Source organism: Polypterus senegalus, chromosome 5 (genome assembly GCF_016835505.1).
Source record: "Polypterus senegalus isolate Bchr_013 chromosome 5, ASM1683550v1, whole genome shotgun sequence".
In the NCBI taxonomy this organism is placed as follows: domain Eukaryota; kingdom Metazoa; phylum Chordata; class Cladistia; order Polypteriformes; family Polypteridae; genus Polypterus; species Polypterus senegalus.
The window spans coordinates 187,827,282-187,899,370 of NC_053158.1; the positions used below are offsets into that span (position 1 = coordinate 187,827,282).

General features: G+C 40.7%; 1 protein-coding gene across 1 annotated transcript; it reads right to left on the bottom strand.

Moving 5' to 3' along the window:
• Window positions 1-8,752: 8,752 nt before the first annotated feature.
• LOC120529721 (vitelline membrane outer layer protein 1 homolog) lies at window positions 8,753-37,282 on the bottom strand. Its single transcript, XM_039753784.1, has 5 exons — window positions 37,197-37,282; window positions 24,545-24,606; window positions 19,530-19,650; window positions 12,687-12,799; window positions 8,753-9,371 (listed from the first exon to the last, which is right to left on the bottom strand). Exons 2-5 carry the CDS (start codon window positions 24,598-24,600, stop codon window positions 9,062-9,064), a joined length of 600 nt encoding a protein of 199 aa, XP_039609718.1. The 5' UTR covers window positions 24,601-24,606; window positions 37,197-37,282; the 3' UTR covers window positions 8,753-9,061.
• Window positions 37,283-72,089: the final 34,807 nt, after the last annotated feature.

Here is a 72,089-nt window from a genome sequence, read left to right on the forward strand (position 1 = left end):
GGTCACAATGCTTATATGAATCAGAGATTCTAGTTTTTGAATTTTAATATACTTGCAAGCCTTTTTGGAAAAATTGTCTTTCTTTTGTTTGTCATTATTTAGATTGATAAGCAAAAATGACAAAAATATCCATTTAAAATTAAATTTACTACACAGTAGAGTGTGCAGGAAGCAAAGAGATGTGAATACTTTTTGAATCTACTGTGACTCCATTAAATGGGCTTGTTAATGCATGCAAATCTAAATAGAAATGCAAAAACATAACAGCTTCTGTAGTTTAAAGAGCAAGATTTGTGTAAGTTGCTATTCAATCACTGAATTTCAACTGAACATATCAGTCTTGATTTTATAAAATAATGAAGTTTGAATAATTTACTTATTCTTGGTAAATATGAAGTAGTCTGCTTTCTCACAGATTAAGTCCATTTCTCAGTAGACAGTTTTTATTGTTTTGTTAAAATTCCAGGAGGACTGCCAAAGGATGCATCGGTCTTCTTAAGATTCCAAGGATTAATAAAATAACAGTGGGAGGTCAAGCTCTTAGTTACAGGGGACCCCTAAACTGTGGAATGGTCTGCCTGCTACTATAAGAGGTGCCCCTTCGGTCTCAGCTTTCAAATCCTGGCCGAAGACTCACTACTTCAGTTTAGCACACCCTGACTAGAGCTGTTGATTAACTGTACAGACTGCACCTCTGTTGTTAGTCATTAGCACTAAAACATAAGTAGCATGATAATTATAATTTTCTTTTTTTTACAGATTTGTTCTGTTCTGTGTATTGTATTGTATTGTATTGACCCCCTTGTCTTTGACTCCCACTGCACACCCAACCTACCTGGAAAGGGGTCTCTCATTGAACTGCCTTTCCCAAGGTTTCTTCCATTTTTTTCCCTACAAGGGTTTTTTGGGAGTTTTTCCTTGTCTTCTTAGACAGTCAAGGCTGGCGGGCTGTCAAGAGGCAGGGCCTGTTAAAGCCCATTGCAGCACTTCTTGTGTGATTTTGGGCTATACAAAAATAAATTGTATTGTATTGTATCACTTATGAAAATATCCCAATGTCAGTAAACATTACAAAAACAGCCAAGCAGTTCTTGCAACTATGCTTGGCAAGTAATTTATTTGGAAAGACAGCTTTTCTTTTTGAAAATTTTCTAAAAATGAATTATTAGAAAAAAGTAACAGAATATTATGTCCTTGGAATATTGTGGTCGATGCAGTGGCATAGCTAGGGAGGGGCAAGGGGGGACATCTGCCCCTGGGCACAGCATCCAGGGGGTGCCAAATTGATGTTATAAAATTTTAGAATGAAATGTTTTCCATTCTTAAATGCACTAAAAAGTAAATAAAAAACATTTGCATACTCAATCATCACTCCATCAGTATGAGGATATCTTTTTCCTATGTTTTTTGTCTCTTTCTGATTTCGAAGCACGTACTAGTTCTGTATACCCAGCAGACAATAATTTATCCCCTCCACTACTCTAACATGCTTGAATCATTTTTGATGTTATTAAACAGGTCGCGCGACTGACATGAGGCATTAGTGTATCATTGTCTAAGTTGTTGCAAACTCCATTTCTGTGTGCCAAGAGATTTGTGTTTATGTGTTTGATAGAAAATTGATTGGGCTGTGGTGAAGTATTGTAGCAGATGGCTGCAAAAGTCTAGACGTTTCCCCATCATATTTTCATATGAATAAATTGTAAGTAATGCAGTTTTAATAAAAATATAATTATTTTGCTTTCTAGTTTGCTATATACTTTCTTTTAAATTGTTTTTAAGTGCAGAAGGCAAACTTTTTCTTACAAAAACTAATGACGGATTTAGATTTTAAAGAACACGAGGCGGCGTTATCATTTTCGGAGACTTACATGAAATTTTTTTCTTAAAATACTATTGTTTTAAATACATTTTTTAAAATTTCTTTCCCTTCTTCATTTCATTTTGGCAAACAGGAGGGGGCACGAAATCTTCAGTTGTCCCCGGGCGCTGAAATCCCAAGCTACGCCTCTGGGTTTATGATGTTAGGCATTTTTATTACACCAGAGTAGAAAGCGTTAACGTTAATATTATACAAAAGTATTGTCTGTCTGTTATGCTTTCATTGTTATCACTCTTTAATTTAATATTGTTCTTTATCAGTATGCTGCTGCTGGAGTATGTGAATTTCCCCTTGGGATTAATAAAGTATCTTATCTATCTATCTATCTATCTATCTATCTATCTATCTATCTATCTATCTATCTATCTAAGCTGATATTAATGTGCTACTTTATTAATTAAAGTATATGTGATCATTAATTACAGTTGCTGCAGTATGAAATACAGTGCCCTCCATAATATTTGGGACAAAGACAAAGTTTCCTTCATTTTCCCCTCCACTTCACAGTTTAACATTGCAAATCAAACAATTCAAATGTGATTTAAATGTACATTGCAGTCTTTAAGGCTATTTGCCTACATTTTGGTCACACCATGTAGACATAACAACACTTTTTCTACAACGTCCCTACATTTTGGGCAACCTAACGTTTAGGGCATTTGGCATCACAGATGTTTGTGATTCCTCAGGTGGGTTTCATTACTTCATAAAAGATTGTGTTGAATTCTTAAAGCAGCACTTGAAGGATGAAGCTCAGCTGACAATTAAATTAATGGTGAAGGAGAAAGAAACAAATGCTGATCAAATTTTTCAAATTTTATTAGAGACATATGGCGATAAAGTGCCAATTGCCACAACACTGAAAAAGGTTTATGAAAGAAAGCAGGGGGTTGAGTGAAACAATAAGAGCTTGTTGCATGTGACCTTCAAGAAAAATTAAATAGGATATTGCAAAGAGAACCGCAATGGGTCACAGATGCCAATGGCAAAATGGTACCTAGTAATAGGACTCAGGGATGACTTTTTAAGGCAATAAATGAAATAAAAATTAAAAGAACAGGAAAGCTTAAGCTTTTTTGAATTTATGCAGGCTGCTATTACATGGTCAGAAGGGGAAGAAGGATACACATCAGGTGCTGGCTGTTCTAGAGGTATGGTAAATGCTTCCGAAGCAGTAAAATATGCTGGCTCCCTTACCATGGAAATGCTGCATACTGAAATAAGGAAACTGGCAGACCACTAAAACAAGTCATTTGTGATTATTTGTAATGAAAATTAAGAGAGAACTCACAGGGAAAAGTCCCGGATGCCACCATTGAAGGATGAAGAAGGAAGGTATATTTGTTAAACATGTGGTCAAGCAGGCAGTGCCCATGCAAGATCAAGTCAGAGGATAAAACAACAGGTCTCAAAACACCCAAAAGAGGAGCTTAACTGAAGATTTGAATCGAGGTTCTGGCCCCTCAATGGTAAATAGACAGCAAAGTGTTAGATAAATGAGGGGGTGCACCACCTATGGAGCGGTGCTTTTGGCAATCACCTAACCATTTAATATTCTAATGTGAATTTAATAAAGTATCTATCTATCTATCTATCTATCTATCTATCTATCTATCTATCTATCTATCTATCTATCTATGAGTCTGTCTGTCTGTCTGTCTGTCAATCTATCTGTCTGTCTATCTATGCACTATGCATGTTTGAAATATTAATGTGAAATATATTTTGCAAGTGGACTGCATGCTATTGCTTCTGGACTTCCATTTACTCATTTACTGTGGAGCAATGTGATTTAACAAAGGAGGAAACTGTTATGCTTCATGTACTGGGTGTGGAGGAAAGTATTTCTCTTCTGAAAACTGAAAGGTAAGAATGTGCAATGCATTCACTAGCTTCTGATCATATTTTGTTGAGTGAGAGGCACATGTCATCATAGTATGCTTTCAGAGTCTTTCTTCCCAAGTGTACTGGAATCTGGAAAGCTGCCAGATCATATCCAATCGCTACAAGAAGTGATTATCTCATTTGGACCCAAGACCTGAAAATTGCTCTGGGAATGCTATAAAATGGCTTACCCTGTACTGCTGATCTCCAATGGTCATGTAAAAAGATATTTTCCCCTTGGGGATTAACAAGGTGTTCTGATGTGAGATTTTGCATATAACTTGATAAATGTTTTGTATGTCATTATTTCTAATTTAGGCAAACCAATGTAATTTAGAGGTATTCGTGGTTGGCCCCCTACCCATCCCTTACGACTGTCTATTTGTAATTTTATGACAGGATTTGGGGGGATGTGTCTTAAACCAGTTTGATGAGTATTTCTCTGCTAAAGTCTTTGAACCCCCTGCAAGTAAGCAAGGATGTTCAACATATGGTTTTGGGGCAGGAGATAAGATGATCTATTCCACCCATTGGTCTGAGATATGGCTGTCTGGATTGGCTGGAGAGTTTGGACAGAAAACCTATAAATTTGCTTGCTCAACCACATTCTCTCTCTCTAACCAACATTTGATGAAGAAGCATCTCTCTTGCTAACCTGTGATCATGAAGACAACACAATGACAGCTTCAGCCATACTGAACAGACATGTGGCTGAAAGCTGAGCACCAACGATGCTTTAACTAGAGACATTTTAAGTAACTACAAGTCTGTGTGCCACCTGAATTACACATCACCATTTTATCAGGTTGTATGGTTGCCAATATTCAAATGTACTTTGCATTGTGTTATTATTTATGAATATTATCAGTAATACATTATTTTATGTGTAACTTAACTCCTGCTTGTCTTTTTACTACATCTAATTACCTGAGGTTATAGATATAGAAGGGAAGGTGGGGATCAGTTATATACAGTGGTAAGTCTGTGAGATTAGGCATTCTAAGGCTACATATTAATAATACAATAGGGGAAAGTAGAGCAATATATATATTACTCTACCAAGATAAAACACAAGGCATATCAAATATAAACTCAAAGTCTTCCTTCCTTCCAAGCCACTGGGGATGAAATAAGTACACAACCAATACATATTAATTGTGTATTGCTTTTGCTTGTATTTGTGTGTGCATATATGACACTGCTCGAAAAAATTAAGGGAATAATTAATCATCCTAGTCTAACACCAAGTCAGTTAATCTTCAGGGATATCAACCTGTCCAGTTAGGAAAACTAAGAAATTGTGAATTAACTTCACCTGAATTGGTGCAAATGAAAGTGACAACTGGTGCACTAGAGAGGCAACAGCAAGAAAACCCTCAAAAAGGGAATGGTGGTCACAGACAATTGTTATTCTTCTTGACTACTTCTTTTCCTGCTATTTGAAGCGACTGAGTTGAGCCTTTTCTCACTGTGACAAGTTAGAACATGTTCTATAACTATCTTTCAGTTTCTCCCGGACCTCATATATACATATAAACTGCTCAAAAAAATTAAAGGAACACTTTGAAAACACATCAGATCTCAATGGGAAAAAGAAATCCTCCTGGATATCTATACTGATATAGACTGGGTAATGTGTTAGGCACGAAAGGATGCCACATCATTTGATGGAAATGAAAATGATCAACCTACAGAGCCCTGAATTCAAAGACGCCCCAAAAATCAGAGTGAAAAAATTATGTGGCAGGCTAGTCCATTTTGCCAAAATTTAATTGCAGCAACTCAAAATTGTACGCAGCACTTTGTATGGCCCCTGTGTTCTTGTATACATGCCTGACAACATCGGTGCATGCTTCTAATGAGATGACAGATGGTGTTGTGGGGGATCTCCTCCCAGATCTGGACCAGGGCATCACTGAGCTCCTGGACAGTCTGAGGTGCAACCTGGTGGCATTGGATGGACCAAAACATAATGTCCCAGAGGTGTTCTATTGGATTTAGGTCAGGAAAGTGTGGTGGCCAGTCAATGGTATCAATTCTTTCATTCTCCAGGAACTGCCTGCATACTCTCACCACATGAGGCCAGGGATTGTCGTGCACCAGGAGCCACTGTACCAGCATAGGGTCTGACAATGGGTCCAAGGATTTCATCCTGATACCTAATGGCAGCCAAGATGCCTTTGTCAAGCCTGTAGCGGTCTGTGTGACCCTCCATGGATATGCCTCCCCAGACAATCATTAACCCACCACCAAACTGCTCATGCTGAATGATGTTACAGGCAGCATAATGTTCTCCATGGCTTCTCCAGACCCTTTCACTTCTGTCACGTGCTCAGGGTGAACCTGCTCTCATCTGTAAAAAGCACAGGGCACCAGTGGTGCATCTGCCAATTCTGGTATTCTATAGCGAATGCCAATCGAGCTGCATGCTGCTGGGCAGTGAGCTCAGGGCCCATTAGAGGACATGGGGCCCTTGGGTCACCCTCATGAAGTCTTTCTGGTTGTTTGGTCAGAGACATTCACACCAGTGGCCTGCTGGAGGTCATTTTGTAGGACTCTGGCAGTGCTCATCCTGTTCCTCCTTGCCCAAAGGAGCAGATACTGGTCCTGCTGATGGGTTATGGACCTTCTATGGCCCTCTCCAGCTCTCCTAGAGTAACTGCTTGTCTCCTATAATCTCCTCCATGCCCTTGAGACTGTGCAGGGAGACACAGCAAACCTTCTGGCAATGACACGTATTGATGTGCCATCCTGGAGAAGTTGGACTACCTGTGCAACCTCTGTAGGGTCCAGGTATCGGCTCTTGCTACCAGTAGTGACACTGACTGTAGCCAAATGCAAAACTAGTGAAGAAACAGTCAGAAAAGATGAGGAGGGAAAAATGTCAGTGGCCTCCACCTGTTAAACCATTCCTGTTTTGGGGGTCATCTCATTGTTGCCCCTCTAGTGCATCTGTTGTTAATTTCATTAACACCACAGCAGCTGAAACTGATTAACAACCCCCTCTGCTACTTAACTGACCAGATTAATATCCCATAAGTTTCATTGACTTTATGCTATACTCTGATTAAAAAGTGTTCCTTTAATTCTTTTGAGCAGTATATATAGTACTAGCAAAATACCCGTGCTTCGCAGCGGCGAAGTACTGCCTTAAAATTTTTATTAAGAAGAAAAGTAAACCTTTTTAAACTGAGGGAAAATATACCAATAATTATTTGTGAAGGATCTCTTTGTATACCACATTGTCAGTTCAGCCCTCCAGTTGTAATATGACCAAACTGTGAGCTGAGCTTACTCTTGAGCATGCAACGTACAGTTGGCCATGTGAACAGTAATCTTGTCTCAAATCTCACAGCTTGGATTGCTGCTGTCATAATCGGTTTGAGTTTCATGGTTTGTTTCAATTACGACAGTATTTGCAGGACTTGCTGTGTTGAAGTGACATTCGGCATCTGTCAAGCGTTGTAAGCATACAACCGGTTTCATCGATAACTTCACATCCAGCTTTTGAGAGTTTAAACATTCATAAATATCAAAGTATCCACTACTGAAATCGTCACCTGTCAATCTAAGATGTTTAAGAGGCATTGGCGGTTGTCGAAATCTGTAAAATATTTGGCCATTTCGGTACACTTGAAAGCGATAACCGAACAAATCAGCGGCAGCCATCAACTCACATGCAGAACAATAGGTGAAGGGCTTAAGCATTTCACTCTTATAGTGCTCCTGTGTAGTATAATTATCTCCTGTACCGTCATCAGTCCACACCTTGAACCTGTCCCAGTCATTCAATACATAAGACACAAAGTTCCTCCGGATATCAAGAGTGAGCCTGATATGGCCGTGCAATATGTAACAAAGAGAATGGAAAAGGCAGGTGCCATCTCCGGGCATGGAAACCACTCGGTAAGTGACAGTTCTTTGATCGATGGTGATCACCTCGATAGACATGTTAATGGGGGTACGGTTGGAATGATAAAGGAAATGGGTACGCGAGCAATGTAAAGTAAGTCTAAAATACCTACATAATAACTATAATCATAATAAATGAACAATAAAACAGCAGAAATTAAATAAAAAGGCTGCAGTTATCATTGACGTGAATTCCGTGGCGAAGCAAGGAAGGGAATGTAGAGACCGGAGCGACGGACGGCCTTATATAGACAGGCAGCCAACAACATGGGAGGCATTGGGATGGAGGACCCAACGCCACCTCACATGATGACCGAGCTGCAGGCTATGGACGTATATATTTACGCAAGTAGGATTCAGTTAGCGTTGGGAACCCACGTACCAAATTTCTTGAAGATGGGCCCATAAGTAACAAAGACCGTTGTAAAGTTCAATATGGCGGCCGACAGTGGCATCATACCACTGAAATAAGTATGTACATCGGTTTTGGTTAGCGCAGGGAAGCCGCCTACAAAATTTCGTGAAGATGGGGCCATAAATAAGAAAGTTCAACATGGCAGACGTTGTCGACCATTATGACTGTTACATTTCAGCTTTCTACCTACACGGGAAGTTGGAGAATTAGTGATGAGTGAGTCAGTCAGTCAGTGAGGGCTTTGCCTTTTATTAGTATAGATGAAGTCCACAAAGGGAGAAAATGAATCATGTATCTTAAAATAGTCTTTTATTCCTGAGCTTTCAACACCTACATAGTGTCATCATCAGAGGAAAATAATACAGGAATTAAAGGCAATATATAGCAAATGAAAAAGCGGGGGGGTGCAGATTAGTAAATAACTTTTTAATCTCCATTCTGCATGAAAACATGAGATTACAAATTTTTCACAGCCATCACTACAAACTACATGGGGTATTTAACATATACATACAATAAAATCTCATTTTTGGGTGGAGTATTCATTTCCTTTAGGATTAAAGTGGCGTGAGATAGCAAGGTTCTATTTTAATACTCTTGTTATGTTTCTCGTGGCAAATTAATGTTGACACAATATCATTGAACACTGACAAATTAGGCAATTTTTTTTCTTTTTATTATGCAAATATCAGGATTCACAATAGTGCAAAATAGAGACATATTGACATTATGTGATGTACTGTTGCATGCAGGTAAAGAGCGTTTCCTAAAAATATTTGTCTTAATAATAGCTGTTTAAATCTTGTCCCCATTGTTGTGTATTTAAAATGAAAAAATGCATAAATTGAGGGATTATTTTTGAGTCTTACTAGCCATAAATTTTTCACACGCTTTTATCATTTTCTAACATTTAAAAGCTGCATTCATTTAAAGAAGTGCTGTATCACCTTTAACACACACTTGCTATTTTAGTAAACATCATCATTCTGACAGCAGTAAAAGCGGACATCATTTAGAGCACTGTCATCATGCAGGATGCCTTGTGGAGACTCCTGCCTTGTCTGTATGCCGCAGATGCCTGTGCCACAGAAATTGCTTTGAATCCCCCAGTTTCCCCGATTTCCTCCTAGGCCTAGAAGGATTTCATAATTCGAACATATGAACATGATATTGTTAGCTGCTGTGTCATCACCATATCCTTGAGGTGGCTGCACTTGCAAAGCAAAACCTCTAAGGAAACCGTTGTGGCACCATCGTGACTTTGTCCAAGATCCCCATCTGAAAAGAATAAACAAATGTCAAGTGTATGCACCTTCTTGGTTGGTTTAAATTTAAAAAAATGATCAAGAGCAGGACAAAATTCACAGCAATTTAAATTTATTTGTTATGACACATTATAGTTAAGAGAGTAAAGGAAACTAAAGCAGAACCAAGCATGAATGGTCCACCATACAACACACTCATGAGCATCCATAGGTTCTTTCTGAGTAAATTTGGAGTAACCAATCGATCTAACTAGTACATTTTTGTATTATGTGGTTAAAATCACAGTACCACAGAAAATCTGGTGGTGGCTTAAGCCACCCTAGAAATGCCAAAGCTACTGCACAGCCTCACATAGCCAAAAAAGGGTCACTTGATGTAACATTACAATCAATACCAAGACAGAATGAACTAGTTTAGGTCAACAATTAGTGTGTATTAGGCCAGGCAGCGGATCTCTGGTGCTCAGTAACCCAAGAGCCAATCAGACTGCGTGCTTATGTCACATGACTTACTGAGCACAATGTGCAACCCAACACACCAATATTATGATACACCTACTATAAGACATGCCTTCTTGATAGTCACCATTACCACTGAGTAAGTTAATGCTCCCAAAACCACCACAGATTGAGGATGTCTAATGAGAACACTACACAAGGTACACCTTGAAATGAACACATTGAGAAAGATGCAAATAAATGGCTGTGTCGCTCAACACCAGTGATGTGTAATGCAAAGTAGTGCAAATGTCATTGAAAGTATAAGACTTGACTGGCTCATCAATGGAACTTCTGCAGCAAAACTCTGTTGATTTTTTTCTGTGGGTGTGGGCTATAGGAAATGCCTCATAAAATTACAAATAAACACCACAAGCTAGCCATAGCTGTTCCCTCGTCATGTTGCATGACCAATGCCTCAGTTCATTCTCCCATTGTCTTACTGTAACTCTCTGTCTGTGATCTTACTAGTCACTATCTTCTGCAAGGGGCTCCTACTGTATTTATTTCCTACTCTGAAGGTCTCTTTCTGCATTCTTTCCATGTTTAAAAAATGTAGCACAAATATTCCTGAAACCTGCAGAATTTCATTTATACACCCAGGTCTGTCATTTATACACCCAGCATGTTCAGTCTTCAGGACTGTCCTATAGTTGCCACACTATTGTTACCTAGCAGTGACACATTACAAATGTTTCTCGCACATTTCAAAGTGAAAATAGTTTTCTTTTGTTTAAATATACATAAAGTTGTATCAGACTGGGGATGATTCACCAAGACTATGAACTGGTGTTCTAACGTGCTAACAGCTCCGTCTTGTGATGCTTCACCTTCTCACTTTAGTGCATTTGTGTGAACTTCTGGTTGGGCTATTTGGAGAAACTCAATGTTGTTTTTGATTTATTATTTGTTAAGATCCTTTGTTTTTGTTTTAAATAAAGAGTAAGCTAAACATATCAAATATTTATAACTTTGATGCAAATGCAATTTGACCACAAAAATTACATTTCTGGTTGACCAGATTGTATTTTGTAATTTATTTAATTTACTAAGATGAAAGGTTAGTGTTATATCACAACTCAGAGAAATCGGGTAGCTTTGCTTTTTCTGAATTGTCTAACTTGTAGCGATGAGTTTATGGGGCATTCTTGTGCAATCTCCAACCCTGAAACCCGTATTTACCTTCTGTCTGACAGCATTTGAATGTGGCATCAGAGCCAGCTGCCGAGGTGCCTATAAAAAATGCATGCCTGACATATTGATATATTTCAGACAGGGCTCCCCCTGCCTGGCGTTTAATTGTCCCATTTATGTCTGTTGTGTTTATTTTTTACATACAAATTGTTGTTCATTTAGTTTCTTTATATCAAAGTATCTTCTGTTATGTTCCTTGTGTTTTGTGGGTGGTCATCTGCCCTTCACTGCACGAAACTGCCCTCAGCCCTATAAAGACTGAGGAAAACCCAACAGTTCCTCGCAGTTAATTGATTGTGCAGGCTTTGATGAGTGTTTTTTGTGATTTCTGTGCTTTCTTGTGAATATTTTTAAATTTTTTTAACCTTTTGCTCTGTTTTTGACTCGCTGAATTGTATATTGAGGAGCCTGGATTGCCTTTGCCTTTTCAGGCAACTCCTTTTGTTTCAATGCTTTTTTGAACAATACACCTTTTTACTTTTACAGATTTAATGTTTTTCCTTGTTGAGACTAGCCAGGGTTTGGCTGTTTTTCCCCCTGTAGTAAGCATTTTTAAAATATTTTGAGACTTTGTAATTAGGAACACTCAGCTTCCAAACACATCAGTTGTGAAGCAACAGCAAGCCATCCTTCTCAGCATGAGGAATGGCCAGCATCCTTACCCGGCTGGGATGCCCTTGAGATGAAAGGATGGGAGGAGACAGCATGCACAGGGCATTGTCTTCCTCAGAATGCTAAATGGCAGGCCCCGTCGGTTGCAGCAGTGCCGTTGTTTCCCACAGGGCATCATAGGACTTGGGGTTTGTCGGCTCAACTCTGTTGAGTTTTGTGGGTGCTGCAGAGACTGTGGAGCCCTACTTTAATGGGATCTCACCTCACCCAGAAGTGCTTCTGAACTACAGCTCTGGAACACCGGAAGTGCTCTCTGGCTCCCCTGCCTGACACTTTTCTCAGAGCCAGTTGGGTGGAAGGAGAGTGAAGCTTACATGGAGGAGTGGAGGCAGTGACCAGGACAGAGAGAAATGAAGACAGATTAGCAAAGTACTGTATTGTGGAGTATTACTGTGCATATCTGTACTTGTAGATGTGGCGTGGGAAACGCTTAAGGGAAGAGTTTCACACAAGTAAAACTCTCTTTGTGTTTTTATACCGGTGTCCAAGCCTTTGTGTCAGGTGTCTGGGGGGCTGGAGTGCCCCCTGGGAGCCACAACAGTAAGAGAAATGGAAGGACAGGGGAGACAGCTTGCACAGGGCATTGTCTCCCTCAGTCTGTTAGATGGCAGCACCCCTGGGTTGCAGCACTGCCACAGAGCAAGAATCCATTGGTTCAGTACCAGCAAGTACTGGTAAGCACCTGTGCCAAAATGTTACTTTACAATGAAAATCTTGACTGCTCTGTGTTCTTAGTCCTCAGCATTTTTATTTTCAAGCCCAGACTTCCATCCTCCCTGAACTATTTCAACCCATAGCTGTCCCTATACCCTTTAAGGGGAAATGGTTTTAAATACTGACTAATCTGCATAAAGGTTTGAAACATTTTTTTTTTCAGGACAAAAACAAAGATCTATATACTGTACATACACAATGTCTGCATTTGTTTAAATGTAGTTCTTCCAAAGAAAGGTAAAAAACTTACTTTCCAGACAACGATTCAATAGTTTTTGACGTATTAGAGGTTGGTGAAGGTGTACAATAAAGTTGTATTCCATTCAGTGCTGTATCATCCAATAATCCTTCACCAGTGTCAACCTAGGGAGTTGTAATGAATGAAGAATAAAATGACAATCCTACATCACAAATTATGTTCATTTTGCTTTTTTATATAGTTGAGAGGAATGTAAAAATCAATCAATCCATCGATTTCCTGATGCCACCTCTTTTATTAGATGGTAAGATGGATTCTGTTCCAGCAGCAATAGCAACAAAGCAAAGATGAGTCTTCAGTCCAATGCAGGAAATAACCCTCCTATTTATTTAACAGTTTTTACAGTAAAAGCTATGCACCCCATCTAAGACACGTTGAAATCTAAATAATGCGCTCAGACCTCAGCTTTAATGTTTCCAGTGTATCATGCAATGCACATGTCTTTATGCTATGCCTTTTGGCATGGGATTCATAAAAGCAGTGTTGTGAATTTCCCCTTGGGATTAATAAAGTATCTATCTATCTATCTATCTAATGTCTGTGATGCATCATCTAATGGAATGACCAATGCAATGCATTTTATTACTACAAATGTTTGTGATGTGCCATTTGTTGGAATGACAAATTAAATACATTTAATTACTAAAATTGTTTGCGATGCACCATCTGTTAGAATGAAAAAGACATTGCAACTGGATGGACACAGACACATCCTTTTATAACTGAGTAAATTTAGAGTAGCCAATCCACCTAACTAGTACAACTTTGTAGTTTATGAATCTAACAGGAAATCCTGTATGGGCCTAAGCCATCCTAGAAATGCCAAAGCCACCACACAGCCTCACATAGCCAAGAACAAAGGCCACTAGGCATATCATTGTAACGAATACCAAGATGGATGACTGAGGCACAAATAAATAAAAGTTTAATTCAACAATGATCATGTGTTGGGTCAGGATGCAGACCTCCGCAACTCCACTAAACAGCCAGTTGGATTGCATATTTGTGTTGCATGATTTACAAACAAAAAGTTCTACACAAAAAAATCAACATCATGACACACCTACTATAAGACATGCCTTTCTGATAGCTGCCATTACCCTGAGTAAGTTAATTCTCCAAAAACCACTATAGTTTAAGGATGTTTTATGAGAACGATGCACACCTTTAAATGGGCGTGTCAAGAAAGATGTAAATAATTGGCCGTGTCACACAACAAGAGTGATATGTAATGCAAAGTCCACTAAAGGTCATTGGATTTGTGATGATGGGCTTGGCAATGGAATAGAGCTCTGGAGTTTCAGCCGTGAGATTCTATTGATTTTTCTGCTGTTGTGGGCCACAGGAAACATTTTTTTGTAGACAAAGATCTATACATCACACAATGCCTGCATTTGTTTACTTGTAATTCTTCCAAAGAAAGGTAAAAAACAGACAACAATTGAATAGTTTTTGACGTATTAGAGGTTGGTGAAAGGCAATTCTACTAAATAAAGGTAAAACCCTTACTTGCCAGACAATGATTTAATAGTCTTTAATGAAGTAGTGGTTGCTGAAGGTGTAAAATGCAGGTGTATTCCATTCAGTGCTCTATCATCCAATATGGCAACTGAACGGACACACAGATACTTGCTTATCCTCTTATTAATTTGGAAAAGTTGCTCCTATTCATTGCCTGGATGGTTGTGTCAATATAAGTTTCAAAATGCTTTTTATAGTTTCCTCTCTACAGGTCAGCATATCCATGTTGCATTATTTTACCGTGCCATGCAGTTGTCTGCAGGTAGCACTAAATTTTCCAGGTGTTAAAGATGACCCTATTGTTTATAAATATTTTTTGCTGCCTTCTTAGTATCTGCTATCCCTTCAAGTTTAGTTTCATAAGCTTACTTCATATGGTGGATTCAGAAAGTATTCAGACTCTTTCACACTGTGCACACTTTATTGTATTGTAGACTAGCAAAATACCCGCGCTTCGCAGCGGAGAAGTAGTGTGTCTGAGACATCACACACTGCTTGCACAGATTTACCTTTCCCAGTCCTGCAAAGTCAGTTCACGTGAGCCGCTCGGAGTACATGCATCGAAGCTTCTCAGCTGTGCTTGTGCTATCTCGTGCGATCTCGCGATGTCCACAGCTTTACTTAATGGTAGCTCAGATACCTGTGCTTCGCAGCGGAGAAGTAGTGTGTCTGAGACATCACACACTACATGCACAGGTTTACCTTTCCCAGTCCTGCAAAGTCAGTTCACATGGGCCACTTGGAGTACATGCATCAAAGTTTCTCAGCTGTGCTTGTGCTATTTTGTGCGATCTCGCGATGTCCACGGCTTTATGTAATGTTAGCTCAGACCTACCACTTAAAAGTTTCTGTCGCACTTTTGCTGAGTTTGTGCCAAACATTATTCTATCCCTGACCATCTCATCTTAGTTTGCATAAGCACAGTCCTTCACCAGCAATTTTAACTCTGTTACAAAATGATGTAAAGTCTCGGTTATACCCTGCATTCTGTCATTAAACTTGTATCTCGTGAATATCGTATTCGTCTTATGCATGACAAACACCAGCGGCAGCCTGTCTATGAACTTAATTTAAACTTAAGGTTTACATCATGCTTCGTTTCCGCAGTAGCTGCACTTATGAATATGCTTGTATGTGTCACTTGCTTCATATTCTTTTGCTGACTTCTCAATTGTAAGCAGACTCCTTCACCCGCAAATATTTTGCGGCAGCGTGTCTATTGGATAGCTGCTGACGGAAGGCCTTATATGGGCAGGCACAACTCCGCCTCACACGCCGACTGAGCTGCAGACTATGGCCGTATACAGTATATGGACGAAAGTAGGTTCCAGTTATGACAGTTATACGTAGAATTTCGAAATGAAACCTGCCTAACTTTTGTAAGTAAGCTGTAAGGAATGAGCCTGCCAAATTTCAGCCTTCCACCTACACGAGAAGTTGAAGAATTAGTGATGAGTGAGTGAGTGAGTCAGTGAGTCAGTCAGTCAGCGAGGGCTTTGCCTTTTATTAGTATAGATTTAAATTTTTAAATGGATACATTTGCCATATTCACCCATCAATCTGTACTCAATAACCCTTAATGACAAAGTGAAAACATGTCAGAAAGGCTTACAAATTTATTAGATTGAATGTAACTCATGGTGGTGCAGTGGTAGCGCTACTGCCTTGTAGTAAAGAGGCCAGGGTTTGTGTCCTCTCTGCGTAGAGATTGCATGTTCTCCTCTTGTCTGCATGGATTTCCTCCAGGTTCAGGGATGTCCAAGGACATGCAGGTTAGGTGAATTGGCAATCCTAAATTGGATCTAGTGTGTGGATGTGTGTGTGTGTTCACCCTGTTATAAACTGGCACACTGTCCAGGGTTTGTTCCTGCCTTGTGCCCTATGCTAGCTCAGATAGGCTCCAGCACCCCCCATGACCCTTGTAAAGACTAAGTGGGTTAGAAAATGACTGACTGAATGCCACACATGTGAAAGAAATTTCCTCTCAGATATAGAGAACAGTGAAATTCTTACTGTCATGTCTGACCAACACACAACACATCACTGCTCTTCCACGCCATGGTCAGCAAGTATTTTTAATCAAGAGGGACCTCTACTTTCTACCTTTCTCAAATGATTTCCTCCAGTAATAGTCCATGGAGGGATCCTTTGTTGACCTCTCCACATTTTCTCCTTATCTGTACTGTCTTCCTGATCAATTTTCTTGTATTTCAGCCAGTTTTGTTGCCCTGGCTCAAGTATATTATTTTTCATTTAGTCTTTTTGATGTTAACTAAATATAAGTTTTCCTATTCTGTTTTAAATTCTGTGTTTGGTTTTGTTTTGCCCTTTTTATGTAATATTATGACTTTTATTAAAATAGCAATGTTTGTTTATTATTTTGTTTCAAATTTGTATAATATTAAGAATATAAAGGATGGCCCATATTTATGTATATGACTGAAAAGGTGTTATTGTCAGGAAACTACCAATGTTATTATCAAGTAACATATTAAGAACCTTAAATGTTATTTCATCCCCTGATCTCCATGGCGTGGTCCACCAATGCGCCATCCAAATCGATACATGCCTGAAGAAGAACCCAACGTTGAAAGGCATCCGCCTCAAGAGTTGTGTTGGCATCGGTACACACACTCCTGGGCCTACCTTCTTCCTTTGCTTGCAAAACAGTACTGCTGATGTCGAATTTTGTGTTTATTCTTGCAATGGTTAGCATACTAGAGCCACTGCCTCCAAACCCAACTGTCATCGTCCGTTTCACCACCGCATAGTTGTTTATTGTGGATTATAAACACACACAATGTGCGTGCTGCTCTAGCAATAATCGTTTCGCCACCATTCTGTATTCGAACACAGCAGGGGTTGCCTGGTCCAGCACATTGTTACTCACATTCTCAGCCTACACAGAGATGCCATTTTCGATACTTTTCATGTAGTAATTTAAATGCTAGAGCCTGTGAAACATCATATACATAAATATGGGCCACCCTATATGTAATAGCAAATAGCTATTATACTGTAGTTATTACATGTATTAGCATGTATAGTTATTCATCTTCTGCCCTGTCCTCTTAAGACTGACATTATTCACAGTTTTTCTATTTTTAATACACTTCCAAACATTTCTGAAAACCTGATATCACTTTGTCAATCTGGTATATTCCCATAGGAATAAAAAAATCAAACAATAATATCTTTTTGGTTTCTCCTAGACAACAATTAGATCTGACAGAAATAAATTGGAGACATTTTCTTTGGTCTCACACTCTTCAGGTTCTAATCCTAAGAAAACATTCTCCTGGGTTATCCTCTAGAGTACAGAGATCTCAGCTAAGTCACACAAGAGGCTCAGATTTTCCAAGGAGTTCGCAATCTGAAAGTATTTGTATTGTGTGGACAGTAATAACCACATTCAATTTTCGCAAAGCGATCAAGCTGCCCGGTGGGACATCCTGAGGGCTTGCGGGATCCCCTCGAGGTTGCTGGATATCATGGCTGGCCTGTACACTGGTACTGTGAGTGCTGTGCAGAGTGGAAGCAGGACCTCTGCGTTTTTCCCAGTTGATTCTGAGGTTCGTCAGGGGTGTGTTCTGCTCCTACTCTGTTCAATGCTTGTATGGACTGGGTGTTGGGCATTATTGTGGGGTCCAGCAGCTGTGGGGCATCTGTTGGTGAAGAAACATTCACAGATCTTGACTTTTCTGACGATGCTGTGATCTTTGCGGAGTCAAAGGAGGCTCTGATCAGGGCGCTTGAGAGACTGAGTGAGGAGTCTGAGTGTCTGGGCTTGCGAGTGTCCAGGTTTTAAAACCAACATTCAGGCCTTTAATGACCTCTTAGGCACGGCCATCAGTAGTGTGTCTGTTTGCGGAGAGAGTGTTGATCTTGTTGAGAGGTTTACTTACCTCTGCAGTGACATTCATCTCTCTGGTGACGCTTCCTATGAAGTCAGTAGATGGATTACGAGAGCATGGGGGGGGGGCATAAGGTCGCTGGAAAGGGGTGTGTGGCGCACCTGATATCTATGCAAAAGGACGAAGGTCCAAGTCTTTAGAGTCCTGGTGCTCCTGTCTTGCTATATGGTTGCGAGACATGGATGCTATTCAGTGACCTGAGATGAAGACTGGACTCCTTTGATACTGTGTCTCTCCAGAAAATCCTTGGGTACCGTTGGTTTGACTTCATGTCGAATGAGCGGTTGCTCATGGTGTCCCGAATGAGGCACATTACCTGCATTGTGAGGGAGCGTCAGTTACGGTACTACGGCCATGTGGCGCATTTCCCCGAGGGTGATCCAGCTCATAAGATCCTCATTGTTGGGGACCCGAGTGGTTGGACCAGGCCAAGGGGTCGCCCACGTAACACCTGGCTGCGGCAGATAGAGGGTCATTTCCGGAAGGTGGGACTGGACCGCGTGACTGCCTTGGGGGGTTGCTAACCAGGATGCCAAGTTATTTCGGTGTGTAGTGGGTGAGGCAACGCACTGTACCAGTGCATGCTCCCCAACATGACTTGACTTGGTCAGTAATAAATGATGAAATGTGTGGACAGTTATTTGTGGTAATAAAACACTTTACTATGATTTCAAAACTGTAGGCAGGGTGGCATACTTCTTAAAACTTGGGACTTCAAACCCTGAGATTGTGGCTGCTGAGCCTTTGTGTGACCTTCAGTAAGTCACTTCCCCTTCCTGCACTCCAATGGGAAAAACAATAGAAATGTAACCAATCACACCTGAAATGCTGTATGTCATCTTGGATAGAGGTGTCAGTCTATTAAAACATTAAAAATATAAAGACTAGAAAGAGATCTCACAAAATATAACACAGTTTTCAAACCAAACCAAACTCTCCATTTTGACTCCTTTTACTTCAGCTGTTATGTCATGTCTCCTTTTAATCTAAAGCTATTTCTCCTAAGGAATTTTAGAAGAAACATCTGTGCCAAAGTTGATTCCTACACAAACATAAGTGAGAAGCTCTTCTAATTTTCAAAATTGTATTGTTAATGGCTCATGAGCAATAAATATTTTCAGTGTAAATTTGTGTTGCTTAATGTGGGAAAAAAAATAATTAAAATAATTTCAGCACGCAACTGCAACATTAATAAATAAGTGAATGGGACTGAATACTTTCAGAAGGCGCTGAACACGCATCCAAAATTGTGCTATAAATAATATGTTTGTTACGGAGCTCCAAGCCTTTCACTCGAATCCACCACCATCACCTTCCCTCTATCTCTGCACTTCTCTTCAACACTCTAAAAACTGTGCGTGCTGACAGTTTAAATGTGAAAGCACTTGGATGTGATTACCTTCAAACTGAATCCACGAGCAAACCATCCTTTAGGACACTTCTCAATAAACTTCCATTCTCCAAGGAGGCCTCCGTTATTCACAGAGATGATACTCTGATATCCAAAGACTTGTGTGCAACTAAAGATACAGAAAAAAAGGAAAATGATCAAATGATTCAACAGTACAACCAATTAGCACTTTCAACATGAAACTGTAATGAAATGTGAAATTGCACTATATGCATAAACTGCAATGAAAATTATTAGGAGATCCCTTGTGCCAATCTACATTTGTGAGAGGTAGAACACAATTTTAAAATATCAATTGGCAGCACATTCAACACACAGCACACTTACACTGAGAGTCAATAACTAAAATCGATATTTTCAGGATGTGGGAAGAAACTGGAGTACTTTACTAGGACGTCCAGACAGATATAGCGAGAACATACAAATGTCACACAGAATAGACCTGTGCCAGCAACAGAGCCAGATTAAATACGTGTCTCTTTTTCTTTTTTAAATGATATTTTCTGAAACGAAATTTCAAATATCAAAAAGTACACGGACCCCACTGGTACCTGTACACTTCTTTTTTGGAGATGAAAATGAAAAAAATTCCAGTATCTTTTGTTCTAAATTTGACGTCATTACTTTCAAATTTGATTTCAGCTTTTTGAAATTTGATATTAGATTTTACAATGTTAGATATCAACATTTTGAAATTTGTTACCAACAATTTCAAGCTTTTTTGTTTTCTTAAAAATTACTTTCAAACACTTCAGTTTTTTTTGTCATTTGGCTCTTCCTGAATCACTGGTATGAGAAAAAAACCCTCAGAAATGACTTGCCTTGAATAGCTGAGCTCTTTGGGGTGTGCCACCTTCCCCATTTGTGGCACTCTAGACCCCAAATCCGTCATTTCTAGGGAAAATGAGAATCCAAGAAATTACATCTGAATGCTAAAGAGTAAAGCAACAGGTATCTTCAGCACTAATTATTAGAAGGATTTGAACTTGTGAATGCCACTTCAACTGAACCCAGGGATTCACCTTCTAATGGGATATGAGGGGTCAAAGTTAATAAGATGGGGATCGGTAATACAGGTAGGTGGAGTGCCATTTTATGTGATTTTGAGGTTGCTGATTACAAATATCCATCCATTATCCAGCCCGCTATATCCTAACTACAGGGTCACGGGGGTCTGCTGGAGCCAATCCCAGCCAACACAGGGCACAAGGCAGGAAACAAACCCCCGGCTGGGCGCCAACCCACCACAGGGCACACACACACACACAAGGGACAATTTAGGATCGCCAATGCACCTAACCTGCATGTCTTTGGACTGTGGGAGGAAACCCATGCAGACAGGGGAGAACATGCAAACTCCACACAGGACTGCACCACCTGACTACAAATATGATCCTATTTTTGATATCTGATTGTTTACCAGTGGTCCTAGCCCTCTTAAAGCCACTTAAAGCCAGATTAAAATCAACGGACTTCAAACATAAGCATGTGAGATATTGTTTTAGACAATTTCAAGGACAGTGATTACGAAAGTGATGTTATTATTATTTTTGATCCTTCACTAGAAATCTAGCCCTCTACAGACCTCTGACAGCATGTGATGAATGACAGATTTCTATTAGAATTTAAAACTTTCATACTTTAAACATTTATATTGAAGCACACATTTTAATATTTCAGATATCTCATGAACCTATTCCTGTTTATTTTGTACTTCTACTATTATGTACTACTACCTAATAAAGCAAATCATTACATTTCTCATGAACACTTGAAAACAGGGCGATTGACACTAATTCTGACTTTTTAAATTTGATATGAAATGCAGTTTGAAAGTTGCCAGAAGCACAGCCGCTTCAATTAACCTTTTAAAATGATCACGTTGTTGCACTGCCTTAGTTAAAGGTGTTGATGCCATCCACGTAGATTGCAGACTAAGGGATATGCATATTTGCTATAGGGATTATAGTTTACTTCTTATAAAAATCCATCTTTCAAATATAATATTGAAAAATATAATATTGAATTGTTTATGTAGTGTCTCACTGTATATTTTGTTACAATGAGTTCAAAGTAACAGAAATAAATGAAATGATACTTGATTTGTACATATTATCACATGGTTTTATTGTGTTTGTGTTTATTATTGCTATTGCATTGTCAGTTGCCAGTTCATCACCTAAAACATACTAATGACAACTGTCACGCACGCGCTTCTGAGAATCTCCTCATGGGGTTATTCAAGGTATGTGATAACTCAGTGGGTGAAAGGAGGAGCAGTTGCTAACATTTTTTTAGGTTAACCTAGAAATGGAGTTGGGGTCATGATGTAACAGGATTGGTAAGAGGTATGGAGTTGGCTTATTCCGTTGGTCATTGGAGAACTGAGCAGTGGCTGTTTAGGGTTGGTCATTGAATCAGGAGAGTCACGCTGCACCATGAAGCCCCATTGGTCCATGACAGGAAGCCAAAGGATTGGCATTAGTTTGGTCTCTCTCTCTCTCTCTCAGCAGCCATATTGAGACAGGAAGGCTGCTTGGCCCTATGCAGACAAAGAGCTAACTGAGAAGAGGATTGCACTGCCTACAAATGCAAATCGGGTTGTATGGTTTTGTAAAGTCATAGTATATTTTCTTTTATATGGCATATAGCAGGTTGGATAATGAATGGATGGATGGATGGAAGCCGGACGGCATGGTAGCGCAGTGAGTAGCGCTGCTGCCTCACAGTTGGGAGACCTGGGTTCGCTTCCCGGGTCCTCCCTGTGTGGAGTTTGCATGTTCTCCCCGTGTCTGTGTGGGCTTCTTCCGCGTGTTCCAGTTTCCTCCCAGTTAGGTGCATTATCAATTCTAAATTGTCCCTAGTGTGTGGGTGTGTGTGCACGCCCTGCAGTGGGCTGGTGCCCTGCCCAGGGTTTGATTCCTGCCTTGCACCCTGTGTTGGCTGGGATTGGCACCAGCAGACTCCCGTGGCCCTGTAGTTAGGATATAGCAGGTTGGATAATGGATGGATGGAAGCCACTTTCCTGCAAAAATGAGTGTGCATGTAGAAAAGAACTGAAAATCTCCTACTGACCATTAAGTATTTTGACATTCTTAATATTCTTCTGCTGTGAAACAGTCTGACCTGTCATTGTTTACATATGTCTTAATCAACTATTATCATACACTGATAATTTCTGTATTATCTATATCTATTATTTATTTATTTATTATATTAAATATATATTGACTATATTTATGTATCTAGATTGAAAATACCATACATTGCATCAATGTTCATATAATAATAATAATAATAATAATAATACCTTTTATTTATACAAGGTGCCTTTCAGAGAACTCAAGGACACCGAACAAACAAATAAATAAATACAAAACACAATTATAAACAACTTAAAACATCAGAAAATCTAAAAATTAAAACCAAACAAAACCACTATAATTAGGAGGAAGAAGAAAAAGCCATTTTAAACAAATGTGTTTTAAGTTTACATTTGAAAGATGAATATGATTTGATATTTCGGAGATCCGCAGGTAATGAGTTCCAGTTCTTGGGAGCTGAACGGCTGAAAGCTCTGCTCCCCATGGTGGTTAGACGGAAGGAAGGAACGGTCAGATGGGTGGAGGAAGAGGATCTAAGGTTACGGGATGGAATGGCAACATGTAGAAGGTCAGACAGATATGGAGGTGCGAGGTTATGGATGGCCTTAAAAGTTAGTAGCAGAATCTTAAAATCAATACGAAACTTGATCGCTACTACACATCAATATTGCTGCTACTTCTTTGTCTTGTGTTTGCACAATGTCTTGTTTTGTCTGTGTTTTAATTTTAAATTTGAATTTGAATTCTATTTTTAATTTATTATTTGAACTTCATGTTTTTACACTGTGGACTCTGAGCTTCGCAATTTCGTCTGTCTGTATACTTGTATATGGTTGAGATGACAATAAAGTTCGCTTTGAATAGATGTAAAAGGTAAGAGCAAAGTCCTAAACGACATTACCTAACAGTGTGGCAAGAGTACGGGATTCGAGACATTTTATATATTTTTGCAAAATAAAGAGTATAAAGGAAAGAATAGGGTCACACTAAGACCCTAAAATGACAAAATATTCCCATTTATCTTCTATCACCCAGAATACACCATCAGCACTTTAACCCCTCCAGAAGCCTAATAAAGTATCTATGGACCTGCTGAATGGCAAGGTGGCACAGTGGTTACAATGCTGCCACCTAATAAGGAGGCTGGGGTTCCCATCCATGGTGATCCCTATTTGGAGTTTGCATGTTCTCCCAGTGTTCTTGTGGGTTTACTGTGGATGCTCCAGTTTCATTCCACAGTTCAAAGACATGTAAGTTAGGTGAATACGCATTATGAAATTAGCCTTGGTCGCTGAGTGAGTTCTATTTGTGATTGACTAGTGCCCTGTCTAGGAAGGACTGTTCCTGCCTTGTGCCCACTGATTGCTGGGTTCAGCTACTGGTTACCTGTGACCCTGCACAGGATTAAAGTGGTTGGATGGATAGATGGACTGAAGGGTCTGTTGAAGAACTAATCATTTTTATTTAAAGAGTCAATGATGACAAACCAATAATACTAAAATTATTGAAGGAGAGAATTAAAACAAAACTGAGTGGCATTTTGAACAAGGCTGTACGTCTTCTCTCTGACACACTAATGCTGAGAATTTTCAGTCAATGAATTAGTCAGCAGAGGTTTGTCCAGAAACACTACGGGGGCTTCTTTATACTAATGACAATGCAGTAATGCTGCTATGTGACTATAAGTGCAAAGATTTCATTCTTCCTAAATCTTCTTCCATTTTAGTCATTCTGGTGTATGTTCAGACCACAGTGTGTATGTGTGTTTAAATTTACTTATCTGTCTGTTTATGTATTTATGTAAACAGACAGCAAAGATAGACACATAGAAAGAGAACCCCATTTAGCTTGAGTGGCACATCTTGAGGCAAGTGGGAGAAAAGTACATGATAAAAATACCTGAATGCACAAAGGCAAATAAGATAAAACAGCGGAGAATACTGGTTGGTAGACATGTCCTCCTTAAAAAGAGAAAAAAAGTGATAATTAATGAAGCAGAAATAGAAACTGCACACTTCATTATAAAATATATGAATTTAGTATTGTTTAAAAGACTCTAAAGTAAGGATTGTGCAATAATTACATCTAAGTTTATCTGCTCTTTTGTATATTATCAATGGATGCTTATTGCAACATGTTTTTTGGGAGGAGGATCTTGAAGCCAGCCCCGAACAGCACTGGGTGTAAAACAAGAACCACGGCCTTATCAGGGTGGCGGACCCTTCATAGGACACACTCATATAATACTCCCATCAGATTAAGGATGCTTATTGCAACATGTTTTTTGGGAGGAGGATCTTGAAGTCAGCCCTGAGCAGCACTGGGTGTGAAACAAGAACTACGTCCTTATCAGGGTGGCGGACCCTTCATAGGACACACTCATATCATACTCCCATCAGATTAAGTTAGAGCCGCTTATCTGCTTAACTGATACTGATGACTGGTTGAAAATTTTGATTCCAGAGTTGTGAAACAAAGTGGATGCACGCTTGCCCAACAGTTATGTGTATAGTATTTGCATAAAAAGTGAAACAAATAAAATGGAGAATGAAGAGTATAGGTTGGAAAGATAGCAAGCAACAATGAAGAAAACATCTCAGTGATAAAACTGACCTCTATCTCTCCAAGTTCAAGTGTATTGTCCTATGCACTCTGTACAATGAAATAATTACTTGCATGTCTCTTAAGACAAGTTAACATTAATGCAATATCAAGTATAAATAACATGAAATATATAGTATATTCTGTGGACAAGTGCAGGAATGACAGGCTTGCCAAAGAAACTTTGGAGTGTCAATCGGGTCATCCAGTTTAACTAACAGAAATTCGAGAACAAAAGAAAATGCTCCTTAGACATTATTGTCTTTGTCTTTGGGCTCCCAATGACAAAATAAAGCTCAGCTTCTCAGTGCTGCGGGGAGAGAAGGAGAAGACATAGTTAGCAATAGTGCCCCATCTTGTCCTGGCAGGTTATTACATACCTCAGCAGAGACCATTAAGAGATCCTCCAACACACATGCGTGACAATTTGCATTGAAGGGTCACCTTCTGGGCTTATCAGAGGTATGTAATACCACTCTTTGACAAGTGGGGTGCTCTCACTAACATTATCACCTGTTTATATATTTTATATACATTGTCACACACGCGCGAGTAGGAGACCGTGGACGGATTTTAACACACCTGGGAAAACATTCGCCAGCAGGGAATGGCGGGGTACTAACTTTCTCCCTGTGCTTTCTTACAGAAAAAAGGGCGGCTCCGCCGCCATAAGTCGGCTTTGCCCGCACTACGTTTACTTCCGCCCTTCCTCCGCCATCTTGTCCTGACGTCATTGGTCCCAGCATTCCTCCACTTCCGGCTCCTCCCTCATAAAATGGCCGCCGACGCCATGCTTCAGCGTCTCGCATTTGAACTGTTTAGTTTATGTTTGACCTGCATTTCTTTTTTTTGCATTATTTTGGATCGTCTACAATATACGGGGCCGGAAAACCCCAAACCTTGTAAGGATGTGCCGGGTCTCCTGGAAGTCTTGAAGCGTCAGCTTGCGGTTCTCCGAGTCGGGGAGTCAGAAAGGTCTGCTCGTGGGAACCGACAGGGACGGGTGGCCAACCCCGAGCCTCCTCGACGCGTTGCGGAAGCGCCGTCAAGGCCCAGAGAAAAGCCAGCCCCTCCGCGCTGTTACAAGTGTGGCGAGACCGGTCATCTGCTGCCAGCCTATCCCCTAAACAACACAACCGAGCCGAAGGACTGCACTTGGGCATCTACGGAGAGGTACTGTACCCCGCCGCATCCCTTGGCGAGTCCGAACACGGGAGTGGTGTTATTGAATGGGCACGCGGTGGTGGCTTTGTTTGATTCCGGCAGCAACATAACCATTGTGGCTCGCCGTTATGTGTTACCGCGACAGTGGCTGAAAAAACACCTACAAGTCACTTGTGTGCATGGGGGGACCAGGTCATATCGTTCCGCACAATGTTACATCACCTGGAAGGGGGAGTTAACTAATTTGATGGTCGCTGTGTTGCCCGAACCCCCCTATCCGGTGATTTTGGGACATGACTGGTCAGAAAAAACTTGCGGTAAGACACACACCGCTCCCGGGGCCTCGTTGGATCTGGTCATGAGGGGGCAAGGCGCCCCTCCTGCGGTCTCCACGCCGTGCTCTGGGGTAGGCCCTAATGGCGCTGGTACCTCGGGAGACGTTTCCCCGGTGACGGGCCCTGACCAGGAAGATTCTGCCGGGGAAGGGACTAGCCAGGGAACTTCCGGGATCCACGCCACAGGGCCCTCTGGGTAGCCTGGATCACCAATTCCGGTCCACGCTGGCCTCATTTAAGAGGGAGCAGTGGAATGATGATTCCCTATGGTTTGCCCGGAATGCGGTAGTTCTGCCTAATAGCTCACAAGACGACGGTTCCACACCACGCGAACCCTTCTTTGTGCTTGAAAACGATCTGCTGTATCGGGTGGCAACCCACGAGGGCGAGGTGCGGAAGTTGCTGCTAATTTTGCGTACCTTCCGGCGGGAGGTATGCAAATTAGCTCATGCTCACCTCCTGGGTGCCCATCTCGCGACCGAAAAGACCTTGGAGAGGATTAAGCTCCGCTTTTACTGGCCTGGGATTAACGAGGAGGTCCGGCGCTTCTGTCAATCCTGTCCGGAGTGTCAGACCCGCCAGATTCCCAGGAGGGACCGTGCTCCTCTCGTCCCTATACCCCTGATTGACATTCCCTTTGACAGAATAGGGGTCAACTTAGTAGGACCCTTGGAGCCCTCAAGCCTTGGCTATAAATATATATTGGTTATGGTGGATTACGCCACCCGATACCCAGAGGCGGTTCCCCTGCGCTCCGCTAACACAAAAAGCATCGCACGGGAATTAGTTAATTTATTCTCCAGAGTGGGTATACCAAAAGAAGTCCTCACGGACCAGGGTACACCCTTTTCCTCGGATACGTTCAGGGAGATGGCCAGATTACTCAGAAAATAGCACCTGAAAGCATCTGTCTATCACCCTCAGACAGACGGGCTGGTAGAGAGGTTTAACCAGACGCTTAAACAGATGCTCCGCAAGGTAGTCAGCGTGGACGGTAGGAACTGGGATCATCTCCTCCCGCTGGTGCTTTTTGCCTACCGGGAGGTACCTCAGGCCTCTATGGGCTTCTCCCCTTTTGAGCTGTTGTATGGGCGACAACCCCGAGGCATTCTGGATATACTAAAAGAGGGCTGGGAAGCCGAGGCTCTTCCCTCCTCTAACATACTGGAGTATGTGGCGCAACTGTGAGACAGGCTCACAAAAATCAGTCCCCTTCTAAAGGACCACGTGACTCGTACGCAGGCAGCGCAGGCCCGGTGCTACAACCGCATTTCCGTCCTTTGGGAGTTCCGCCCGGGGGACCGAGTTATGGTGCTTGTTCCTACCTCCCACTCTAAGTTGCTCGCTCACTGGCAAGGGCCGTACGAGGTTAAGGAGCGAAAGGAACTAGTCGACTATTTGGTAAAACAACCCAATCGTCACCCAACTGAGAGGATCTACCATGTGAACCTGTTGAAACCCTGGAAGGATCGGGAGGAGCTTCCCGACGCCTCTAGGTCCCTCTCCCTTTTCTCATGCACGACAGCCCTTAACCTCGGTGATTAGCTAAACTCCAAACAATGGCAGGAGTTAACGTATGTGATCCGAGCCATCCCCGAAGTAGTGAGCGAGTCGCCTGGCCGGACCTCGCTGATTGCTCATAATATAGTCACAGAGCCCGGCGTAATCGTCCGGGAGAGGCCCTATAGGCTCCCGGAGGCAAAACACGCTGAAGTGGAATTGGAGGTGCAGCGAATGATAGATATGGGCATTATTGAGGAGAGCCATAGCCCTTGGTCCAGCCCTATCATCCTCGTGTCCAAGCCAGACAGCTCCTGGAGATTCTGTAACGACTTTAGACGTCTGAACCAGATCTCCAAATTCGATGCCTACCCGATGCCCCGCATTGATGACCTCCTTGAGCGGCTGGGTACGGCTCGATACTTAACTACGCTTGATATGACGAAGGGGTATTGGCAAATTCCCTTAACGGCATCCGCAAAAGAAAAAACGGCCTTTAGCACCCCTAGTGGACACTGGCAATAAAAGGTCCTCCCATTTGGGCTGCACGGGGCCCCCGCAACCTTTCAACGTCTGGTGGATAGAGTGCTGAAACCCCACCAGTCCTATAGTGCCGCCTACCTGGATGACGTTGTCATCTATTCCGGCACCTGGGAAGAGCATCTATTGCAGGTCTCTGCTGTCCTCACGACACTAGCTAAAGCCGGCCTCCGCATAAATCCTCGAAAGTGTTTCTTTGGCTTGAAGGAGGCCAAGTATTTAGGCTACCTGGTGGGACGAGGACAGGTGAGACCCCAGTGTTCAAAAGTTAAAGACATCTTGGAATGGCCCCGTCCGAATACCAAGAGGCAGGTGCAAGCTTTCTTGGGGTTAGCGGGGTACTGCCGCCGGTTCGTGCCCCGTTTCTCAAAAAGGGCCGCACCCTTGACCAATTTAACAAAGAAGGGCGCTCCCTTATACGTGGTGTGGAATGACAAGGCAGAGCACGCATTCAGTGACCTAAAGAAGGCCCTGACTTCGACACCTGTGTTAAGGACACCCGATTATGGGCTCCCTTTTATTCTCCAGACCCACGCTTCGGACACAGACCTGGGCGCCGTGTTGAGCCAAAGTGTCAACGGTGTCGAACACCCCATGATGTACCTCAGCCGGAAACTGATGGACCGGGAGACCCGGTACGCGGCAGTGGAGAGGGAGGCCTTGGCCATAAAGTGGGCGGTGACCCATCTCCGGTATTACCTGCTGGGCCGCGAATTCACCCTGGTGACTGATCACACTGCACTTCAGTGTATGTCACTACATAAGGAGTCGAATCCGCGGGTTACCAGGTGGTTTCTGGACTTACAACCATATAAGTTCACCGTCACTTATCGTCGGGGCACCCTTCAGGCCAATGCCAATGCCCTCTCTCGTATCCACGACCTCTCGGTTAGGTCCGCCTGACCTGACGGTCTTGGGATAAGGGGGGGATCATGTCACGCACGCGCGAGTAGGAGACCGTGGACGGATTTTAACACACCTGGGAAAACATTCGCGGCAGGGAATGGCGGGGTACTAACTTTCTCTCTGTGCTTTCTTACAGAAAAAAGGACGCTCCGCCGCCATAAGTCGGCTTTGCCCGCACTACGTTTACTTCCTCCCTTCCTCCGCCATCTTGTCCTGACGTCATTGGTCCCAGCATCCCACACGGTTCCTTCCCAGCATTCCTCCACTTATGGCTCCTCCCTCATAAATTGGCCAACGCCATGCTTCGGCATCTCGCATTTGAACTGTTTAGTTTATATTTGACCTGCTTTTCTTTTTTTTGCATCATTGTGAATCGTCTACAATATACGGGGCCGGAAAACCCCAAACCTTCGTGCTGTCTCATTTTGGAATTATTACTATATATATCTATACTAATAAAAGGCAAAGCCCACACTCACTCACTCACTGACTCATCACTAATTCTCCAACTTCCCGTGTAGGTAGAAGGCTGAAATTTGGCAGGCTCATTCCTTACAGATTACTCACAAAAGTTGGGCAGGTTTCATTTAGAAATTCTACACCTAATGGTCATAACTGGAAGGTATTTTTCTCCATTAACTGTAATAGAGTTGAGCTGGAAAGACGTGGGGGGGGGCGGAGTTTCGTGTGATATCATCACACCTCCCACGTAATCACGTGAACTGACTGTCAACGCAGTGCGTAGAAAACCAGGAAGACCTCCAAAAGCGCTTAAGAAAACATGCATTATATAATTGAGAAGGCAGCGAAACAATAAGAAGCGAGCGAGTGACATATACTACCATATTCATGAGTGCTGCTACCACGGAAAGAAAGCAAGGTGTAAACCTAAACTTTAAATTAAGTTCATAGATTTATTCAAGTTTAATGAGAGGACGCAGGATATAAACGAGAGTTTTGATTACTTTGTAACTAAGTTAAAATTGTAGGTGAAGGGGTGTGCTTATGCAAATTCCGAGAGACTGTGTTTGTGGGGGATTGACAGTTAAGGCGGGTGGGGGAGTCACGTCATCATCTCCCCTCCCATTTACCTCATTTCGCTCTGAGCTGAGCTCTGTGGCTAATGCCGTCTTCCGAAGCAACTTTGTATGACTGCCACCAAATACTCACAGAAAAATCCACAAGTTAATACACACGCTGTCTCTAGAGTTTCTCCACACTGAATCCTCCAGGCACTACTTACAAAAGATCACATTGACAATCATGTTACGTTATTTTTAAAATCTTTCCTTTTCTTAGCACAAGCACAGCTGAGAATCTTCGATGCATGTGCTCCATAACGCATTAAAAAATAATGCATTTAATCACACTTTGCATTACAAGCAAAAGGGAACTTTTGTCAATGCATGATTTCCTGGTACACCGATTACATTGATCAGCGCATCCCGATTAATTTTACCCTCGCACCAAATTAGTTTGAGAAGAAGTATGAAAAAATATGAGGTTAACACAGAAAAACAGATCACCAATTCAAGTTTTATGAATAATCGATTCGCCATCAATAATTGTTTTGGTAAAGCCATCCTCCTTCCATTTTATAATTTTTCCGCCACTAGCCATGATTAAATGAACGGTAAATAAGTAAGAGCAAAGCAAGGGTGACTTATTTAGGCAGGCATATATATGACAGCAACACTCATGACAATGTCAATCATGTTACGTTATTATTAAAATGTTTCCTTTTCTTTTTCATTACTTCTTTAACACACTACTTCTCCTTTTCTACACCACGGTAAAATAATATTAAGGCGATTCACACTTTCTTTTGCACGTATACGATTATGAGGTCCTCAGCTCGGATTATGAAGACACACACAGGAGTGGAGGACTGACAGTGCCATCACAGCCGATTAATGGCGGGGACGTCTCACCAGTCTACACAAGACCCACCGCGACTGTCCCCAAAAGGCGATCATAACGTCAGCGAACACATCTCTCTATACTATATAAAAGAAAAAGGCAACTTTCCTTTCTTTACACATTTTTTCCTTTTATCCCAAACCAAAGCCTTTCTCTCTTAACACTGCAGAGGACACAAAACTAATTTTCTTTAAATGCCGGTAAGGCACATTACCAGAGGCACAAATTTGAACGTTCACATAGAAAATGTAATTTCAATGTACCTGTACTTCTTAAAACGTTAATGTTTTACTGTTTAATAACTTATAGACTATAATTTATTATTTTTCCCTTGCACTCAGTGACCAAACCTATACACACACATATAGACACATACAAACATACACACAAGTATATGTATGTGTATATATATACACACACACACACACACACATACATACATACATACATACACACATATATATAATTTGTGTGTGTGTATGTATGTGTGTGTATATATGATGTAGGTATATATATATATATATATATATATATATATATATATATATATATATATATATATATATATATATATGTATGTGTGTGTATATGTAGATATTTCCGATCACTTCTTAATTACATTTGATTTAGTTCTGCCCATGCCAACGCACTCGCAGATTAAAACAAAGACAGTGCGACATCTAGATTGTAATTCTGCTTCAAAATTTATAGATACCTTGAGTAAGTCGAGTGTAATTGTGGAAAACCATTTAGATCAGTTAACATCAAATGTAAACGTGGAAAACAATTTAGATCAGCTAATATCACATTATAATGTGACCTTGAGAGATGCTCTGGACACAGTGGCTCCCCTAAAAACAAAAGTGATCAAAGCACATAGAAACTCTCCCTGGTTTAATGAAAACACTCGAGCTCTTAAATTAGAGTGTCGAAAACTGGAGCGCAGATGGAGAACAACAAAGCTACATGTCTTTCAAATTGCATGGACAGAGAGTGTAAATAAATATAAAAAAGCCCTCTTTAAAGCTCGCTCAGAATACTATTCTACATTAATAGATAGCAATAATAAAAATCCTAGGGTACTTTTTAGAGCAGTGGCTAAATTAACAAATGGGAATTCAGATCAACAGTGCAAAATACCAACAGATATTAGCAGTACAGACTTTATGAACTTCTTCAATGAGAAAATTAAAAATATAAGATCCCAGATCTCAGCATCACAGTACAAACCAAATACTAGCTTAGCAGACCCTGTCGCACATTGCATTCAGCACTTTAATAATTTTAATCCTGTAACTCACCAGGAAGTCTTAACTTTAATTACTAAAATGAAGCCCACTACTTGTTCCCTAGATCCAGTGCCAACAAAACTAGTAAAAAGTGCAATGGATGTTCTTGCAGCGCCTATTCTAACCGTTATCAATAGTTCATTACTGCATGGCACAGTACCTGATGCACTAAAAGTGTCAGTCATTAAACCTTTACTTAAAAAGTCAGACCTAGACCCACACATACTAAATAACTATAGGCCTATTTCAAATTTACCATTTCTCTCTAAAATACTAGAGAAAGTAGTCGCCAGTCAGCTTCAGTCACACCTTACATTACAATTTATTTGAGAAATTCCAGTCTGGCTTTCGCACTGGTCATAGTACAGAAACGCACTAACACGGGTTGTAAATGACATTCTGATATCCTCTGATGAAGGAAATTCCACTGTAATTATGTTGTTGGACTTAAGTGCAGCATTTGACACCATTGACCATTCTATTTTACTGCACAGGCTAGAAAACGATGTTGGGCTTACAGGCCCCGTGCTCGCTTGGTTCAGTTCTTATTTATCAAATCGATTCCAGTATGTACAGAAATGTGCTGACAGTACTCCATCATTATACACAGAAGTTCAATATGGTGTCCCGGGCTCAGTACTGGGACCTTTACTGTTTTCACTTTACATGCTTCCACTGGGATCTCTCATTAGGAAACATAATGTTAATTTTCACTGTATGCAGATGACACCCAGTTATACCTTTCATTTAAATCAAATGAAGTTTCTCCGATGTTGTCTTTAATTAGTTGTGTTAGTGAATTAAAGGAATGGATGAATGAGAACTACTTGTCTTTAAATACAGATAAAACAGAGATGTTAATTGTTGGAGGGAATGACGCTGATCACAGCAATATTTTGTCGTCATTTAACTCAGTTGGAATCCCAATTAATTTTACTGAATCAGCCCGCAATCTAGGAGTTATCTTTGACTCTAGCATGTCATTTAAAGCACATATTACAAAGTCGTCCAAAACATGTTTTTCCATCTTAAAAATGTTAGGAAATTAAGGCTTTCTAAATAAACAGGATTGTGAGAAATTAATTCATGCATTTATCTCTAGTAGGATTGACTACTGCAATGCGGTGTTCACTGGCTGTTCAAACTGTTCTCTATACAGCCTCCAGTTAATCCAAAATGCGCTGCAAGAATTATTACAAGAACAAGAAAATATGAACACATAACCCCAGTTCTTAAATCTTTACACTGGCTCCCAGTTAAGTTTAGGGCAGATTTCAAAATCCTCCTTTTAACATATAAAGCATTAAATGGCCAAGGTCCGCTTACTTGTCTGAACTTATCATGACTTACAAACCTGAGCGCACATTAAGATCTCAAGATGCCGGTCTGCTTAGGATTCCAAGGATTAATAAAATAACAGTGGGAGGTCGAGCTTTTAGTTACAGGGCCCCTAAACTGTGGAATGGTCTTCCTGCTTCCATAAGAGATGCCCCTTCAGTCTCAGCCTTTAAATCCCGGCTGAAGACTCACTACTTCAGTTTAGCATATCCTGACTAGAGCTGCTGATTAACTGTACATACTGCATCTCTGTTGTTAGTCATTAGCACTATAACATAAGTAACATGATAATTATATTTGAATACTAACCCTCACCTATTCTGTTTCTTTTCTCGGTACCCAAATGTGGCATTGGTGCCACGCCCACCTGCCAAGTTGTTTGCCTGCCTATGGTAAAGTCATCCCTGATGGAGGATCACAGGAATCATGAGAAAGAGGGGTCCTTTCATCGGAGCAACGTTTCAGCCGTGGCATGGCCAAATGGGGAGGCAGCTAGATGGATGAGGTCTCCAGGACTCTAAAAATATCCAAACCTAATTATGTCATATCATCTACTGTTAAACCGTACTTCTAAAATTTTTATTATTATGCTGTCTTAAGGAATTGTTCTGTTCTGTATATTGTATTGTATTGACCCCTACTTTTGACACCCACTGCACGCCCAACCTACCTGGAAAGGGGTCTCTCTTTGAACTGCCTTTCCGAGGTTTCTTCCATTTTCCCTACAAGGTTTTATTGGGAGTTTTTCCTTGTCTTCTCAGAGAGTCAAGGCTGGGGGGCTGTCAAAAGGCAGGGCCTGTTAAAGCCCATTGCGGCACTTCCTGTGTGATTTTGGGCTATACAAAAATAAACTGTATTGTATTGTATTGTATATGTATATAGATATGTAGATATGAAGATATGTATGTATATATATGTATATATATATATATGTATGTATGTATGTATGTATGTATGTATGTGTGTGTGTGTGTATATATGACAGCAGCAATCCAAGCTGTGAGAAAACAGTAAAAAGGAGGCGTGTCAGACGTCGTGGTACATTTTCTGATGCAGCTACCGAAAACAACTTCGTGACGCTGCCGCCAAATACACAAAACAATTACTTTGACAATCATGTTACATTATTTTTAAAATGTTTCCTTTTCTTTCTCTTTCCTTCTTTAACACACTACTTCTCCGCTGCCAAGCGCAGGTATATATATATATAGATAGATAGAGATATATATATATAAATAGATATGAGAACAACATATATATATAGATAGATAGATAGATAGATAGATAGATAGATAGATAGATAGATAGATAGATAGATAGATAGATAGATAGATAGATAGATAGATAGATATGAGAACAACACTCATATCAATGACAAAACAATTACATTAACAACCATGTTATGTTATTTTTAAAATTTTTCCTTTTCTTTTTCGTACCTTCTTTAACACACTACTTCTCCGCTGCGAAGCGTGGGTATTCTGCTTTTATATATATATAAAACATTTTTACTTCCTATATGTAATACCTTTCCTTATATTAAATTTCATTTGTCACATCAATCAAGCCTTTTTTCTTTGCAATGGTGATGGACACGTTGACAGACGAGATTAGTCAGGAGTCCCCGTGGACTTTGATGTTTGCTGATGATATTGTGATCTGTAGCGAGAGTAGGGAGTAGGTTGAGGGGACCCTGGAGAGGTGAAGATATGCTCTGGAGAGGAGAGGACTGAAGTTCAGTAGGACCATCACTACAGAATACATGTATGTGAATGAGAGGGAGGTTAGTGGAATGGTGAGGATGCAGGGAGTAGAGCTGGCGAATGTGGGTGAGTTTAAATACTTTTGATCAACAGTACAGAGTAACGGGGATTGTGGAAGAGAAGTGAAAAGAGAAAGCAGGCAGGGTGGAATGGGTGGAGAAGAGTGTCAGGAGTGATTTGTGACAGACGGGTATCAGCAAGAGTGAAAGGGAAGGTCTACAAGATGATAGTGAGTCCAGCTATGTTATACAGGTGGGAGACGGTGGCTCTGACCAGAAAACAGGAGACAGAGCTGGAGGTGGCAGAGTTAAAGATTTTAAGATTTGCACTGGGTGTGACGAGGATGGATAGGATTAGGAACAAGCACACTAGAGGGTCAGCTCAAGTTGGACAGTTGGGAGACAAAGTCAGAGAGGCAAGATTGTGTTGGTTTGGATATCTCCAGCGGAGAGATGCTGGGTATGTTGGGAGAAGGATGTTAAGGATAGAGCTGCCAGGTAAGAGGAAAAGAGGAAGGCCTAAGAGGATGTGGTGAGAGTGGACATGCAGGTGATGGGGGTAATAGAACAAAATGGAGAGTACAGGAAGATATGGAAGAAGATGATCTGCTGTGGTGTCTCCTAATGGGAGCAGCTGAAAGAAGAAAAAGATTTGTCCAAGTCTATGCTACGCAATTTAATTGATACTACGTAGTTTGTAATCCTTGTATTTGCTATCATCTGCAAACTTAACCATCTTATTCATTGTACAATTTACAGATTACTAATTGCATAGTGCACATACATAAATATACACATTGTTTAGAGACAGTAAAATAAAGAAGCTCCAAATCAATTAATTTAAAAGGAATTGAAGAATACCTGTTCCATTAACATTATTGTTAAACTATACCTAAATGACAGGTTACAAGATAAAATGTGTATAGTGATTCAGTGTCCTGAGTTCAAAGTTCCACCAAAGGTAAACATATTTGCTTTTATTATTTTGTTCAGCTGTCAGAAATAAACATAATCCTCTTTAAAATGTGTAGAAATTATTTATTCTTATTCTTATTTATTCTGAATACAAAAGAATAGTAAAATTATAAAACATATGCAACTTCAACATTTAACAGAGCTAGAAGTACAAATAACATTTAATAATTCCTTAAAGCATATTACTTTAAACATAAGCTACTAAACAACAGCAAACCTACCTGTGAAGTCAGTGGGAAACTTCAAAAGTGGAAAAATCTAAAAGATTGTACACAAAAAAATAAGATGATCCACATGAGAATAAGTGACTCAAACACCAAGGTGTATACGGTATTTAGTGCATATCTTTAGTACCATGACAGAGTGACAGAGTGGTGTCATTACAATGACAGAGTGGCAGGACAGTTTCAGAGCAGTAGCATTTATGAGAATTGTGATGAGATCTGGATGGTGGTGAACCTGCGTGAAGAGGGGAGGAAAGACATGCTGGGGGAGAAGCAGCAGGTGTTGAAAATGTGCAAGAGCTTTAGCTGTGTCTGAGCTATAAAGAAGGAAAAACCAGGTTAAGGAGTGCCTGCTGTCCTTTCAGTAAAGAAGATACAATACAAAAAAGTTGCAGTGCATATAAATGTACTTTCATGTCTAGACAACACATGCATAGAAAAGAAAAAAATATTTTTTTTACTTTTAAGGATATACTATGGTGACATTTGTTTTATAATTGCCAAAATTTAAAAATATTCCTTACCTTTCTATTCAAGAATACCATCCCCTCTACACATATGAAAATAGTATGGCATAAAAAAGAGATGATTAAAGAAGGATAGAACTTACCTTGCAAAATACCCACAGAATCAGAAGCAATGATCTCTCTTAAATACGCCAGCTTTAGTGCATTGACACGCCTACATGACATCTTAGGCTTCCCCATTTTAAAACTCTTTCTTGAATCTTATCTTAAAGTAAGAAAAAAAAAGACATTTTCCTTCATGCACACCCAATTTTAACTGCACAGAACTAAATAAAGATTTAAGGTAATGGACTGTTCTCATTGAAAAGAATATTGACTTTTCACAAAAGTTGCACCATGATTTGTTTCTCTTCAGATTATAAATTTTAATTCTGAATGGCTCAATCTATGTATGAGTAAGAGTTATTTACGCAGGGACTGTAAAGAAGTTAAGCATTCGATCAATCGATAGATAGATAAAAGACACTATGTAATAGATAGATAGTATATAAAATGGAGAGTTAGATAGGAAAGGCACTATATGATAGATAGATAGATAGATAGATAGATAGATAGATAGATAGATAGATAGATATGAAAGTTACAAAAATGTAATTTCATTATTTTTTACAGCCAAGTTCTGTAAAATCAATATTTTTCTACCTTCAAAATATGCTAAATACCGTTTATTGATGCATTACAGTTAAACTGAAAAAAATCTGTTAATTTTACAGTGTAAAACTTTTAAATAACGAAGGTAAACAACCGTAAAATGTAAAACGGTAAATTACTGTTTCAGTAAAACCGGCTACGATATTTGCATAAGGACACGCCCCTTTTTACAATATTGTTCCTGGTGAACCGCATGCCTTTGAATAGTAGGGAAAAAAACATCACCTAAGTTAGCAGACTTATTTTTCCCCACGTGCTGAAGGTTTTTATGAGGTTATGGAAGCTGATTTATGGTGGTTTGTATTTGATAAGTAGGACACCATACACCACAAAAGAGAAAACTTTACTTCCCTAAAGTGGCGTAACTTCCTTAAATATTTAATTGTTTTCAATGTGTATAAGTAAATGGTACACGCTTGCTATTGGTTGTTGTTAAGTAACTGATGCAAACTATGAGTATTGTTTATTGATTGTCATATTTTTTTATACAGCATGAATTTTTGGTTATGGTTAAACATTCTATTCTGTTGGAGTTTGTTGCAAAGACCAAATAGTTTTTACTACAAAATTATACTGTAAACTTAACAATATTGTCACCTTGTTTATTACAGTAAAGCTTTGGCAACCCAGCTGCCAGTATTTCACCGTAAATTTAACATTATTTTTTAAAGTGTACCGTAGACCAAAATACATTGTTAACTTCTTTTTTACGGTAAAATCCTGGCGACCCCAGCTGCCAGTTTTTTACCGTAAATTTTACATTTTTTTTTACAGTGTATAGTTCGTGGATACAGCCGACTTGAATTGCATGGATTTGGCTTACTATTTACAGATTTTATGGACTCTACTTTGACTGGGAACAGCTGAGTCTGTGGGTCGCGGGACGAGACCTACGAACATTTCTTTGTACCTGGCAATCTATGACCTCGGGATGATCTGTCTCCGTGATTATATTCGCGATCTGCTCCCGATTCATTTTACAGTACTCTACGACTGGGATCTGATCTGATGCTCATACTAACCTGGCTAATGGCTCCGGGGCGATCACACATGTGATTACCAAGTGTTACTGTTTGTGGCTGTGAAATGGAACCTCCAAATCCTACTACCTCCTCCCGCTATGCTTTCTGCTGCTTTGCTATCGCCGTTCATCTCATCTACACTACCACACCCGCCTGTCCTAATGGTTCCGCTATGCTGTGCTGCTTCTCCACTGCTTTTCAGATAAGTATTGCCAAGAATCATGCTAAAATACTCTCATGACAAACTCCTTCTTATTAAACAGTTTGTCCAGAGCAAATGATCTGATTGGAACATCCTAAAAGATGCCGGTATTTTGCAGCGCCCGAAATATATACGTCGCGGGTCAGGTCGCCGCCACCGCCGGGCTGCGAATGAAAAGACAACCGGCAGCATTTACTCAGGAATAAGCCTTCCTTCTCATGGCCCTGGAAATACAAGTATCAGTGTGCCAAATTTACATTGTGTGGAAATAAGCCCTGATCACGGCTCTGTGCAAAAAGATGCCTCATTAACTAATATTGCACTGTTTAACTCATTTTTTATAGGGTGGAGTGGTGGCTCTGAGGCTAGGGATCTGAACTGGCAATCGGAAGATTGTTGGTTCGAATCCCGTAAATGCCAAAAGGGACGCTGCTCTGTTGGGACCTTGAGCAAGGCTCTTAACCTGCAATTGCTGAGCGCTGTGAGAAAAGCGCTATGTAAAGAATTATTGTTAAAGGCACTATATGATAGACAGATACTATATAAAATGGACAGTTAGATAGGAAAGGCACTATATAATAGATAGATATATATGAAAGGCACTATTAGATAGATACTATATAAAATGAACAGTTAGATAGGAAAGGCACAATAGATAAATATTTTCCATTCTCATGGTTTTTCCAATCAGTGTTATGCTGATGATACACAGCTGTACCTGTTGTTCGTAAGCTAAAATCTCTGCATGTCTCAACAATATTGCAACCTGGAAGAAGGAGCTCCACCTTCAGCTCAACCTATCAAAGACGGACCTCCGTATTACTTAGCACCTCATCTCTGTTCAGCTTGGCTCATTATCATTAACACCCACCAAGTTGGAACACAGTGGTTATTGATGACAGGCAGGTTTGGTTAAATGGTTACACTAAATTGGTCCTAAGGTGTGTTTGTTGTGTGTGTGTATGTTCGCCCTGTGATGGGGTTTGTTAATGCCTTGCACCCACTTCTAGCTGGGATAGGCTCCAGTCCCTTCTGGGCTCCTGGTTTGGATTAAGCTAATTGGAAAATTACATAACATTTGACAGGGCCCAACGTGGGAGCTTGGGTATCAAACATAAAAGAAGTTGAAGTTCAGGGTGTAGTGTGTAAGTGGGTTCAAAACTGCATGCCATGAACATGCCAGACTACCAAGCGAGACACTACATAGGAGGAGGCAGGCCCTACATTCAGAATTAAACCTCTTGACAACTAAAGAAACTGAACAACTAATTTACAAATCCAGACATCATTACTATGAACATGGAGAGAAAGCTAATAAGCTTTTAGCTCAACAAATTCACAAGCAAGAAGTGCGCAACGCCATCTCGGTAATCACTAACATGAACGGAGATAAAATTCGTCGAACACAAAAATATAATGCACACTTTCAGAGACTACTATAAATCCCTATATACTACTGAGTTTAAAGAAGAAAATACACAATCTAATGCATTTCTGGATACATTTCAGATACCACAAATAGACGGTTTTAGTGTGGAGGAACTTGATAAACCGATAAACCTCTGGCGTTATCAGAATTACTAGATGCTATAAAGTCACTCCAAGACGGTAAAGCAGCAGGCCCTGATGGCTACCCTGCAAAATTTTTTAAGAAATTCTCCGCTCAGCTAGCTCCCCTCCTATTAGCAAGATTTACAGAAGCCAGAGATAACCAATTTCTTCCACAAACCTTTCGCCAAGCACTAATCACTGTCTTTCCAAAACAAAATAAGGACTTATTACAATGTGCATCAGACAGACCAATTTCACTTCTGAATAACGACGTTAAAATACTCTCTAAAATCATAGCCAGAAGGATGGAGAAAGTGCTCCCCTCGGTAATATCACAAGACCAAACTGGATTTATTAGGGGCCGACACTTATATTCAAATCTTCGACGCCTGTTTAATATAATATGCTCTCCAACTAAATCAAAAACCCCAGAAATATTATTATCATTGGATGCAGAAAAAGCATTCGACATTATTGAATGGAAATACCTTTTTACTACATTGGAAAAGTTTGGGTTTGGCCCAAACATTTGTGCATGGATTAAATTACTGTATACTAACCCAGAAGCTTCAGTTTGCATCAACAACATTTGCTCAGACTACTTTAAACTAGAACTTGGCACTAGACAAGGATGCCCCTTGTCACTGCTGCTGTTTGCGATTGCCATTGAACCACTGGCAATACATGGTCGAAATACTGATCAGATAAAGGGGATTAGCAGAGAAGGACTGGAACAGAAAATCTCATTATATGCAGATGATATGGTACTGTATATTTCGGACCCAGAAAATTCTGTGCCTGCAGTCTTAGCAGCACTCACAGAATTTCAAAAGATCTCTGGTCTCAGAATTAATCTGAATAAAAGTGTACTCTTTCCAGTGAATTCTCAAGCATATAATATTAGATTAGACACCCTACCTTTTGTCATTGCAGAACAGTTTAAATACCTAAGGGTAAACATCACAAGTAAACATAAAGCTTTATATCAGCAAAATGTCACCGTTTGCATGGAAAAAATTAAACAAGACTTGCATAGATGGTCAACCCTTCATCTCACATTCTGGGCCTGCACCAAATTAACATTATTCTGGATAAAAATTTTTAATTACCTTTCAGACAGCCTTGGACTCACAATCCCTCCTAACCCATTAACAGCTGTGTTTGGGGTTCTTCCAGAGGGGCTTAAAGTGGAAAAAGACAAACAAATTGTGATTGCATTCACTACACTTTTGGCACGCAGACTTATTCTGATAAACTGGAAGAACCCAAACTCTCCTCTTTTAACTCAGTGGGAAACCGATGTGTTATACTATTTGAAATTGGAAAAAACCAAATACTGTTAGAGGATCCGTACAGACTTTTTTCAAAACATGGCAGGATCTAATCAGTAATATTTTAAAATAAGTTCATAAAGCACAGAGAATTCATTAATTTAGGTATGTTTACAAGCCTTAAATTTAATGCCATTCGGCTTGCTCTCTCTCTCAGGGGTGGGGATCGATCTGTTCTTAACTCAATTTTTCTTTTTGTAAAAACTTGATTGCTTTGTATGGATTGTAATAAAAATAATACAAATAAAAAAAAAAGTGGTGTTACTCAGAGTTCAGTGCTGAGGCAGCTGTTAATTTAAAAATATGTAAATACTCTGTATAGGACTATAAATTACAAGCTCAGTTTCCTCCCACATTCTAAAGAAATGCAGGTTAGGTTGGTAAAGCTAAATTGGCCCCAGTGTGTGTTTGGTGTGAGTGTGAGTTCACCCAGCGATGGACTGGCGCCCTGTCCAGTGTTTGTTCTTGCCTTGCACCCTCTGCTAGCTGGGATAGGCTCCAGCCTCACCGCAACCCTGGTCTGGATTAAGCAGGTAACAAAATGACTTTATTAATTGTAGCTACTTTGTATCGTAAAGTTTATAATTTAAAAAATTACATAATACATGACAGCAGGGGTGAATACATGATACATATAAGGTGGAGAGCTTACTTAACACAATTTATTTAGAAATGCAGGCCACAACAGAGGAACTTTACCCTTGTGGTTTTTATATCAATGCCAACTGCCAGAAATTCATAGTGATCTGGCTAATCAGATATTTAATTAAGGTGTGACCTTTATAGCCAAAATTACAATATTTCAAGTTCCCTTTTATTCTTTGTAGACCTTCAGTAATTCTAGTCCATTTCTGTCCTAAATCGGCTCTTTGGCTGAACGTTTGATAATGGGCCAAGGTGGCTTATTATCTTCATATCAGCAGATATTTAGAACTTTGAAGGAAATTCATTGTAGCACATGTGTCTATAAAAAAGACTAAGATCAAATAAAAATGAAAATCTCACTAAGTTAGTGTAGCTTATGAAGGGCCAGGAGGAGACTAAACTCAAATATTCATCTTCCTATATAATACGCTACCGTGGCTGTTTGCTTTTCTGTCCAGGATTTTAAGCCACCTGTAGCTCACAAATCGTTAGACCTATTGACCTGAAATTTGGTACACATATACCATGTGACATCTACTATCTGCTTTCGGGGTGATGATGGACCTCCAAGGTTATTGCTCTTTTTATTTTTATTTTATTTTATTGCAGAATCAACTCTCGGCAGCGACCAGCAGGGCGGTCGTGTGACACATGTGTACGAGTGCCATTCTCATTCCTACTACCTTCGCTGTCACTTGCCCTACTTCTTCATATTTTAAATCATTCTTGAGGCAGATTTAAGACTTAAATGCCATCTTAAGTGAAAAATTAAAGAAAATGTACTAAGCAATCGCAACACAAACACTGACTTAATCAGTTTTAACGCGAAAGAAGAAAAGAAACGGGCTGCTAGATTGGAGAAATGATATGTAAGGGTTTCAGAATCAGAATCAGCTTTATTGGCCAAGTATACGTACACATACAAGGAACTGGACTCTGGTTTTACCTTGCTCTCTGTGCATGTGTATGTGTGTATACAACTGTCACAAAGTAACATCTCTACATGTACAAGAAAGAAATATATATTTGTATATACACATCTACATATATGTAGGAAATGTGCAAAAGACTATGGAATATAGAATAATGAAATAAGATAAGCAGTTACATTATATACACATGGGGACCAGCTCAGTACAATGGATGATAGTTATTGACTGGTTTATTGCACAAGTATTATCTTTGATGCTGTGAGATTAACTTCAGTATTCATGAAAGTGATAGCCTGTGGAAAAAAAACTGTTCATGTGTCTGGTAGTTTTGGCATACAGTGCTCTGTAGCGCCTACAAGAGGGAAGAAGTTGAAAAAGATTATGACCAGGGTGTGATGGATCTGCAATGATGTTTTCTGCCCATTTCCTGACTGCATAGGACATGAATGGAGGCTAGATCAGTACCAACGATTTTTTCTGCAGTCCTGACTGTCCGTTGTAGTCTGTTTCTGTCCTGTTTTGTGGCTGAACCAAACCAGACTATGATGGACGAGCAGAGAACAGACTGGATTACTGCAGAGTAAAATTGGATGAGAAGAGCCTGAGGCAGTTTGACTGTGTCTGTGTATCTGTTTTCACCCAATTGCTTTGTCTCTGTACTTCCGTCAGATGGAACATCACAAACATTTGCAGTATTAAATTGAGATAGATAGATAGATAGATAGATAGATAGATAGATAGATAGATAGATAGATAGATAGATAGATAGATAGATAGATAGATAGATAGATAGATACTTTATTAATCCGAACGGGAAATTCACATACTCCAGCAGCAGCATACTGATAAAATACAATATTAAATTAAAGAGTGCTAAAAATGCAGGTAAAACAGACAATAACTTTGTATAATGTTAACGTTTACCTGATTTGAACTTTTGCTCATCCTGAACATTATTAACACAATGTTGTGACCTGTGCTTTTACACAAGGTGATGTCGAATAACCTGTTTTATAGGTATTGTTTAATGGCATGTAAAATAGTAATTTTAAAGATAAGAACAATATTTAAATTTGATGCATGTGGGGTGGTCAATGGAGAACAATGAGTTGTGTTTATACTATACAGGCCTATTGGGTTCAGATGCAAGGAATAAAGAAGTAAGACCTACAAATACAGAAATGGGTTTATAGTCCTGACCAGAATGGTTGAGAAATGCCAGACCTAAACTTGTACTGGTCCCGCTGTTATGGCTTTGCAGAGCCAGTCAATCCATCAGGCGGCATTGTTGGCTGCCTGGGGCACCATCATTTGAGGTGCTCCATTTTAGAAAGTAAAGGGGCGCGCTTTGGACACTGAGGGGTAAGCGCCCAGTCATTGAACACTGATACTGAGTTGAAGCTGTTACTCACTGGGTGCTCTATATGAAAGTAAGAGTACCCTAAGGGGCTTGCACTCCTCCTTAATGTCAGTGGTATATACACAGAGAGGCATTATTTGTGCCACTGAAGGGCACGTGCGTCAGACAGCAATGGGAACCTTCTACCTGCCATGGACTATGAGGGGCGATGTCCATCCTTCCTGCCTAGGGCTCCAAATGGGCTTACCGGCGTGGTGGCCTTTTGAAAAACCCTTAAAGAGGCGACAAAGAATTCAAGATTTGCACTGATCCTGAACTAAATAACACAACTCCTCCTTTTACCACTCTTCTAATTGGTGCCTGTCTAAAGCCAAATGGAACCCTAGAGTCTGTGGGGGGGTTCCCTTAGGGTCTCCCATTGACAATTTAAAGTTTGGCACATGCACTGCTTCAGTCACATAAAAATTGCCTCTCTGTGTCCAGAGCTCATGCCCCTTACCTTTCATTTTGAAAATGCCACAAGGTATACAATCCGCACTATTTAACCCATCTGCTGAGTTGATCGAGTGCACATTTCTAGCTTTTAATTACAGTGACTTGTAACTTGGATGAGTTTTTTTTCTCCAAGCCATCATAGAATGTTTTCAAGAGACAATGATAATCGAGTTTTTAGACATTCACAGATTTATTCTTAAAAGAGGGCAGCACGGTGGCACAGTGGTAGCGCTGTCGCCTTGCAGTAAGGAGACCTGGGTTCGCTTCCCTGCGTGGAGTCTGCATGTTCTTCCCGAGTCTGTGTGGGTTTCCTCCCACAGTCCAAAGACATGCAGGTTAGGTGCATTGCTGATCCTAAATTGTCCCGGGTATGTGTGTGTGCCCTGCGGTGGGCTGGCGCCCTGCCCAGAATTTGTTCCTGCCTTGCGTCCTGTGCTGGCTGGCATTGGCTTCAGCAGATCCCTGTGATAGGATATAGTGGGTTGGATGATGACTGACTGACTGACTGTTCTTAAAGGATCTGTTCCCCACTAATCAGAGACATTACACTGACCTGCTGAGGTGTCTATGGGAAAGCAAGTGAAAATATTTGATGCACTCAAAACTGGATTTTGCCCCATGATAACATACCTGCACATATAGTGTTGTCAGTCAGTTTCTGACCAAAAAATGATGTGGTTGTTGCTTTGCAATTACTAAATTTGACAGATCTCACTCCCTGTGACTTCTTTTTGTTTCGCAAAATTAACATATAATACTGAAGAGAAGAAGATTTCTTGCCATGGTTGAAATCCTGGAAAAAAAAGCAGGAGGCTCAAGACATGGTAACAAAAGAAGAGTGCAGGAATTGTCCCAGCACTTCTCTCATTCCTGAAAACATGCGTATTGCATCTCAAGGTGGCTAAAAGGGAACAGCTGTTTTATAATAAAGGTTTATTTTTAATGGTTCAGGGTAATTTTGGATCCCCCCTCGGACTTCCACAAACAGGCTCACCATATATGCATCGTCTCTAAAATCCCACCAATTGTTGTTCAGCTTGGAGTCACTGTTGCATTGTCTACTTCAGGTGCTCATATCAATGATCTTCTCTTTCTAACATAAAGGCTGTGATACCGACGCTCCCATCTTACTGAACAATGACACTGACGCAACTCAGAGGCCAGATCAAGAGAACCCACAATGGAAAGGATCAAGAATGTGGAGGCTCCTTCATGATAAAATACACCTGACGGTAGACAAGGTAGAACTTTTCTTGTCTTGGTGTGTGAATCTTTGTCCATGGATTTGGAGATGTTTCTCATCCTGGCACATTAATAACTGAGTTCATAATCAATGCTATGTTTCCCTGGGTTATTTTTATTCTCCTGGTGTGTGCCTTGTTTGTTTATTTTAATCTATTAATTTTCAAATGTTTATTGTAGTTATGTGAGGTTTATTTGGTACTTTTGCCTTGTTTATTTGCTGTTTAGTTTCAATGTGTTTTGTTCGGCTCTCCTATATTCCTTGTACTGAATGGGTGGAGCCCTAAGAGGCGGTGCCACCCTGATGTCACTGCTGAAGGACCGCCCCCCAGCCTTTGTATTCTGAAGCTGAGAGTGGATTGTCAGTGGTTTCAGTTTATAGAGTGTGTATAAGTAATTCTGATTTCTGGATTTTTGCTTTTGTTTTGTGGATTCTGTTTATTGGATTGGATTTTGATTTACTGACAGGTTAAAAGGTTCGACTTCAGGCCCTCAGTGTTGACCCATGGAATCCAGCAAGTCCGACACCTGAGCTCAACAAGCCCTATCTGCCACATGACATACAACTGGAATGCTAAGAAGTTTGTAAGTCTGGATAGCGAAGGCTGTCTTCGTATTTACCACTATGATGGGCGCCTCATGGACAACGTCACAGTAACCCAGCACTTCAAAGGCATTTCTAGCACAATGTTACCTGATTATTATGTGGCGTGGGGTTCTGAAAATTCCCTGTTTGTTCTGAATGCTGACTTTCACATTGTCTCTAATGTTCAAGCCACACAGAACTGGTAAAAACTGAATATTTCCACTAACCAAGTTTGGAAATGGAAATTATGGGTTTGGGATGCCTGAGCATGTCTGTCTTTGTGCCTTAGTCACAGAAATGTGATCTCTTGTTACTCACACTTTATGCTAAACTATCACTGCCAGGTAGACATCTTTCCACTGCTCTGATGCATTCATGAAATCATTTATATTTATTTAATTTATTTAGAAGGCACCATAGTGACGCAATGGTTTATGCAACTGAGTGTTGTTTTGCATGATAGTTACATTTCATCTCTGTGTGGGGTACTCAAGTTTTCCTCCCATATTCTCAAAAACATGAATGTTAGGTTGACTGGCAAGTTTCAGACCAGCCCCATTTTGCATTGGACACTGCCACAGAATGGCAACGTGTAATGAATCGGTACATGCCATCATGGGTACCAACCTCCTTCATTACATATGAATAGTCACGAACTGAGATGGACCATGCCAAGTGAGGGGATCAGACTTTTAGTTCTAAAATGTGCAGTAATGTATTATTACCAAGAAATAAAGTGCTGGAAAGCGTAACAGTGTCTTCAATAAATACAGTAATTCAATAAGTAAGCTCATAAAATCATGCCATTAAAATCAAAATGATGTTCTAGGGTGCACCTTAAATGATTAAATAGATTAAATAAATATGTTTAAAATAGAAGGATCGGCACCTTAGGTATCCAGATAATTTAATTCTCCGTTTAAATGTGCCATATTTTATGGGATTTGCTGGGTAAGAATATGAAGTAATGCAATGTACATCATTTCAACCCTACATGTTTTTAATGATTTGTCTGGAGGGCTGCACAATGGTGCAGTGTTTAGCATTGGATGCCTCGTAGCTTCAAGAGCCATCAGGCTTCCGGGTCAGGGCTCCATCGGGCAGGTGGCTCATCTCCTAAATCAGATGCCACCTTCCGGAAGTACCCTGCTTTTACAGCTCGTAGACCAGAAGGGGTTGATTTTGTTTCTTCTAGGGCAGTCTTCAGTTCACCCACAATATCTGAAAATAAAATGCATAAATGGAAATGTAACTTTGTGGTCTTAACACTCCTGTTCTTATCAGTGAATAGCAAAGGTTTTTTTTTTCTCTTTTGTTTCATCAGGTGGAGACAAGATGGTAAAGGTCTGGCGTGTTTTCCCCTATGCTGATGAGTCTCTCAGTCTCCATATGAGTTTCTGTTGTGCTCAGCCACCTCTGAAGGTCAGCTGTTTAGGCTCTTTACTGGCTGTGGCCTTTCAAGAGCTCTCCAGTGCCACATATGGCATCGTCCATTACCATTTAGAAACCAAGAGCCGCTCTGATCATCCATCCAAAGGCGACCTGCAAGATCTCATCACTGGTGGGTGAAATTATTTAGGTTCGGTTGGAGCAATGACATATGACAACTCCATTTCCTGTAGTGGATCTAATCGTTTTTTTAAAGACATTGAGTTTCAATATAGTTGGCCCTTGTAGTTAGCTCTCTGAATTGTGTGATGGCTGTCTGTGTAGAGTGTTCATATTCTATGTACGTCTGTGTGAAGTTTTAATTGGGAACTCTGCTTTGTTCCTCGTTCCCATAAATGTCCATTTTAGGTTAACTGGCATCTATATACTGACACCATAAGGACATGTGAGTGGCCCCTGCAGTAGACTGGCAGCCCATCCAGGACTGTTTCCTGTCTTGCACCTGATGCTCTTAGAAGCATCATTCAAATTCCAGATGAAATTTCTGTTGAATTTAGTGTTCAAACTTAGAAACATTCAAAGTTAGAATCATTCAAAGTAAGAGGCATTACTGTATCAATAATATGGTGTAATTCAGTGCAGCAATTTTAATCAAAATCTGAGATGTAGTGGTTAAATTTATAAACATTTTTGACGATCTGACATGGAACTACTCCATTGAGGAAGATAACAGTGGTTACCTAGACTTAGTTGCAGATTGCCAAGGGTACCCCATAACAGTTCAAGCTTCAGGGCTCCGAAAATGTTTCTTGTGCCTCCTCCAGACCGCGAGGGGGCGTCCGTCCTGGTTATGTTGGGGGCCACGTGTACAAGGCTTGGAGGCCCAGCCCTGTAGGGACCCGTGGTCACCGCCAGGCGGCGCCCCGATGCCGGTTTACCCCATGTGGTCTATGGCCGGGGATGGAGCCCAGGCCGGGACGCCTTGGAGGACCAGAGGAGGGCGTGTGCCTCCTCCAGATCGAGAGGGGGCGTCCGTCCTGGTTATGTGGGGGGCCACGGGTACAGGGCTTGGAAGCCCAGCCCTGTAGGGACCTGTGGCCACCGCCAGGCGGCGCCCTAGTGCCTATTTATCCCGGGAGCCCGGCACTTCCGCCACACCAGGAAGTGCCGGGGAAGACGACAGGGGTTACATGGACGGCTTCCGGGTGCGCAGCCGGCACTTCCGCCACACAGGGGTGTGGCCAAGACCAAGTGCCGGGAAGCAGCTGGAGCCCATCCGGGTTCCCATAAAAAGGGGCCGCCTCCCTCCAGTCATTGGTGGAAGTCGGGAGGCAGAAGGACGGAGCTTGAGAGAGGACAGGAGGCGGCCAGGAAGAAAGGCACAAAGACTGTGGGCCCTGGACTTTGGGGGATTCAGCGCAGAGGCGCTGGGGTGTTGTGAGTGCACGTGACTTTGACTAAATTGTATATAGTGTAAATAAACGATGTGATGGGTGAAAATATGATGTCCGTCTGTCTGTGCCGGGGCCAGCGTTCACAGTCCGTTCAGAAATGAGTGGTTGGATGGGCTGATGAATGAATCGATGAATGACAGTGCAATGTCATACTGTTTCTTTAGTTAATGGGTTTTACCATAGAATTAACTAGTAAAGAAACTAAGGCAGGAAACTCCTTTGGTAATTTGCTTCTATTACTGGCTCCAGAGCACTAAGGGGAAAAGTGACTTAAAAATTGATTAAGGGTTACAAAGGTTTGACTTCAATAGAACATGAACATTAAAGAAATACAGCAGCATACGTAAAGACGTTATCCTATGTGTCTTTTCACCCTTTGCCTTCAGGGCTCTGCGCGTGTTCACAACTGAATATCTTTGCTTCATCCAGCAAAGACGGAATAATAAAAATTTGGGACCACAGAAACAGGTTGCTGAGGTAAGGAGCAAAATCCCCGACCTTTCAGGTCACTAAGTTTTATTCCAGTTTGTTTTCTTCAGGTGTTCGTTTGCTAAGCCATAAGTAACAAGTATAGTGGAATTCTTAATTGTGTTGTCCTTTCAGTGATGAAAAAAACAGAATTCGATTTGAAAATGTGGTATCCCTGTAATTAAGGGAAACAATCAGCTATTTCATTCTTATAAAATAAGTAAAACACATGTATTTATTATCATACATTAATCAGCATTCATGGGAGTAGAAAGGATGAGCAAGCAGATGAACATATACAGCTTTTGTTTAGTTGCTTGCTTTATAAAGAAAATCAAAGTTGTCTTCAGTGTGGCTTTTCTTTGTATTGTCTGCTGTCTCTACTTAATTTAAAGTGTGATTGTTACAAAATGGCGCAGAGTGCGTTTGTTAATTAAATTTAAACTGATTTTGAACTTTAAACTTTTTCTCAAAGTCTTTATGTTTTTTTGTTTTAACGGCTGAAAGTATTAAGTGTATTTATCACTAAATATCAACCCGTCTAAGACAGGTAGAACTTTTACTTACTTTGCCTTTTTTTACACCTGACAGGCCATGTTACTTACCCTTTCTACCTCAAAATCAGTTCACCATCCTTACTACCCTTCTCTCTTTGAACGTTTCAGAACTCTTTTGTTGAACGCAGGGCCAGAGAGTGTAGCCTTCTGCAGCAAGCGTGGGGACCTTCTTGTGGGAATCCAGAGTCATTTCTATGAAATTCATTATACCAAAGTCCTACCCCGACATTACTACTCTAAGGTTAGTACTAAGGCAGGAAAACTTTTATTTTATATGAAGGAAATGTCAGTCAGTCAGTCAGTCATTTTCCAACCCACTATATCCTAACACAGGGTCATGGGGACAGGGTGCAATGCAGGAACAAACCCCGGGCAGGTTGCCAGTACACCACAGGGCACACACACACACACACACACACCTTAAGCACACACTAGGGACAATTTAGGATCGCCAATGCACCTAACCTGCATGTCTTTGGACTGTGGGAGGAAACCTACGCAGACACTGGGAGAACATGCAAACTCCATGCAGGGAGGACCCGGGAAGCGAACCCAGGTCTCCTTACTGTGAGGCAGCAGTGTGATCACTACGCCAACGTGCTGCACATGAAACAAGCCCTCTTTCTTCTATGACGTTATGCTAACGTAAGAAGAACTTTATTTTTTTATCATAAAATTTTCAGACCATGGAGAGAACAGCAGTCCACTGCAGGTCACAGTCCCAACATGGATCAGTGTAGAGTCACCATTTACCTTGACAATTTGTCTTCTAACTTTTCAATTCAGCCAGAGGTTGTGATTTAAACCAACATGGACTAAATGCGGACATGAAAGTCCAGAATCAAACTATGGTCCAAATGCTGTTAGACATCACTACTCATGGCAGAACAAATTCTGGAACTAATGAACAATTTATTAAAAAAATTCTAATCGATCTGATAATTACACAATTAGCATTGAAACTATTACAAAGTAAACAGCCGTTATGAAAATTTACAAACACACAGTTATATTTCTCTAAGGGAAATGAGTAATAAATTATCTCACTTATTATCTCAGTTCTGTTACACTTTCCCAATCTTATCTGTTTAGTTGACTGTTTCTTTATCAATTATTGTGCAGTTTGACGAGGAGTTTACTGAACCAGTGCCAGACTCCACGATTCCAGCTTCAAAAGCTGCACTACATTCTCTGGACTCGAGCCTGATGAAGAAGCTGAAGGAGCCACCTTTGTCATCGAGGTCAACATTCAGATCAGTTTCAATTCTAATAATTCTTACAGTATGTTTAGCTATTAACTGATTACAGGCTCAGAGCTCTTATTCATTCCAGCCATTCCCCTAGGCTGCCTTTACAAAAGTGGAGGGGAAGCTCATGCTTCTAAAACTTGTCCTACTTCCGGAAGCCCATGAATTTTATATAAATAAAATTTATATTTATTTATTGATTGATTGATTGATTGATTTATTAATTGATTGATTTATTTATGTATTTATTTATTTCTACCTGTATCCTTCAAGGTTCAAACCCCACAACAAATTACAAACACCAGAGAAGCACTTAACAAATCATCTTATTTGATCTAGTAGGGCCTTAAATGTGTACGAGCAACAACTGGCTTATCAAGCATCCCTGCCAGGTTACACGTTTTAAAATTAGATATTGTTAGACATTAAAAAAAACAAAATCAACCAGTATGCTAGATATTACACTCCATTACACCAACTCCATAATTTTCTGTATTCTGTTTTTACTGATTTTATTAAAAGCAAATAACATTCCATACAATCAAGTCAAGCTTAACAAAACTAAATTCAACCCCAACTCAAGGGGAAGAGAGGGAGACCAACAGCCAGGGTAAAACTTTAAAAGTAGAAAAGAGGGAAGAGAATCCTTTTCCCCCCAATATAAATGCTTATTCTAAAATGTTATTGATTAGGTCCTGCCAGGTTTTATAAAAAGTTTTGAACAGATCCCCAACCATAATATTCTATATTATAATAATCCACAGGCCTACACAAAGAACTGAAGAGGATGAGGAATACGAAAATGAACAACGAGAAATGGAGAAGGTAAGGGAGATAAATGTCACAGAATAGGTGCCTGTACAGATCTACTGGATCTGTCCTTTGTTTATTAATAAACCAGACGTATCATAATAACTCACCTGATATATTTCATTATTTCATTATTGACTTTCATGTCATGAACTCTCAAGAAAAATAAAAAAAAAAATCATCCATCAATTTTCAGAACTCATTCAATCTAGCCAAATGCTTAATACAGAAGTGCTGGACACAAAACAGAAAGCAAACCAGGAAAAAATAATGGTTTAAAAGAAATAAAAAATATATGTAAACCTACATAGATAGAAATTAGATTTCATTGTTTTCAAAGCATTTTAAAAATACAGTTGTGCTTGAAAGTTTGTGAACCCTTTAGAATTTTCTATATTTCTACATAAATATGACCTAAAACATCATCATATTTTCACTCAAGTCCTAAAAGTAGATAAAGAGAAACCAGTTAAACAAATGAGACAAAAATATTATACTTTGTCATTTATTTATTAAGAAAAATTATATAATATTACATATTTGCGAGTGGCAAAAGTATGTGAACCTTCCCTTTCAGTATCTGGTGTGACCCCCCAATAACTGCAACTAAACGTTTCCGGTAACTTTTGCTCATTCCTGTACACCGGCTTGGAGGAATTTGAGCCCATTCCTCCATACAGAACAGCTTCAACTCTGGGATGTTGGTGGGTTTCCTAACATTAACTGCTCGCTTCATGTCCTTTCACAACATTTCAATTGGATTAAGGTCAGGACTTTGACTTAAACATTAACTTTATTCTTCTTTAACCATTCTTTGGTAGAACGACTTGTGTGCTTAGGGTTGTTGTCTTGCTGCATAACCCACCTTCTGTTGAAATTCAGTTCATGGACAGATGTCCTGACATTTACCTTTAGAATTCTCTGATATAATTCAGAATTCATTGTTCCATCAATGAAGGTAAGCCGTCCTGTGGCCCGGATACAGCAAAACAGGCCCAAACCATGATACTACCACCACCACCACCATGTTTCACAGATGGGATAAGGTTCTTATGCTGGAATGCAGTGTTTTCTTTTCTCCAAACATAACACTTTTCATTTAAACCAAAAAGTTCAATTTTGGTCTCATCCGTCCACAAAACATTCTTCCAGTAGCCTTCTGGTTTGTCCACGTGATCTTTAGCAAACTGCAGATGAGCAGCAATGTTTTTTTTGGAGAGCAGTGGCTTTCTCCTTGCAACCCTGCCATGCACACCATTGTTGTTCAGTGTTCTCCTGATGGTGGACTCATGAACATAAACATTAGCCAATGTGAGAGAGGCCTTCAGTTGCTTAGAAGTTACCCTGGGGTCCCTTGTGACCTCGCCGACTATTACACGCCTTGCTCTTGGAGTGATCTTTGTTGGTCCACCACTCCTGGGGAGGGTAACAATGGTCTTGAATTTCCTCCATTTGTACACAATCAGTTTGACTGTGGATTGGTGGAGTCCAAAAAGTTTAGAGATGGTTTTGTAACCTTTTCCAGCCTGATGAGCATCAACAACTTTTTTTCTGAGGTCCTCAGAAATCTCCTTTGTTCGTGCCATGATACACTTCCACAAACATGTGTTGTGAAGAGCAGACTTTGATAGATCCTGTTCTTTAAATAACACAGAGTGCCCACTCACATCTGATTGTCATCTGTGGACGAAATCTCAGACCCGACAGCAGGTGCGGTTATAAAGCAGCTTTATTTTCAGAGTCACGGTGAGAAGAGTTTCAGAAAAGCAGACAATCAAATATACATGACAGCGTCAGGGCTCTTCTGAACCCCGTCTGTTGGGTGGGGTCCAGTTTTATACCCTAGAATGCGTAATTTAATATCATTATAAAATGTAACAGTCAACACTTTATTATACATAATCCTTGAGCCCCTTCAACGCCCCTTATGCAACTTGATTTCTTGGCCCCTTTTGTTATGGCGTTCAGATGTAAGCTAAGGGAAAACGTGATAAGGCAGACTCATGTGTGGAATGCTCAGACCTTGAGTCCTTTGCACAAACATTTTTCTGTTTGCTAAAACAAAGCATGCTATTACATGGTTTTGTAAAGCTTACTTCTCAGACATGAATTAGTACAAGGGAACAAAGAGAACATTCGTGTTCCACATTCCCCTTTTTTAGCACACAAAAATATTTGATCAGGGAGAGATGAGTACGAAGGGTAGGAGAGGGGATGGAGTGGAGTGGGCGGAGGAGTGTGGGGTGGCTGTGCTGATCTGAAGCATTTTTTCTTTGTGTAAAAAGTAAGCCTTTGCCATTGAGGCAGTAAAATACTTGGATACAATGTATCTTATCAAAGGAACAATACAGCAAGCTACAAGCAGGAGAACAATTAAAGCAACTGTAAGAGAGATGAAAACTGATTTAAGCCATTGGCCCCAGGACCCAAAAGTGGACATAAACCATTTGTCCCAAGGATTAGAAATGCCAGAATTAGTAGCTAGTTCATGTTAAATCAGCTAAAGCACGGGTGATTGATCCATCAGGAGCTGTATTATTAGGGACATAGGTACAGCATGCATCACCAAACATAGCACAAACGCCTCCTTTCTCAGCCAAGAGCATATCTAAAGCTAATCGATTTTGCCTGGTCATGAGGGATGTTTTATCAAGTTGCTCATGGATACCTTCAAAAGCTTTTTAATAAAATTTAAGAATCTTTGTTGATTGTAATAGAGATAATTAATCCAATCTACATTTTTGTTTATAGTAACCTGAGGAAAAATAGACTCAAATTCGGCAGCAACTTGGTCCCTTGCCTTGAACTTATCAGGGACTCCACGAGGGACTCGAATGGAATCAAAATACACCCCAGGGCCATGTAGGGAAAACTGAGAAGGGTCCACAGAATGGGGTTGACGATGTCGGCCAAACATGGTTGACACATGGAAGGCAGTTAAAGGGAAAAGTCGGAAAGACATAACAAATTGTATTAAAGCAGAAGTGCCAGTCCAGTCAGGTGGAAGGATGTCAAGCAATTTAGACCTATGGCACATCCACCAAATATCAGTAGGCAAGGAAGGCCAGTAGGATCAGATATGTTAGAAAGAGGAAAAGGGACAGTGGCCAAATGTGGCCTAGCTATAGCACATGCATAGCAATCAGATTGATTCACTTGTCTAGCCGAATATCATACCCATTGCAGCCAACGGTTCTGATCCCCATACCCAATTTCAATAGAAAAGTGGAAGAAGAGGTGGAAATATTCATGACCTTGACAGGGGGCGGGTTTGGACCAGGGGTAGGAGAGAGGGGTGTGTGTGTGGGGAAATGGGAGGTGTTAGTAACAGGGTTCTCAACCTTAATTTGAAATCTCCCTAGAGGATCTATTCCAGATACATATGCCCCTAAAATACAGGTTCCTGAATCATGTAAAGAAGGGTTCTTCAGAGTAATGATCAAAGGGTAACAATGGTATTTGGCACATTCATGAGGGGCATGTCCTTTTAGAAAAAACGATATTTCAGACCATACTTCTGGGCCTTATAGGGTTGATAAACCCCAGTCATCAGTTCCAGTATTAGCCAAAACCCAGTCCCACATGTCACAGTTACTTCCGAATCCAGAGTTTGTAACAGTTACACACACATATTTGTCAGACCAGTTCCACTGGATTTGTCGATCAGTCCCACAGTCAATAATAGAGCAGAAATCCACCTGAACTGATGTGGTGATTCCGAAAGGAAAAGTCAAGGTGACCAGAGCAGTCGACAAGGGGATGGAAAGACATAGTAGGACCACAATCAAGGGTGCCATCTTTTGCAATGTGAGATGTGAATCCAAGCAGGCAGTCCCTCAACTTTAACAGCATGTGGTGTCTACAGCAGAACTTGAAACGGTCCTCTCCACCGAGGGTGATGCCAATGTTTCCTTCGAGTATCTCTAGCCAGAATCCAGGTTCCTAATGGAATCGGGGAGTCCTTTGATGGAGGACTAGTTCTCCAGGCCTGATTCACCTGCTCGTGGACTTCATTCAGAGAAGCTCAGAGACCTGTAAGACTGGAAAGAAGATCATTGTCCACAGTATGCAGTGTAACATTACCTATGACCATGCCGACTGGCATGGTCCATCCGGTCAGAATTTCGAATGGCGACAGCCCTAACTGCCGATGTGTTCTTCCCCTTAATCCCATCAAGGCCAGAGGCAGAGCATCAGGCCAAGTTAAATTTGTTTGCTCACAGATTTTAGCCAATTTAGATTGCAAGGTACCATTGCATCATTCCAATGCCACTGTACTCCATTATGCTGCCCATAATTAACGGTAGCTCAAATGGTGCCCATCTTTCTGCGTAGCACTTGGGTCCACTCGGCCGCACTGGGTTATATATGTTGTCTAGTTGCTGCACCTGTTCCACAAACTTCAACCCACCGATTACCTTACGATCAGGCAATTTGGACACTACGTCTTTCGACTCTTGAATATCTCAGTTACGATGTATCATTACAGTAGTGGGGTTAGCATTTCCTGGGGGCAGTGTGGGATCGTGTCGGGGGTTAGGAACCTCAATTAAAGGGCATGAAAATGTGGATGCTAAAGCTTTTGGGGACTTAAATGGGGTAAGGTTTTCAGGGGTCTTATCTCTGTGGGTTTTGATTCTAGCACGTTGTGAAATGGAGGGCTTTTTGTGTAAGTTAGAAAAGTCTCCCATAGCCCCTAACAAGTGGCCGTCAGTCTCATCATCAGGATCTGTAAGAGAGGAGGGGTCACATTGATATTATTCATCAAAGAAATCATCAGTAACTGGGGCATCGGTAACCACAGGAGCCGTTGGGGCAATGAGTGAATGTGGTAGTGGAAGGGGTTGTGGGTAAAGTGTTGGGGAAGAGAGCACTGGATATAAAAGTTTTGGTTTTTTTTTGTTTTTTTTTATCACTCCTCCTCCCTTCAGACTGGGGTCCCGTATCAGCCTACACTTTCTGTAAAGCTATAAGCAGCTCTTCTTTTTCCTTTCTATTCTTAAGTTCAGCAACTTAAAGCTCATTCCATTTTTGTGCTGCTTCCAACGTACGGTCTTTAATAACCAATTCCCATATGTCATAAATATCCATCCGATAAGGACCTCCATTACAACAACCCTGTGTATTTCTGCACAGTATTTTTCTAATTCATATCTCCAGTTCCTTCCACTGGCCATCTACCTCCACTGTCCTTATTCCACCTTCTACATGCTTTTTAATTCCTGTCTTCTTTTCAATGAGCTTTCTAGGGACCCGCTTTCGATCCCGACAGCGCACTAGGAGCCTGGCGATCCCGAAAATAATCCTTCTAACGTTAGGTTTTTTAGGACTCTTGGGGGACTGTTTGACTGGCTACTAATTGTTTTTCCCATAGTGAGTGGCAGGATCTCAGCAGAAAGTGACTCAGCCCTCGATAAACCCCGTTCCACCCGCCGTCCGCACCTATTCCCGGATTACAGCTTCAGGTGACTTCGTGTCCGTTCATTCGCATCAGCAGAATCCTACATCAATACGCCCCGTGGAGTCCAGGATATGGAGGTTTTACCCGATCCCTTCATCAGACGGTTTGTATGCGTCAATCTGCCAGGGTATTGTCTCCGTCACCTTAGCAACCCGTTGAAACAAGAGTATGACCAGACAGCAGATGAAAAACTCGACCTCCCGTTTATTTAGACACACATTCTCTAAATACGCCCTTTCACCCCCGTTCCTCAAATTATTACAGGAGCGTGCCACTTGCCCCTTTTCTAATCCTTTCCACAGGGGTGACTAGCTAACATTCACACTGTGCCGTTTTCCGTAGGGTCCCAAAGCCACTTTCCGTGAGCCCCTAGAACACTCCTATGTATTTTCCATACAGTATGCTTTCTTATTCTTTATTTTGCATATGCTTTTTATTCCTTTTCCTTCTATATTCATATTACTTCCAGCACACCAGTCAAACTAACAGGAATCCCCCGATCTACTCACCGTGACTCCATCCACCTGCATGGAAATGCCCGTCAAGTCGTGCCTCGTATCGGCTAGGAGGAGGTCAGGGACTCCCACGCAGGAAACGCCCAAGGCAGGCCAATCCTACATTTCCCGAAGCTGGACCCGATCCGGCCGGAATCGGCTCCACCACGGTCATCTGGACGATCCTGCACGAGGAGCCGTCTGCCGTCTCCTGCCCCACGTTGGGCGCCAAAACTGTGGACGAAATCTCAGACCCGACAGCAGGTGCGGTTATAAAGCAGCTTTATTTTCAGAGTCACGGTGAGAAGAGTTTCAGAAAAGCAGACAATCAAATATACATGACAGCGTCAGGGCTCTTCTGAACCCCGTCTGTTGGGTGGGGTCCAGTTTTATACTCCTAGAATGCGTAATTTAATATCATTATAAAATGTAACAGTCAACACTTTATTATACATAATCCTTGAGCCCCTTCAACGCCACTTATGCAACTTGATTTCTTGGCCCCTTTTGTTATGGCGTTCAGATGTAAGCTAAGGGAAAACGTGATAAGGCAGACTCATGTGTGGAATGCTCAGACCTTGAGTCCTTTGCACAAACATTTTTCTGTTTGCTAAAACAAAGCATGTTATTACATGGTTTTGTAAAGCTTACTTCTCAGACATGAATTAGTACAAGGAAACAAAGAGAACATTCGTGTTCCACACATCCCATTGATTGAAAACACCTTCAAACTAACTGCTAATCTTAGAGGTTCACACTTTAGATCACTCATTACTTTAAAAAGTAATTGGACTACATAACACGCATTACTTTTTTACGTGTTATCACTACTGCTCTCTAGATTGTGTTCCTCAGTTTAGCACTGTATATTCAGCTCATCAACACTAATTTAGCAATTTCTGAAATATTGAGACAGATTCTTTCAGTGATGAGAAGACATAATGCGATCGCCCAAACAGTTGCCTCTGGAAATGTATGTTGTGGACACTTCTACCTGTGGCTATTGAAAGCGTTTGCGAAACGAATACTTGCCTTGACTGACAGAGTGCAATGGTCATGCGCAAACTCGAAATCCTTAACAGCAACCTGGTTTAGAGTTTATATGGCCATGTAACTGGGCTATTCATGGAGGAATATAACTCTATTAATTAGGTTTCACTTTACAATAACACCCTTTTCATTAATCAGAAAAAGGGTATACATGGCATTTTACAAATCAGGTTTCTATGAATAATTGGGAGTTTGAAGTGCATGTAATCGTGCTGTTACTCTCAAAGTAAAATATATTCATACATACACAGCAGTCTTACAAGGAACAGAAGGCAAATATGATCCCATCTCCATTTACAAACCTAATAGAAAGGCCACTGGCTGTTGTTTCTGTCTGACATGCATCAGTAATGGGTTACCATCTCATTATAGGGAAAGGCTCTGTGGAGAATGTGAGACCCACATATATACAGTCCCAGGCTAAGAATCCCTTCAATGTGAAAAATATTTCTGGGTCAAACAGTCTTTTTTTCTCAGACTAAATATGATTCCAAAGTAAAAAACCAACCTCAGCAGCAGTTTTGCTAGTTTATCTTAAAAACTATTTAAAAAGTAAAAGCATTACTAACATATTGCCAGTCAAAAAAATTTGATTCAAAGTAGAATGTTACAAGAATCTTTTAAAAGTTTTATAGCTTGGGAAAACATAAATAAACATGATGTGCAGAAATTATTCCTATGAAATTAAATAATAAACATATAAAAAGAAAGTTTCCATTGGACTGAGTAGTTTTGAGATTGAGTTATGATTTTGTATTTACATTGACTTTAGACTAGTTGCTCTTACTTCATACATCATGAAGACTTCTAATAGGCTGGACCTAAAACAGCTATGACTCCTGGTTGCAGAACATTTGGATTCTCTGCAGGTTGCCTGTCAGACTCAGATACAGTAGGTGTGCTGGATGCTCTCATCTACAGTATTGTGAAAAACTATTTGCCCCCTTCCTGATTTCTTATTCTTTTGCATGTTTGTCACACAAAATGTTTCTGATCATCAAACACATTTAACCATTAGTCAAATATAACACAAGTAAACACAAAATGCAGTTTTAAATGATGGTTTTACTATTTAGGGAGAAAAAAATCCAAACCTACATGGCCCTGTGTGAAAAGTAATTGCCCCTTGCTAAAAAAATAACCTAACTGTGGTGTATCACACCTGAGTTCAATTTCCGTAGCCACCCCCAGGCCTGATTACTGCCACACCTGTTTCAATCAAGAAATCACTTAAATAGGAGCTGCCTGACACAGAGGAGTAGACCAAAAGCACCTCAAAAGCTAGACATCATGCCAAGATCCAAATAAATTCAGGAACAAATGGGAAGAGAAGTAATTGAGATCTATCAGTCTGGTAAAGGTTATAAAGCCATTTCTAAAGCTTTGGGACTCCAGCGAACCACAGTGAGAGCCATTATCCACAAATGACAAACACATGGAACAGTGGTGAACCTTCCCAGGAGTGGCCGGCCGACCAAAATTACCCCAAGAGCGCAGAGACGACTCATCCGAGTGGTCACAAAAGACCCCAGGACAACGTCTAAAGAACTGCAGGCCTCACCTGCCTCAATTAAGGTCAGTGTTCACGACTCCACCATAAGAAACAGACTGGGCAAAAACGGCCTGCATGGCAGATTTCCAAGACGCAAACCACTGTTAAGCAAAAAGAACATTAGGGCTCGTCTCAATTTTGCTAAGAAACATCTCAATGATTGCCAAGACTTTTGGGAAAATACCTTGTGGACTGATGAGACAAAAGTTGAACTTTTTGGAAGCCAAATGTCCCGTTACATCTGGCGTAAAAGGAACACAGCATTTCAGAAAAGGAACATCATACCAACAGTAAAATATGGTGGTGGTAGTGTGATGGTCTGGGGTTGTTTTGCTGCTTCAGGATCTGGAAGGCTTGCTGTGATAGATGGAACCATGAATTCTACTGTCTACCAAAAAATCCGGAAGGAGAATGTCCGGCCATCTGTTCGTCAACTCAAGCTGAAGTGATCTTGGGTGCTGCAACAGGACAATGACCCAAAACACACCAGCAAATCCACCTCTGAATGGCTGAAGAGAAACAAAATGAAGACTTTGGAGTGGCCTAGTCAAAGTCCTGACCTGAATCCAATTGAGATGCTATGGCATGACCTTAAAAAGGCGGTTCATGCTAGAAAACCCTCAAATAAAGCTGAATTACAACAATTCTGCAAAGATGAGTGGGCCAAAATTCCTCCACTGCACTGTAAAAGACTCATTGCAAGTTATCGCCAACGCTTGATTGCAGTTATTGCTGCTAAGGGTGGCCCAACCAGTTATTAGGTTCAGGGGGCAATTACTTTTTCACACAGGGCCATGTAGGTTTGGAATTTTTTTCTCCCTAAATAATAAAAACCATCATTTAAAAACTGCATTTTGTGTTTACTTGTGTTATATTTGACTAATGGTTAAATGTGTTTGATGATCAGAAACATTTTGTGTGACAAACATGCAAAAGAATAAGAAATCAGGAAGGGGCAAACAGTTTTTCACACCACTGTACTTGCTCCACAGAGCCTACTTCTACTGGACAAAGCCGGCAGCACATTCAGAATCGTACTTTTTGACTTTTCCAATGCCTTTAACACTATTCTGACTCATCAACTGAGGAAAAAGATCAAGGATTTGACTCTTGATGCCCCCACAGTCTACCAGATCATGACCACCTGAACAACAGACTGCAGTTTGTGAGACTCAGGGCCTGTCTGTCAGAAAGAGTGGTGTGTAATACTGGGGAAACTCAGGGATCTGTCCTGTCTCCCTTGTTTTTCACCCTCTACGCAACAGACTTCAAGTACAATACCAGTGCTTGCCACATAATAATGGAGATGAGTCAGAGTACAGGAAGGTTGTGGAGGACTTTATCTTGTGATGCCTGCAACTCAGCACTAGCAAGACAAAAGCTGATGATGCCAAAGAGCCTCTGAGACCAGTCATCATTCAGGGGGATGGGGGGACATGGAAGTGGTGCAGAGCTACAAATACCTGGACTGGCCTTACAACAGAGTGACACTGTACAAAAAGGGGACCGAGCAGATTGTACATCCTAAGGAGACACAGGTCTTTTGATGTATGCAGCAAGCTGCTAGAAATGATCTATCAATCCATAGTAGCCAGTGTGGTGCTCTACACTGCAGTCTCCTGGGAAGCAACTTGAGTTCCAAAGAAGCACAATACCTAAGCAAATTTATTAGGAAAGCCTGCACCATCACAGGGTGAACCATCGATACACTGGAAGCTATCGTAGAAAAGAGGATGGTGGCAAAGTGGATGCCATCATGACAAATCCCCACCAGGAGGTGCTCTCTTGGAGAACTTTTAGCCACAGTCTCATTCCATGATGGTGTGCTAAGACACAACTCTGGGGGTCTTTTCTGCATGTTGCTGTCAGGCAATTCAATGCTTCCTACTGACATAATTGTCATGTTCGTTTTGAAAGATTGGCACCATACTTATTTATTTATCAATTATTTGACTAACTGTATTATTTGTCCTGTGAGTCTGGCATGCTTGTTTTTTATGTTTCTTCTGCTGTATTCATCTTAATTTCCCCATTGGATTAATAAAGTTTATTTAATGTAATCTAAATTGACACTATCTAAAATGAATTTGCACTCATATTTAATGCTAATAATTCACAATGAACAGCAGAATTCTTAACTTTGAATGTTCATGTATATCAGATAAACATATTGCTGTGTTCATAAAACATGGAAGGATCATAATCTTTAATAAAGACTTAGGAATGGATACACACTCACTTGCCTGGTTACTTAAGTCAATTTCTGATTACATTTTGGCTTCTGTAAGCCTTAGGTGTGTCTGGAATATGAAAAGGGTGTGTGATGGGATACCATCTGGGTGAGAAAAACTTAACTGTGAGACCAGCAAAAATAATCACTCTTTATTAGAGTGGTGCATCACAACATATCACTTATAATGTAAATAGACAGTGAACGTCTCCAGGAGGTTTGCAAAATTAAAGGAAAATGAAAATACATCTAAAATGTTATGTTTAAGAATCTTCAGCAACTGACTAGCAATAGTAACAGCAGCAGATGCACAGAAAGAGGAGGCCACTAACAAACATGGAATCTATCAGACTACGGCAAGTTATGGGATGTATGAAGAAGGACCAACATGTTATGTACAGTTCCAGGACAGAATCCTTTCATGTTATGTCTTCTCTTTTTTCCTCACTGATAGTTTATGAGCAATCTCTTGTACCTGGTCTAGTGTCTGAGATTTGTTGTGCAACGTTTTCTGTTTGCCACACTATCAAGAAGGTACTTGCTGTGGGTCATGGAATGGGATGGGGCGGCTATCTCTGGCCCGCCAACATCTAACCATTTAAGGAGGATAATGTTACACAGGCGAATTCGAAAGCCTAACCCTGCCCTTGTCCGTCCTCGCCCCCTGAGCTCTGTCTCCGCCTCTTTCCTTCAAGTAATGATCTTGCCCTATAGGTTGCCAAACATTTCTTTTATTAATTCACCAAAGTATTAAAAAGCATAAACCACTTTTCGGTGCCCTTCCCCTGAATACCCCATAAAAGAGCCCCCTCACCCCAGACATGCCCCCACATAAGTACTATCTACTCTGCTCCACCCAACTATATTTTCCCATGCTGTCACTTATTTTAGCTCCTTATATGACATATAATAGCTTTCTTGATTTCTTATATCCTGTGGTGGGTTGATTCCTGCCATGCGCCCAGTGTTGGCTGGGATTGGCTCCAGCAGACCCCCGTGACCCTGTAGTTAGGATTCAGCGGGTTGGAAAATGGATGGATGGATGGAAAATGGAAGGATGGATTTCTTGTATCCTTATAGGTGGCTTACTATACATTAAATATTTCTGTTTTGTTCAAATATTAGGAACCTTTTCAAAGCCTAAAAAAATTTTTGTATGAAATTAATTTATCTCAGCATGAAATGTTTAATTGTTATGCAGCATTTCTGAGGAACCACAAAACCCAGTAAAGTGCCATTGTAGAACCAGAGTGTTTTTAAGATTGTACCTGTCACTTTGCACAGTACTAGTAAATGCTTTTTAGAAATAAAATTGTTTTCTACACTTGAAATACTTAGGCAGCATGTTGCAGTTTATAAATCATTGATGGCTTGGAAAGAATTGTTTAACAATGAAGAGACACAAACTATAATAACTCAGTTATCTCTGCTGAACAACAGGTAAAGTTTAGTGATTGCTTGAAAAAGTACCTGGAGTCTGCAAACTTCTAAAAAACTAAATCTTCTTTTGTGCATGTTTTTTTTTTTTTATTTTGTTTTAATTTTTTAGTTGTACCTTAACAGCTGAAAACACCTGATTTTGTGAAAATAACTAGGTGCTACAATAATGTTTTTAAATATTTTCCTCCCCGTTTTCTTCTCTCTTGCTCTCCCAAAATAAATATTAGAAACATCAGACTGCCTTTGTTTAACAGTATGTGACATGACATTTTCTCTCTCTCTCTGTATATATATATATATGGACAGCAAGTTATGAGGCGAGTATGAGGCGAAGCTACGTATACCATCCTGTTTCAGTAACCACAGGGTATGAGCTGGAGGGGAGCAATGGTGCTATGAGTGGCAAAATCGGGGTCACGGCTGGAGATGCTGTCTGTTGAGAACAACAGTGAACGCCAATGGGTGCCGTTGGGGCATGGGTCACTTCACCCAACAAGGTTCAACTGAGGGAGGGGCAGAGTGGTGGACGGCCTGGGCCCTTGTCTGGCCGGGACACCTCCTCACTGGGAGGACCGGGGGAGCAAGCGTGGCCAAAACGTTGCCTCCCCCAGAATGCTAGTTGGCAGTCCCCCTGAGTTGCATCAGTGCCTAGGACTCCTGCAGGGCTCCATGGGAGTTGGAGTTTGGTGCAGCCCTGTAGGGGTCTGTGGGCACTGCCCAGGGGTGCTGCAGGAACCATTGAGCCCTTATGAGCAGTTCTTCTGCCACACCCAGAAGTGCTGTCGGAAATACATCAGCAAGTACCTGGAGCACCTGGAGTTATAAAAGGGGCCAGCAAGACACTACTTGGTGAGAAAAGAAGAAGAGAAAAAATATTGTGAAGTGTTTGTGCTTTGGGCCTCTGCTTGACCTGTGGAAAATCGGAAAGGCATTTCCCACAAGGAGAAGAAAAATAAAAAACACCTGTGTTTTTATCAGTGTGCCTCTTGCATCTGTCTGTATCGCGTTGATTGGCTACTGTGCCCTTACAGTTTGGGGCACCAACTGGGTTGTCAGTTTTATTGTCCTAGAACAACGGAAACGTTCAAAAACACAAAAGAAAACAATTAATGCTTGGCAGTGTGTGTCCTCTCTGTGGGGTTCTATAAGAATGCTGTCTCTTTTGCGGAGCTCCGTCCATCAGGTTCAGAAAAGTCGCATCTTTCAGGATGCCCAGGATTTTATGGAGGCTGGGCTGGGTGGCTTCTCTGCACTGTAGGGAAAGATAGAGATGACATCGTTAGCAGCAGTAACATATTAAAAATATTTTGGATGGAGTATTCCTTTTAATGTACAAGGGGTCTTCCCTCCCCTTCCCTCCCCCTGTGCTATGCGCCAGCCACTTCACGTCTTTGCGGCTAGTGTTGTGAAGAGGGTGGCTGAATGCACCCCAAGGGGACGCGGTCGCTCCTCCGAAACCCCTCTCAAACGGTGATACAATTTGAAACACATACAGTTTTTTTTTACCTCCTCTTTGCTCGATCAGCTACTGCTGCTGCTGCCATTCCGCGTGATCTGCATTTTGCACAAAGCATTTCTCTCATATCACCTATGTCCATATATTCAATCTCTTTTCACATTTACCTTTTTATCAATATCGCATTAAATTTTGATTCCGTGTTTGGAATTACATCGTGACAATGCAACGTATAACTGCCTGTGAGTAAATATCGTTTCTTTCTCTCTACACGAACTGTGTCTGACAATAACATTCACACAACTGAGAAATGACTGAACCGTGTGCGTGGTTATGTGGGCAGGACTTTTCCAAATCTCTTTGCATAAGCTCTTGTCTCACGGGGCTTCTGGCCCCAGGCGTGGTTACCTTTCTTGGCACAAATGTGAATTTCCCCTTGGGATTAATAAAGTATCTATCTATCTATCAAAGACTCGTCTTGCGGGACATGAAAATGTCTCTCTGAGACAAATCACGTCTCATCTCCTCCGTCCATGATTTTTTTTATAATAGAGGGACATGGTTCAATGAAATTCTAACGCACAATGTGTCTTCTCAGAGAAATACCAACAAAAGGCACACACACAAAACACATAGTACACAACATACGTATATGCAATTATATATAAGATATTATATCAGTCTTTTGCTTCCAGAAGCAATATCAGAATTTATGTGTCAAGCATACTGTCAGGTAATTGAACTTTCACTCCATTTGCGTATTTTAGGCAATAACTGTGACAATGAGTGAAGTCTAAGACCAAAGGCAGTAAAACAAACCTCAGAGGCACATTACAGTCCTTTTCAGAACCAAAATAACGGTTAGTTTAAGTTATCTTAATTCCTTTAAAGGCAGATTTATTTCAGCTTTCCCCCTTGAAAAATAAAGTTTTTAGGAATGAATATTTGGCTCATTATTATTCCTAACTGTTCAGTAACTTTATGATCTGGGGATAATGTGGTCAATTTTAGTGACTACCACTGCTTTACCAAATATGGATCATGATTATTATGTACTGTACATTCTCCCCTAAGCCCACTTCACAATTTTAAGTGAAACATTCTGAACAATTAAAATTGGGTGTACTCTGTACGTTCAAAATTGGACAAAGTGGACATTTCTGGCTCCATTCTTTAACATCAATTGCATGTTAAGTCCAATAATGCACACATTTTAAGAAGAATGAATTTAATTGAAGATAAGTTGGCCATTTTACACTTTGTGCAGATTTAACTGAAAGGTGTTGTCTTGGAATTGCTTTCTAGTAATGCAATTTGGAGGCAAGATCTTCCCCAGACATTGATTTTGCAAGTCTGTGGAGGGAAACATATTAAATACTTTGATAAACCCTAAACATTGTTTTTTTCTGTAGCAAAGTCTCCTTAGTTTCCAAGGGATATAGTCAGAATGTATATATTCAATTGTAAGGCTTGTCTGTCATGCACCCAAGACCTTTAAAGATTGATGTAGGTCTCAATCAACAATCAGTGGCTTATGCCATTACACATTGTCACACACGTGCACATGGGAGGCAGCTAAAGGCAATTCCGAATCAAACCAGGATGTGGCAGAGTGCACTGACTCTTTTTTCTCCCTTTCCTACAGACCATTCAAGGGAGATTCCACCTGGCCCTCTTGACGTCACTTCTGGGTCCGAGCCTATGGCTGAAGATCCTTGTGAACCCGACTCCTTTGACCTCACTTCCTGTCTTCCCCCTTTAAAAGCCTCCACCTTTTCCCTATTCCCTCAGTTTTGTTTAGGACTCAGTTTTGTGCACATCAGTGCTGTTTATATTTTTGCAACTTTGCAGCCAGGATACCAAATATACGGGTGGCTGCCCCAAACCTTGTTATGACTCAGTCGGTGGAGTTTCTGACAACATGTAACATGGCCCACGGGTTGGGTGATTATCAGACAGCGGGGCAAAAATTGGGCTTCAAGTACCTCTCACGACTGACACAGATACCACAGATTCATTCACTCTTTAAAACCATCTGGACTACCACCTCAAAAACTAACTCTAAAAAAGAAGCTATCATCAAGGCTCTGTTGCAGCCTCAACAGCAATAAAGGTATAGGCAATGGCACCAGATGTGTGCTCACAAGTAATCTTCAAAACATGTTTGGGATGGACATTCATTGGACAAAAGCTTTTCTTAGCTACAACAACAATAACAACATTTATTTATATAGCACATTTTCATACAAACAGTAGCTCAAAGTACTTTACATATTAAAGAATAGAAAAATGAAAGACACAATTATAAAACAAAATAAATCAACATTAACATCGAATAAGAGTAAGGTTCAATGGCCAGGGGGGACAGAAAAAACAAAAAAAACTCCAGACGGCTGGAGAAAAAATAAAATCTGTAGGGATTCCAGACCATGAGACCGCCCAGTCCCCTCTGGGCATTCTACCTAACATAAATGAAACAGTCCTCTTTGGATTTAGGATTCTCATGGAAGGGCTTGATGATGATGATGGTCACGTAGACTTCTTCCTTTTAATCCATCCATAGCTCACATGGATCTCTGCACTGAAGAACACATAACGCCTTTTCAGATTCAAAACAGGCAATTGCCATTCAACCCGTCTTTACAATATTCATCAGTAAAGCCCAAGGACAAACCTTCACTTCTCTTCAAGGCAAAGTGGATGAAAATATTTACACTACTAATCTGGTCTGCACTGAGTCTAGTAACAATGTCTATCCACTGTACCTTATCTCTTAATTTGGTTTACTGTGCTCTTTACATTTTTTTCCACTAAACCAATTCTTTTGCTTTAGAATTTCACACAGCATGAAAACTGAGTTAATTTTCAAATCCCTTTTATTTGAGAACTGGAGGTTTACTTATTCCACTAGTAAGAACATGTAGTAAGAAAATTGGCAAACAAGAAAAAAACATTCAGTCCATCAAGCTTCTTTGATTAGCTAACAGCTAAGCTGTCCAGAAGGTTCTTGAAGGTTTGTCAAGGTTTCTACTTCAACTATATGTCTCTAAGTTTGTTCCAGACTCTCACAACTCTGTCATAAAACGGTGCTTCCATGCCTTCTGTCCTAATTACACTTCCCCTAAATTTACACTCATGTCCTCAATTACATGATTCACAGTTAAGTTGAAAGAATTCTTCTGGATGTACTTTAAACTGTGCCTTTGAGGATTTGGAAGTCCAGGTTTAGGTCCTCACACAGTCTCCTGTCCTTGAGACTAAACAGTTCAGACCAGTAGAGTGCATTACAGCACCCTAAACCCCAGAAACCACCACAACAATAGATAGATAGATAGATAGATAGATAGATAGATAGATAGATAGATAGATAGATAGATAGATAGATAGATAGATAGATAGATAGATAGATAGATAGATAGATAGATAGATAGATAGATAGATAGATAGATAGATAGATACTTTATTAATCCCAAGGGGAAATTCGCATACTCCAGCAGCAGCATACTGATAGAAGACAATATTAAATTAAAGAGTGATAAAAATGCAGGTATAACAGACAATAACTTTGTATAATGTTAACGTTTAACCCCGGGTGGAATTGAAGAGTCGCATAGTGTGGAGTCTCCTCAGTCTGTCAGTGGAGCAGGATGGTGACAGCAGTCTGTCACTGAAGCTGTTCCTCTGTCTGGAGATGATCCTGTTCAGTGAATGGAGTGGATTCTCCATGATTGTCAGGAGCCTGCTCAGCACCTGTTGCTCCACCACAGATGTCAAACTGACCAGCTTCATGCCTACAATAGAGCCTGCCTTCCTCACCAATTTGTCCAGGCGTGAGGCATCCCTCTTCTTTATGCTGCCTCCCCAGCACACCACTGCGTAGAAGAGGGCTGATAGAGCATCTGCAGCATCTTATTGCAGATGTTGAAGGATGCCAGTCTTCTAAGGAAGTATAGTCGATTAGGTTCCTATACTCCTCATCCTGCCCACTCCTGATGCAGCCCACGATAGCAGTGTCGTCAGCTTAACCTTGCACGTGGCAGGACTCCGAGTTGTATTGGAAATCCGATGTATATAGGCTGAACAGGACCGGAGAAAGTACTGTCCCCTGCGGCACTCCTGTGTTGCTGACCACAATGTCAAAAGAATAGAAGTCCTGGTATAATAAAAGAGGGTAATTGTAACAAATTCTTACAAAATACATTGACAGTGGTATACACAACAAAAATCTTCTCCTCTTCTTTTATTTCTCTCCCAATCCTCCAGACGATCTTTATTCTTCTTCCACCTGACTACGACTCACCTGGCTAAGATCAAGTGGTTTCTTTTATTTATGACCGGGTCATAGCATAGCCTGCTGATGGCACTTCTGGAGTGAACGGAAGTCCAATGAAATTAGGATTGGTGAATCCTGGCCGCTCCCCCTGTAGTCCCCACATTATCCAACAAGCTGCCCTACAGGATTACAGGTCCCAGCATGCCTTGTGAGTGTCTATGTGGGAATCCTAACCCAGGGATGCTGCCATCTAGTGTATTGGGGAGAAAATATTCACCAGGGCTCATCTCCCCCAGTCCTTCCATTGCACTGGCCTCTGGTCCGGGTAATAATCCCTGTTCAGTCCAGGCCAGGATGCCAGCCCATGTGTGCCATCCATTACATGGATTAATACCCCGAGTACAACCTGTCCTTACAGTAAGTCCTGGGTTGCTAATTTCAGAGGCTGCTTGCTGCAGGACAGTG

Coding starts and splice junctions, on each gene's coding strand:
- LOC120529721 (XM_039753784.1), bottom strand. CDS start 24,600: ATGTCTACCAACCAGTATTCTCCGCTGTTTTATCTTATTTGCCTTTGT. Junction 19,651..24,544: donor ATTTGCCTTTGTGCATTCAG/GTATTTTTATCA, acceptor CTGTATCTTTAG/TTGCACACAAGTCTTTGGAT. Junction 12,800..19,529: donor CTCGTGGATTCAGTTTGAAG/GTAATCACATCC, acceptor ACAACTCCCTAG/GTTGACACTGGTGAAGGATT.